The 61,158-nt window shown below is 37.7% G+C and overlaps 2 protein-coding genes and 1 long non-coding RNA gene across 6 annotated transcripts; 2 read left to right on the top strand and 1 right to left on the bottom strand.

Moving 5' to 3' along the window:
- Window positions 1-516: 516 nt before the first annotated feature.
- On the bottom strand, window positions 517-11,064 carry GLA (galactosidase alpha). Of its 3 annotated transcripts, none has more exons than XM_081276677.1 (8): window positions 10,267-10,561; window positions 7,051-7,268; window positions 5,819-5,993; window positions 4,754-4,931; window positions 3,961-4,052; window positions 2,500-2,661; window positions 2,108-2,305; window positions 517-1,614 (listed from the first exon to the last, which is right to left on the bottom strand). In XM_081276677.1, exons 2-8 carry the CDS (start codon window positions 7,224-7,226, stop codon window positions 1,330-1,332), a joined length of 1,266 nt encoding a protein of 421 aa, XP_081132803.1. In that variant the 5' UTR covers window positions 7,227-7,268; window positions 10,267-10,561; the 3' UTR covers window positions 517-1,329. The 3 variants fall into 3 exon arrangements, with proteins under 3 accessions (XP_081132803.1, XP_081132802.1, XP_081132801.1); XM_081276676.1 differs by lacking the exon at window positions 10,267-10,561 and adding an exon at window positions 10,809-10,947 and having other exon boundaries at window positions 518-1,614; XM_081276675.1 differs by lacking the exons at window positions 7,051-7,268; window positions 10,267-10,561 and adding an exon at window positions 10,809-11,064 and having other exon boundaries at window positions 522-1,614.
- A 217-nt stretch (window positions 11,065-11,281) lies between these two features.
- HNRNPH2 (heterogeneous nuclear ribonucleoprotein H2) lies at window positions 11,282-16,990 on the top strand. Of its 2 annotated transcripts, none has more exons than XM_081276782.1 (2): window positions 11,282-11,405; window positions 14,798-16,990. In XM_081276782.1, the coding sequence occupies exon 2, from the start codon at window positions 14,851-14,853 to the stop codon at window positions 16,198-16,200; it is 1,350 nt and encodes a 449-aa protein (XP_081132908.1). In that variant the 5' UTR covers window positions 11,282-11,405; window positions 14,798-14,850; the 3' UTR covers window positions 16,201-16,990. The 2 variants fall into 2 exon arrangements, with proteins under 2 accessions (XP_081132908.1, XP_081132907.1); XM_081276781.1 differs by having other exon boundaries at window positions 11,284-11,417.
- A 3,992-nt stretch (window positions 16,991-20,982) lies between these two features.
- LOC308639647 lies at window positions 20,983-25,994 on the top strand. The gene is made up of 3 exons (XR_014020095.1): window positions 20,983-21,258; window positions 21,334-21,583; window positions 21,690-25,994. It is a non-coding gene; the product is annotated as an uncharacterized lncRNA (long non-coding RNA).
- The last annotated feature ends 35,164 nt before the right edge of the window (window positions 25,995-61,158 follow it).

The raw sequence follows: 61,158 nt of genomic DNA, 5'->3' as shown, positions 1-61,158 counted from the left end.
TAGGAAACAAGGTATTTGGCAGCAGTAATAAGCATTTATAATCAGCATGATTTGAGTCTTTCCTTGAACTTTTAGAAAGCTCATTACCAATATTATGACAGTAGCTTCTAAGGCATCTCACTTAGTTTCAATCCTTTCCAAGAGCTCACAAAAGATAAATCCGGAATAAGTATCTACATGTACATAACATTGTTGGCTAAATTGAGGAATTGAATTGTAGACATTTGCCATAACTGATTTGGTTGTAACCTGCAGGGATTTACCTCAGATGGTAAAGATAGAATGTGTACAACACATTGTGAGCATTGATGTACAATTTGACACATTGCTCTCTAGTAATATTAAACTTTTTACACAAACTAGATGCATTTTGATGATGCAAAGAACATGAAGTGTGTGCACAGTCATACAAAGACAGTTGCAACTCCCAATGATCACCATCTCTCTCCTGTAGGAGAATGAGCAGTGGGAAATATTAATAAAGATATAGGCTCCTGTGGGTTAAGCCCAAGTTATTGAGGGGTTGAATAATTGTTCAGGATCTCTTGTTCAGGACTTAAGGACATGTATTTCCAGAGTGCTCCTGACAGGTGAGGTTCATACTTTTGCTCATGTTGGAGAACAGTTGTAATAAAAGGGAGGTGGAAAAGGAGCAGCCTTGGCTACAGATATGTTCTCAGGCAAACCAGCTGTGAATTAAGAGTGACCAGATGTTAACCTTGCAATTATCCATGTCTGGATATCCCAGGTTTGAAGATCACTGCCTCCTCATGGGGCCTTGAGATGTAACAGTTCATTTTAAGGGCGCCATAAATCTAGTTATTCTTGGTGAAAGTAAGCCACCTTTATTTGTTAGATGTAGATTACAGATAACCCTGGGAATTTATCACAGTTCACTTGGCAATCATCTTGTCTTACTGAGATGGCAGATTTTATTTTCCATTTGCACTGAAATTATAAGTAGAACCATCCAAGTACCTTATTTGGCAGTAGTGATTAACAGCTGGGGTTTAAGTCCAGGTTCTGTAGTACAGTGAATAACTGCCTACTTCAGGACGGAGGGTTAAAATAAATCAGCACCTTGAAAGCATTTATTAGAATCTGGCACAGAAGTATCCAATGAATTATGGCTGTTATTTCTTAGTGCATTAGTTTCAAAAGCCCTTCTCCAAACAGTTCTCTTTAGAATAACTTTTGAAGTAGCTCTTTTAAACTTCCAACTTTGAGAAATTTTATTCAAGGAAACAGAGCTTTTTAAAGTGGAAATGGAGGAAAAAAATAGAAAAGTGGGCTAGTCACTTTGGAGAAAGTATACAACTTAAAGTACATTTAAGCTTTTTGATGCAGTCTTCTTTTTGCTTCTAGCCGAAACAAAACTGTGCCTGTGGGATTTATACGAGTTTTTAAGCTTGAAGTCCATTCATGGAACCCAAGCTCCATTTTCATAGGGAGGAGCTGTGTGATAAAGCAACCAGGATTACAGGCCACTCCTTTACCCAGGGAAGCAATTGAGATGATGTAAGAACGAGGTCCACCAATTTCCTGTAGGTTTGTCATAGCTACAGCCCAGGCTAAGTTTGAGAGCGGTCGTTCCCATACCTCAATGTTGTTTTCCTAAAAAGAAAAGAAGATAGGAGTGATTGCTTGATAACTAGCAATGAGCTACTTTTTTACTTTGGCATTCAGTCATACTCTCAGAACTTTCAAGCACATGCCGATTGCAGTGTTGCATGCCTGGTAATCCCAGCTACTTGGGAGGCTGAGGCAGGTGGATCACAATTTCTAGGCCAGTTAAGGCAACTTAGCAAGACCCAGTCTCAAAGGTCTTAGGATGTAACTTAGTGGTGGAGTACCCCTCTGGATTACTTTGGAAAGTAATGATTCTGGCAAAAAGCCTTATTATGGATTATGGCATAAAGATTAAGGAAAAACCAGTGTTCTCAAGAAAGATCAGTCATGTCCTCATGTAACAGATTTTGGCCCACAACGAATGATCCTTGGGAATAAAAAGACCACCTTAACAAACTTACCTTAAATTTCAGCTGATCTGTAACCACAGAAAGAAGGAGAATAAGTTCCTGGACTATTTTCTCCCACAGAACATTACCTTTCTAAGGCGGTACCCCTGCTTGCCCAAGGGGTCTTGGTTGATGGCAATCACATCTTTATCCTGAAGTAGAGTTTTGGCTTGAGGGCTTATGTGTCGGAGGTCATTAGACATGAGTAAAGGAGCTGCCATGATAGCCCAGAGGGCCATCTGAGTTACTTGCTGATCCCAGCTGAGGCCAAAGTTGCCAATCACTAACTGGGACAAAAATGAGAGAAGGCCAAACATTTATAGAATTACCTTGATTAACCACAGAGTAAAGCTACTTTCTAAAGCATCCTACTCTAAATATAGCTAGCCTCCTCCCAGGAACTTTACCTCCATTTTCCTTGGATGTCAAACAGGAAACAGGCCTACTATTAGTCTTGAACAAGGAAGACTCAAGTCCTTACCATATCTGGGTCATTCCAACCCCCTGGTCCAGCAAAATTAACAATTTTCTCTTGGTTAGAAGATGTCCAGTCCAAGATACTCTTCACACTTTCCCAAGAATCATAAACATCAGCAAAATTTCTCCAGTGATTGCAGTACTGTCGGATTTTTGTGTAATTAGGCTGTGAAAACAGGTAAAATGGTTCTGTTCAGTTTCCTTGTGCAATGGAAACAGCCCAATTTAAAAGAGGCACTTGTAACCTTTAGTTTACAGATTGAAGGTCCCCATGAAGAAGTCTCAAGATTATAAGAAGTATGCTTCAGAAGTAGGCAATACTTCTTTAATAAGGGATTAAAATTACTTGAATACTGTTTATGCTGGAAATTTACCAAATGCTATCTAAGCATTGGCATTATGGAAGAGTATTAACTTCCAAACTTTTGTAAAATTAACATTATTTTTATAATTAGAATTAACTAATATGCTCTTACCAAGTAAAAATAAGCTGCAAACTACATAGTACTGCATCAAACATAAAATTTGAGTCCTGAGCATATAATTTGTTAATGGAATTAATTAAAGTCTGTAGACAGGTGGAAGATCTGAGGTGCAAGATGAAGAAAAGGTGAGACTATTTTTGGGGGCTTTCAAGAAAATAATAGGAATTTATTCCATAACTATTCAATACTTACCATATGCTATCAATAACAGTGATAAAGTAGGACAAGTTCCCTGCCCTCATGGAATTTACAATCTAGTGGGAGACATACAATAAGTTAATAGTGCTAAGCTTTTACAAATAAACAGGTTAATGTGATAATGGAAAGAGGGCTATTTTAAAGTAATTAGAGAAGAATTGTCTTCAGTATGTGGCATCTGGTCTGAGACTTGAATGTTAAGGAGTCTATGCTTTAAAAATCTTAGGGGAAGATGTCTTCTAAAATAAAACAACAAGCAAGTGTAAAAATATTAGTAGTGTTTGAGGGGTAGGAAGAAAAACAGTAAAAAATAAAGAGCTATCATTCCTTGGAGTTGGAGAGGCAGCTAAGGGCCAGATCAATGGAAATTGATTTTATTCCAAGTGCAATGGGAAGCCAGATAAGGATTTTAAGTAGGGAACTGATAAAGATGCCATTTTAACAAGATAATGTTGGTGCTGCTTGGAAAATTGATGGAGGTGGGAAGAGGGCTGGAAGTGGATCAGGCTGTCAGAGAAGTCTGAGTGAAAAATGAGAGTGCCTTGGGAGGCCAGAGTGGAAGCAGAGGAGGGAAAGAGGTGGGCTGACTGAAGACATATTTTGGAGAAAGAACTGGCAGGAGTGTTGATGAACAGGACATGAATGGTGACATAAAGGGAAGAATCAAAGACAACTTCCTATAATTACAGTAGTGGGGATGGTGAAAGTGGAAGGGCTTTGAGGGAAACTTGTATCCTTCATTCTCAAGTTCTGAAAATTGGATTCTGGGCTCACTAGCTCACCTTATGAAAGGGCCACATATAAAGAGGCCACTCACAGGAGTATACAATGCTTCTGCCAGTTCTGTTCAGGGCCAAGGACATGTACTTATAACCTGTATGAGAAAAAAATGGGTAAAATAAGGGAAAGGGAATTTCCAGCTGGGTCTGTATATTTTAAGAGGCTTTCTGGGGGGTTCATGTTTATATTTTAAACCAGCAGCAGGAACAGATAGTTGCTCTGTGCTAAAATTGTGCATAGTATCTCCCAGACTGCTGTTCTGAGGAGGTAGTGCAGAGATGGTGTGTATATTTAGGAAAGGCAAGAATGATGTTTCTTTCTCTATGTGACATCCTGGATTCTTTTCTAAATGATGTTATGAAGAGAAGAGTTACAATTACTAATTATAATGAACTGTTAGAACCCTTTTGAGTTAAAAGTGCACAATATTAACTACAGTTAGGCATGCATGGACCCACAAACATAAATGAATGAATGAATGAACAAACTGAAAGAGAAGAGGTGGGAGTTGAGAATAATTATGCTATAACTGAATATTTAAATCTGGGGGCGGGGCTTGTGGCTCAGTGGTAAAGCGCTTGTCTGGCACGTGAGGGGCTCTGGGTTCGATCCTCAGCACCACATATAAATCAATAAACTAAAGGTATTGTGTCCAACTACAACTAAAAATATAAATATTAAATAAATAAATAAATAAATAAATAAAATCTGAAGATTAGTTCTTTGAATGCTCAGCTACCTTGGCCTCAAAGTTCTTCCCTTTGCTCATGGCTAAATCCCTTAAATAAAACATACCATCTGCCAAATGCTTTATACTGTCACAGTGACAACCATCAAATTTTAGCAGATCTACTCCCCACTCAGCAAAGGTCTGAGCATCAATGTCATAGTGTCCAAAACTCCCAGGGTAGCCTGCACAAGTTTTATTTCCAACATCCGCATAAATCCCTAGCTTCAGTCCTTTGCTGTGGACCTGAAATGAGAAGAAAGAGTCACCACAATAGTAGGGCAATCAAGAAGTATAGAAAAAAAAATACCACTTTAGACTGAGGGAACAGACAAGTGTGCTTCATCAGATATTGGAGAGTTTTTTCCCCCCACTACTGCCCCCCCCAATTTTCCAGATGAATTTGTTGCAAGGCAAAGAACAAATCCCCCAATTCTTCTGAGACAAGTTCAAATCATACATGTGACTCAGAACAGAACTGAGGAGAAAGCTGTCAGCCACTAGAATATTCCTGTTGGAATCCTAAAATGTACCTTTCCAACGACAAGCCTCAACTGTGTTCTAATGTCTCAGTTTTAGCAAGAATCCTGCTAAGTCATCCCCTCACCTTTGACATCTTTTAGTAGTTTTCCATCTACTGACCCTCTCAATCCTCAATTTGCTTACTGGTATGAATCTTCACTTATCTTTGTTGCTTTTGGATTTGAACTTGGCTCTTTCCCCTTCTGCAATATTACTAAATAAAATCTGTCATCTTTAGCTAGTGTTGGGCTGTATTTCTCTTTAATAATATCCAGAAATTTGTGTCTTCTAAAATTCTGGTTTGTAATACAATTGTAATAGCAGCCTAAAGCTTCTATGGAAATATGCATACATATGACAAGAACCAAGTTCCTTTTTCCTCCTAGAGATTTCAGTGGTTTCAGTAAAAGAAGAACTTCTCCAAGATGGGCCTCATGAGCTACTGCAAAATATGTATCTGCTGATGGGATGAAAATTCCACCTGATAAGTCTTACAATTCATATAACAGCAGCCATTCAACTTCCAAAGTGGCATGAGGACTGTTTCTCAACAAGCTTCTATGACTAACTGCTTACAGACTCCAAATGAAAAAAATCATTTATAAACTCACATAATTAGCTAGTCTGCGGATCCCTCCAGGAAAGCGCTGAGGGTCTGCCTGAAGTTGGCCTAATGAATTTCTTTGGGGAGCCATCCAACAGTCATCAATGCAGACATACTCATAACCTGCATCCTTCCAGCCATCTGAGACCATGAGCTCTGCCATCTGCATAAAGAGCTGCTCACTGAAATAGAAATTCCAATAATCATTAGAATTCATTAGATGAAATTTGGGAACTCACAAAATTTTTTAAGTCTAGTAAGTGTGGATGTAATTACAACTAATACAAGGTAAAATGAACCGTCCTTTCAAAAGCTCTTCCACCCTAAAATCTCAAAACAAGGAGCTAGGGTAGTAGCACAGTAGAGCCTGTACCTAGCATGGGCAAGGCTCTGGGTTCCATATCCAACACCACAGAAAAACAAAAACAACAAAAAACCTCCAAAAAGTTAAAACGGGAATGCGAGAGCTGCTGCTGCTGTGGCCACCAAAGAAACCTGGGCCCTAGAAGGCAGCAATTAGACCCAATGGCCTTTTTGTCCAGGTATTTTGTGGCTGGACAGCAGCTAATAGACAACATTCTGCAAGTTGGGCTTGTAAAGATATTTGAAAAAGGCAAAAGAGGGACTTGTGACTTAAAACCACACAGCCCTCCTTTGTCTGACAGACCATGAAAGTTCTCTAAAATATTGTTTGAAAGCATCCCCTGCTCCTTCACCTCCAATTTTTTTTTCTCCATCCAGATATCTTTTCCAGCCATAGTGATGGGAATTCTTGAAGTGGACTGAAATGAACAATGCTATAGCGAAAATACTCTCTCCCTATATTTTTCTCCTGATTGCAATTGTATATTTTCTAACCTCTTCCCATGTTAGTCTAGTTGAAATTGTGGTAGTGAACACTGTGCCAAATGAATGGGGATAGATTTTGGAAGCTTCTGTTTGTTTGTTTTTTTTTTTTAAATGTAGTCTTTTGCCCTTTAGTCAGTACCTTTTATCATTCTTCTTCAGTGGGGGTCTGGATATTGGCCCCAGGGAGAATTAAGATTTGCTTTAATCCTGGCTGGTTGGCTTGAATTCTAATGCAATCTGCAAGTGTGATTTTCTGCAGGCCTCAGTGTTGCCTTTTCTATGCTCAGCACCCTTCCCTTCTGTTCAGAGGTGGTTAGCTTTTGAGGCTATCCATCCTTTTTTTCCATTCCTCCCTTTTAAACATCCAATTAGCATTCTTTAAAGTTATACCTTTTTGTTTGTTTGTTTCCTGCAGGTTTGAAAGGGATTGAAGCACATCTATGGTTTCTCAGTATATAACAAACTAGAATGCACACTTTTATGGCTTGGCTGGCAATGTTGATTTTTTTTCCTTTCCTCTGGGCTTGACTCTCCTTGCAAGTAATGAGGAATAACTGGGAGCACATAAGGAGGGTTTCTTGGCTGATTACATTTAAGCCAGGAATTCACTGTGAAAATAAAGCCAAGGGTGGTAAATAAAAGATGCAATCTTCTCTAGGAGACACACAGCATGCACTTTGCCTGCTTTCCTCAGTGGAAGAGGCCTGAGTGAGTAGTTGTAAAAGAAAATAGTAACTTTCTGAATAGTTCCCAAAGGGAAAGGAGGCCACTAAATGAAATTGGCAATGACTAATGTGAAGTGATATAATGCTTCTAGTATAGTCTGAAGAGTTGACCACAACTTTGGAAATACTTATTCACATGCTATATAAGTACTGTACAAATTGTGGAAAATATTATTTCCCCCCAGTTCTGCCAATTCCCTTAACTTTCAAGTTGTATTTCTTGTGCCCATCAGCTTAAAGATGGAAGTGCATGCCTGTAATTCCAGCAGCTTGAGAGTCTGAGGCAGGAGGATGGCAAATTCAAATCCAGCTTCAGCAAAAGTGATGTGCTAAGCAACTCAGTGAGACCTGTCTCTAAATAAAATACAAAATAGGGCTGGGGATGTGGCTCAGGGGTTGAGTGCCCCTGAGTTCAATCCCTGGTACACTCTCTCCCCAATAAAGGAAATTTAAGAGAAAGTTCAGGAGATCCAGTCATCTGATATGATGGAACTTTTATTTCCCCCTTAAAGTATGGTGAAATGCACTACCCACTTATTATAAAACCCCAAGTTCAGTCAGGTGGGATGGCACATGCCTGTAATCCCAACAACTCAGGAGGCCGACAGGAGGATCACAAGTTTGAGGCCTGCCTCAGCAACTTAACAAGGTCCTAAGCAATATAGTGAGAAGCTGTCTCAAAATTAAAAAAAAAAGGGGTGTGGATATAGCTCAGTGGTTAAATGCCCCTAGATTAAATCCCTAGTACCAAAAAAGAAAAATAAAAACAAAAAAAAACCAAAAAATAAACAACAACCCCCCAAAAAACACAAGCTCACCTTCTACTTTAATGTTGGTTCTATCTGAGTCTGTGCTCCTGATTTATAAATCTATTCTGCACCTAAATAAAACTGTCTTTGTTTTTATCTTAACCATGTCTAAGATTTCTTGGTTTCCAGACCCCAAAGCCAGAAATCATAAAGAAATGATGTGCCTGATTATATAAATATAAAACCCAACACCTAACAGGAATACCTGTATTCCCAACATATGCTTGATCAGAACAACAAAAACCCCACTGAATAGGGGACTGACACAAAGGATCAATCCATGAAAGAAATAGCTATGCAAAGAGTCAATTTAACATATAAAAAATATTTGGCTTTTGTTAGTAATCAAAGAAATATAAATAATAGAGGCTAAGGGGTATAGCTTTGTGGTAAAGCATTTGCCTAGCCAAGCATGTGTGAAGCCCCTGGATTCAATACCCAGCATTTTTAACAGAGAGCGGGAGAGAGGGAGAGAGAGAGAGAGAGAGAGAGAGAGAGAGAGAGAGAGAGAGAGGGAGGGGGAGGGAGGGAGGGAGGGAGGGTGGGAAAGATAAAGAAAGAAGTGCAAATAAAAACACCTACCAGATTGGAAAGTTTCAAAAGAATAAAAAAAAAAATAGTGTTGGCCAGGGTGGAGGGAAACAGGCATTCTTACACACTGTTGTTGGGGATGTGCATTTTTGTAAAATCTTTGGGAAGGACAGTGTGACAATTATCAGAATTAGCATAACTTTGTGTTGCAGAGACCAGTGAAGCTGAGGGGACTACTGGAACCTACAGCACTAATTTCTTCTTTTTTTTTTTTTTGGTATTTTATTTAGAGACAGGATCTCACTGAGTTGCTTAGTGCCTTGCTTTTGCTGAGGTTGGCTTTGAACTTGTGATCCTCCTGCCTTAGCCTCCCAAGCCACTGGGATTACAGGTGTGTGCCACTGTGTCTAGCTCTGCAGCAATCATTTCTTACACCCCCGCAAGAAGAATTTCCAGCCACTTGCTCAGAGGAATAGGTAGGAGTTTAATTATTAGAGAGTGGGTGAGATAAGGATGCACAGTTCATGGTCATCTTTTAAAGAGTCTAAGGTGTTTTTTTTTAATTTGGATTTCTTTGTTATTATCCCAGTTTTTGCACACCTCTAGAATGCTAGAATGGTTTTTACTCTTTGAACAGCCTTCAGCAAACTCCTTACATAACCTCCTAAGAGACTTATTACCCTTCCTATAGGCCCTGTGGTTCCCACAAGGGGAGGGTCATGAAGACCCAAGGTTTTGAAACAATAGTTACCTTAAGGGGTTATAATTAACTAGGACTGGGGGAGGTTTGACATACCAGTCCCCATTACCCCATACTTGTCTTTATAGATAAGGTTTCCTGTTATCTCCAGTTCTGTGACTCAAGGACTCTCTTTTTGATGTTATCTGACATTCTCCCTGGAAGTTACTGCTCTTTATTGCAGATCCTTTCCATATTCCCCTGTTCATGGTTAAACAATCTACCTAACATTTGGACCCAATAATTAGTGTTCTAAAGAAAAAAATTAGGAAAGAATCAGATGATGTGCAACATTTGAAGAACTGAGTTGCTATGAACAGGAACTTTTTTTTTAAAGGACTTAAACTTAAAGGGCCAGTTACTTGTGATGTCTTACCAATATCCTGACTTTATTTGTAAATACGTTTACAGGAATAACTTATGGATGTAGAAACTACTGCCTTTAGAGGAGCATCTGCATCATGGGTAACAATATCAGTGATTTTCAACTAACCTTTTCTAGACCACAAATCCCTTTGAGAATATTAAGAAATGTAAAGACTCCCTTTCCAGAAAAATACACATACTCATATTTGCAGACTTAATATCCATTTTTGCCATTTGCTCATCTGAGGGGTCAGGCAGTGTGTTATATACTTTAAATGGGTTTATTTCACTGAAAGCTCACCTATGTGAAACAGGAACTTAACTGATAGCTCTGAGTCAACTCCTTGAGGTAAGAAATGTTATTCCAATTTACAAGGACAAGGACGATGAAGGTCAGATGGGTTAAATACTTGTCTAACACAGCCTCAATTCTCACCTTTGATGTACAAAGTTCCACCAGGTCAACTTTCCAGTGTGATGTCACATTCAAGTGCGATGGCTGATGTAGATTTCAGAGACCCCATGGTCTTTTTAACTCTCCAGTTACAGCCAAGGAACCCGTGCCCCCCAAAGGAGAAGAAATGGCAAGAATCTTAGTTTCCCAGTCTTCCAACCCACTCCAGTTGTGCTTAGAGCTAGCTGAAGGCTAGCGCCAGGCAGACAGAGAAGAACATCACCAGAAGGGTCTGAATATAACCATACGGTAAATGAAGAAAGTCCCCAGCTGGGTTACCTGACAGGGAGAAAATGAGAGGGAGTGAAGCAGGTGCTGCTGGTTGGGCTTCTAAACAAGGAAGGGTCACAGAGAAAGTTTAGGGCAGTTTGCTCGGGATTAAAAAAAAAAAAAAAAGCAAACAATAGTAGGGGAGCTCTCACTCTGGTTCAAATGTTCACATCGAGTCCCTCCATTTTCTCCAAACACATCCAGACAAACGTACAGAAAAGTGAAGGGAAGGGGGCACCCAATAATGTTGATACCTGATGCATGAATCCGGCTCTTCCTGGCAGTCAACATTGCACATGAAACGCTCCCAATGCAGCCAGCCCATAGTAGGTGTTCTCGCCAAGCCATTGTCCAGTGCCATGGCCCCAAAGTCACCCCAGAGTACTAGGGTCGGGAAGTGAAGCGCAAGCACATAGCCCAGCCACTGATCCCAGCTCTTCAGCTTCATTGTCACGGTGATTATGCGATACAGATTTCTGGGGTAACCTGGGCTTTTAAGTTTAACCTGAGGGGCGGACCAATCACGGATGGGTTGTTAAATAATGACGTTATTGTTTCTCAGGCAACTAGACGGTTATTTCCAGAGGCCGACCAATAATCAATCACGTAAGACGCACAGCTAACCAATCACACTCTTTATTTCTTGATATTGGCCCGCCCTATTTCTATACCAGAAGGAAGTGCGGCACCTTAGTGATCCCGAGTTTAGCCCGAGAGTTGCTCACGTGACCGAGATCTCACATGACGTAGGCGCTCACGTGACCAAACGCTTACGTGAGCAGAAGTAGTTCTGGTCGTCGTCTACCGTCTCGCTATAGCCGTTTGAGGGAAGAAGGAAGGAAAATTACCCGGTATCGTTAGAGGTTGGTGTGTGGGTGGGAACTGGGGATTCGGGGATCGTGATGTTGAAGACCAAAGCGAGGTCCGGGAGCCGCCTCCGCCTTTTCGATCTCTGTTTTCCCCTCCCCCCGCTCCCCCTTCCCCCACCCCCCCTTCCCCCACCCCCTCATCTCAGTGCCGGGAAGCCGCCTTCTCTGCGCCTGGTGGGGAAATGGTGGACGTTTGTGACTGTGTGTATGTTTTTGTACATCTGTTTGTCTGGGCCAGTCTCAGGGAACCCCCGAGAGGAACCGTAAGGCGAAAAAGGTTTGAAAACTATGGTCCTGAATTAGGACAAACAGATATTGAGACCAGTGGTCTGAGTGCTGGTCCATCCATTTAGGCACTCAGTCTACTGTTTAATTGTGTGTCGGTAGAGGCCTCAAGTGAATTAAGTCAGTAGAGTCATATCTAGGCAAATGCTGCGTGCCTGAGACGCCCAATAAATTTACTTGAGTATTTGAATAACGTTAATCTTTCTGCTTATAACAGTAATTACATGTTGAATTTTTATCATTTGAAAAATAACAGTATACTTCATAAATTTTAAACATAAACGTAATTCGTGACTACTCAACCTTATGTCATAAAGTTTTTTTTTAAGTATGTATATAACACACATAAATACACAAAAATATTAACTCGCAAATGGAGTCCTAGTTCCACTTCAGGCAAGTGTTCCGGTGGCCTTCCCAGGAGTTGTGAGCAAGCGGGACCTCCAGCCACTACAGAGGGGCTGTTAAGCTGCAGAGTGCTTTAGGAGGATTCGTTATCCCACAGATGATCTGTCACTGAGACCTAAGGATGGTTTGTAGGAAGATTGTTTTTACTAGAGTTGCAGGAACATAATGGGCAATTAGTAAATGTTTTAATTGAATCCTCAGTGTGGTTTTATGGCAGTTATTACACTTTGAACTTTCTTTCCAAGAGGCCGAATGTTCCCAGACCACATCAAATAAGCTATCCACATCCAAAGTTAAGAAAATTTTATAAAATTTGCCATCCCAAATCCCAGAAAATCAAATATTTTGATTTGTTTTGTTACTTTTTTTTCTGAAGTAAAAGTAATCTCCCTGTGGCAAATTGCACACAAAAAATTTAAAAAATGAAAAAAAAAAACATAAACCTACCCCTCAGAGTAGTCACTATAAACATTTGACATATTCCTCATACATATTTTTAACTTTGTTATTTTTAATTCCAGTACACTGAGTTTAAATAATTAAAACTGTATTGAACTATATAGTATAAAAAGTGAAAGTCCCATTTCATTCCTCCTACTTTTCAGTTATTTCCCTCCAAAAAAAGTTTATATTACATACTCATAGGTCGTTTTACACATTTACATACATGCTTATATTTTAATATAAGTAGCATCATACTATGCATATTCTTTAATGCATTTTGGATTTCTTTCTAGGTCAGGGAAAATAGATTTTTTATTTAAATGGCTGCAGAGCATTCCATTTTGAGGATACAATATAATTCATTCTGCCATTTTATTGATGGTTACTTTCTACCCTTACAGTGCTATAGCAGACATTTTTGTAAGTAGTTTTGTTGACCAGATTCCTGGAAGGAATCCTAGCAGAGTCAAAGGGTATGTGAGTATTTTTTTATACATAGTTGAGATTATAAAATAGCTGTGATCTTGGATGATTTAAGATTATAACATAAGTTATTCTCATGTTAAATATAACTTTTTATAACTTTTACTTAAATGTGTAGTACTCTATTTTTCTTTTTTTAAAGATGTTTTTTAGTTGTGGATGCACACAATACCTTTATTTATTTTTATTTTTATGTGGTGCTGGGGATGGAACCCATTGCCTCACACATGCTAGGCAAGTGTTCTACCACTGAGCCACAACCCCAGCCCCTCTATTTTTCTTAATACCTTTCAAAGAATATATAGTTTCACAAATATTGGTCTAAATTTCATTTCATTTCTGTAAGGTACGTCACCTGAAGTGGACTATCAGAAGGTGTGATAAATATTACGAAATAGCTTTCCAGAATACTGTTACTACTTTTCACTCCTCTAGCAGTGTATTGGTTTGTGAACCCCTGAATAGTATTAACTGTCACTATTTAATTTCCATTATCTTGGTGGGTGAAAAATGGTGATTAATTCTGGTTTTAGTTTGATTTCTGACAATTGATGGAATTTGAACATTTTCCAGACTCCTCTCCTGTATCTTCTTATAATTGTATTCCTCTTATAGTTAATCTGTTATCAAGTCCTACAGATTCATCTTTTAAATATATTATCTTTTGCCTTCTCACTGCTGTTCCTTTACTGAATCTCTTAACATATCCAAGCAACCATTCTGACTAATCTCCTGCGTTTCACCTAGACCCCCTCCTGTGTGAGTGCCACACTGTTGCCTGGGTGATCTGTCTGAAAGGGTTTATGACATCACTCCTCTGTTTAAAACCCCATAGGAGGCCCTTAGCATTTGTATATCAAATCAGGCCTTTGGGATCTGATCTCCACTTTGCCATCTTTTCTTATTTTGACTCCTCCTATTTTATGCTCTGTCAGATTTTTAAAAAATTATTTATGAATCTCTGAACGGGTTAGGTATCTGTTTCATTTAACGATTCTGCCTCCAACTGATAGAGTTGACCAACTAGTCCCTCCTTTATACTACTATCTTTACATTTGCAGAGTTCTGTCATAGCAGGTATAATGTATATTTGCACTTGTATATTTAATGAAGACTGTCCCTGTAGGACCATAAACTCTTTCTGGGGCTATTGATTCTTGTAAGCCAGAGATAAGTACTGGACCTGGCACCTAAAAATATGTTTGGATGCATAAATTCCTAGTAATGTCTTTTTACTGTTTATCTCTTAGGCCTTAATATTTCCCTGATTTTATTGATTGGCATACATTCTCTATATAATAAGGATATTAATTTATTTCTTCCAGGAATCTTCTCATGTTTTCTTTTTTAATCTTTTCGTTTAATAAGTTTTTCATTTTTATGTAATCAGATATGGCCATATTTTTTGTCGTCCACTTTCACTAATTTTTTTCTGTTAATTTTTGAAGCCTTTTTATTTCCTATGATGTTTATACACAGAAAGAACATACAGAGGTATCCAAAGGGAAAAAAAAAATCCCCTGAAACAAAAAGTTCTATAATCCTAACACTCAGAAATTATCACCATTAAAGGTATCTGACACTAGGCATTGAATAAATAATTGCTGAATGAATGAGTTAAAAATGTGGTGCAGTCTTTTTTGTTTATATGGATTTTTTTAAATGCTACTAGTGTAATTTAATTGTTTGCTTTTTTCCTTTTACTAGGTTGTGAATGTTTTTCCATGACAGTACTCTTCTAATTTTCTTTTCAGCCACATTGAAATTGCATTGAGCCAAGCTTGCCACCAAGAGCCCAAGAGTCACCATGATGCTGAGCACTGAAGGCAGGGAGGGGTTCGTGGTGAAGGTCAGGGGCCTACCCTGGTCCTGCTCAGCTGATGAAGTGATGCGCTTCTTCTCTGATTGTAAAATCCAAAATGGCACATCAGGTATTCGTTTCATCTACACCAGAGAAGGCAGACCAAGTGGTGAAGCATTTGTTGAACTTGAATCTGAAGATGAAGTGAAATTGGCTTTGAAGAAGGACAGAGAAACCATGGGACATAGATATGTTGAAGTATTCAAGTCCAACAGTGTTGAAATGGATTGGGTGTTGAAGCATACAGGTCCGAATAGTCCTGATACTGCCAACGATGGCTTCGTCCGGCTTAGAGGACTCCCATTTGGCTGTAGCAAGGAAGAGATTGTTCAGTTCTTTTCAGGGTTGGAAATTGTGCCAAATGGGATGACACTGCCGGTGGACTTTCAGGGGCGGAGCACAGGGGAGGCTTTTGTGCAGTTTGCTTCACAGGAGATAGCTGAAAAGGCCTTAAAGAAACACAAGGAAAGGATAGGGCACAGGTACATTGAAATCTTCAAGAGTAGCAGAGCTGAAGTCCGAACCCATTATGACCCCCCTCGAAAGCTCATGGCTATGCAGCGACCAGGTCCTTATGATAGGCCAGGAGCTGGCAGAGGGTATAATAGCATTGGCAGAGGAGCTGGTTTTGAGAGGATGAGGCGGGGGGCATATGGTGGAGGGTATGGAGGCTATGATGACTATGGTGGCTATAATGACGGGTATGGCTTTGGGTCTGATAGATTTGGAAGAGACCTCAATTATTGTTTCTCAGGAATGTCAGATCACAGATATGGAGATGGTGGGTCCAGTTTCCAGAGCACCACAGGGCATTGTGTACACATGAGGGGGTTACCTTACAGAGCCACCGAGAATGATATTTACAATTTTTTCTCTCCTCTTAATCCCATGAGAGTACACATTGAAATTGGACCAGATGGCAGAGTTACTGGTGAGGCAGATGTTGAATTTGCTACTCATGAAGATGCCGTGGCAGCTATGGCAAAAGATAAAGCTAATATGCAACACAGATATGTGGAGCTCTTTTTGAACTCTACTGCAGGAACAAGTGGAGGGGCTTATGATCACAGCTATGTAGAACTCTTTTTGAATTCTACAGCAGGGGCAAGTGGTGGTGCTTATGGTAGCCAAATGATGGGAGGGATGGGCTTATCCAACCAGTCTAGTTATGGGGGTCCTGCTAGCCAGCAGCTGAGTGGTGGTTATGGAGGTGGTTATGGTGGTCAGAGCAGTATGAGTGGTTATGACCAAGTTCTGCAGGAAAACTCCAGTGACTATCAGTCAAACCTTGCTTAGGTAGAGAAAGCACTAAACAGCTACTACAGAAATAAAAGCTGTGCATTTATGGGAGCTGAATAGAATGGGAGGGATGTCTAGTATATCCAGTATGATTGGTAAATGGGAAATAAAAATGATTCTGATCACTCTTGGTCAGCTTTCTTTCCTTTCTTCCTTTCTTTCTCTTTTTTAAGAAAACCAACAAAAGTTAAGTTTAACAGTTTTGCATTACAGGCTTGTGATTCATGCTTACTGTAAAGTGGAAGTCAAGATTGTTTTCAAACTTTAAGCTCAGTAAATTTGAACACTGAAACATTCATCTAGGAAGTAATAACAAAGTTCAGTATTGACCATAACTGTTAAAACAACTTTCAGCTTTCCTCAAGTTAGTTATGTTGTAGGAGTGTACCTAAGCAGTAAGCATATTTAGGTTAAAGCAGTTTCACTTATGTTAAATGTTGCTCTTATACCACAATACATTGAAAATTTCAGATGCATGTTGAGAAACATGCTTTTCTGTAAAACTCAAATATAGGAGCTGTGTCTACGATTCAAAGTGAAAACATTTGGCATGTTTGTTAATTCTAGCTTTTGATTTAATCTGTAAGGCACGTGAGTGTACACTTTTTTTTTTTTTTAAGATCTGGGACAATTTTGAGCTGTAATACCAATACTTTAGGAGTTTGGTCATGTTATTTGTATGAAATTCTGAGGCTTTGATTTAAATATTTCCTTGTATTGTGATTTCCATTTAGATGTATTGTACTAAGTGAAACTTGTTAAATAAATCTTCCTTTTAAAAACTGGAAAAATAATCTTGTATAGCTTGATTTCTTTTTACATTGTTCTATTATATGGGCACATTAATTGACTTAAAATCCTCTGCCATTGAAATTTAAGTTTTTAATTTTAAACTACAGATAATACATAAGCTTTTAAATGTATACATCATTATATATATTATTACTAAGATAGATTCCTAGAAGTAGACTTGATTAGTCAAAGATAAACACATTTTTAAAACTTTTGATTTGTCTTACCAGAAAGGTTAAAACTCCACTGGCAGTGCATGCTTTATTATTCCCCCCAATACCCTGGATTTTTTTTTTTTTTTTTTTTGGTACCAGGGATGTATCCCAGGGGTGCTTAACCACTGAGCCACATCATCAGCCCTTTTTACGTTTTATTTTGAGACAGGGTCCCACTAAGTTATTTAGGGCCTAAGTTGCTGAGGCTAGCTTTGATGGTATTTTTTTTTTTTTTTTTTTTTTTTTTTTGCGGGGCAGGTACTGGGGATTGAAATCAGGGGCACTCAACCACTGAGCCACATCCCCAGCCCTTGAAGTTGGCTTTTAACTTTTTATCCTACCTCAGCCTCCCAAGCTGCCAGGATTACAGGCATTTGCTACCATGCCTGGCTTTATACCCTCTATAACAATGTACATTATTCATTTTGATTTGTGCCAGTTTGTTAGTTGAAAGTGATATCCTATTGCTATTTTAATTTGTATTTTTTGATTGATTAAGGTCAAACATTTTCCTGTTTCTAAACATTACCATTTCCATAGGACTCGTAGAGACTGTACCATTAAACCACCCCTTACTTTCAGGTTTTTCAAGGGCATGTAAGCTTGTTTTAAACCAGTGATTCTCCAACTTCATTATGCATCGGCATCATTTTTTTTTAATATTTATTTTTTACTTATAGGCATACACAATACCTTTATACTTAATGCGGTGATGAGCATCGAACTCAGTGCCTCACGCATGTTAGGCGAGTGCTCTACCACTGAGCCACACCCCCAGCCCCTCAGCATCATTTTTTAAAAAATATTTTTGTTTTAGTTGTAGTTGGACACAATACCTTTATTTTATTCTTATGTGGTGCTGAGGATCGAACCCAGCGCCCTGCACGTGCTAGGCAAGCACTCTGAGCCATAACCCCAGCCCGCATCAGCAAATTTAATAGGACCTATTAAAGCATTGCTGGGTTCCGTCCTTGGAAGTTTCTAAGTAGTGGCACCCAAAAATATGCTGATACTGCCAGTCTCAAGACCATGTTTTGAGACATGTCACAGTTCTCCAGCTGCTAAAGGTCCAACACTAAAAGAGCATGATCCCTTTATGCCTTCCTTTTTTTTCCTGTAGCAAGTAGTTTATAAATTTCTTTTAAATTATAAGCCATATATTATTTATGATATCTTGGACCTCACACGAGGATTTCAAGTTGTCATTTTGGCCCCTTTGGGGGTATCTTAAATTTCTGTTCAGATCACAGTGATTTCTAACCAGATGCATGGAACTACTACAATTATCTGTAGATCTTCTGACTATCTTGGAATTAGACTGTTATCCTCGGGCTGTTTAAGCCTGGAACCAGAGAAATACCCTGAGATATGAAATAGCAGATACCACCTAACCCCATTTTATTCAGGGAAACTTCATTGAGTACTATTTCTAGAAAAGCCTTCAAACTGAAGATGCAGTGGGAGATTTGAGATTCTCTGATGATTTATATATAATTTCTGTAGTAGTTAGTTGCCAGAAGCCAGGCATAGTGGCACACACCTGTAATCCCAGCAACTTGGGAGGTTGAGGCAGGAGGATTGTAAGTTTGAGGTCAGCCTGGGCAATTAAGGGAGACCTTGTCTCAAAAGACAAAAGGCTAGGAATGTAGCTCAGTGTTAAAGCAACCCTGGGTTCAATCCCCAGTACCACAAAACAACACAATATAGACAACAGTTGGCAGGGATGAAAAAAATCTGTTTTGGCTCTTATTGAGCCAGTTATCTTGCTCTTCTAAGTGCTTTTCTCTGAGGGTAAACTAGTAGGTGTTTTTGCTTTCCGCGTTGTTGAATTAATTTTCCAGAAGTTTCTTTTAAGTATGAGCAAGGATTCTCAAGTTAACCACTAGATGTCACTCTACCCCAGGAAAAGATAGGCTTAATCCTAAAATCATAGGTGTTTGTTTCTTTGCTGGTTAAGAAAAACTCAATGGCTCTAGGAAGCAAAGAGAACCTGGAGGTCACTGGTCAGTACTAGAGCTCTACACAGGAACAGTACTGGGTGGATGGCAGTAGGGATCCCTGTGCACAGGTGCATGCACACACACAGGCACATCCTGTCACCACTGGTAATCTGACAAAGCTAGCACTACCCAGGGGAATATTCTAGGAGGTAAAGTGGGCAGCCCACCCACGCTGGGAACCACTGAGTCAAGAGATTCATTTTAGACTGCATGAACTACAGGGCAGGATCAAGCAAAAAGTAGGCAGCCACAGTAATTGTGGCCTAGGGGAGTCTCCACTGGTGGATAGCTCCTGCTAATTGTTCTCACAGTGTGGTTTGTGGGTCAACAGCAGCAGCACAATCTGGGGCCTCATTAGTAATGCAAATTCTGAAGATGCAGCCCAGATGAACTGAATCAATTTCTGGGGGTGGAGCCCAGCAAGCATGGCACATATGTGCCTCATCTCAGCAAATTGGTAAGAAAATGCACTGCAAAAAACTTATAAATCAAATTCTTTTTCCTTCAGGGAGAATTCTCAGCCCTATCAGTAAAAATGAACATTTCTTCAGGATAGGCCTGAAGGCCAATTGCAAAACAGCTGCTGATGGAATAAAACTTAAGTTGCTGAGCCTGATATCAGGCTGGGAGTGTCACAAGAGCCCTTTCATAACCTGCTCCCACATTGATTGTAATTCAGTCTTGTGAATGCAAAGCAGGCACATCCATAGGGTCACCATATTATCAGGGTGCAGGGCCTCACTGAGGAGGTGAGGAGTTAGGTTATGCCTGTCCTTGGAGCCTGTGTATGGTCAGTACAGACCTATGCAGAGAACATACTTGGCTTCAGCCTTCTGACAGAGGTTAGGCTTCTGAAAGAAGAGATGGGTACTGAGAGACAACATCTGAGAATCATCATGACATTCAGTAATTATTTTATGAACCATTTATCTATTCTAATACTCTATCTGACCAATTTCTTAATGTTACGAAGAACTTGACAGAGGCGACACCATTTTGAAAAATATCCCATCTTAGAACAAGAATCACCTCACTCTGAGTCAGCCTGACCTAAACCCCAGACAATACTCCCTTGTCATGCAAAGAAAACCCAAACACTCCATCATTATAAGAAAGGAAATTGTTATCTGGGACTGAAATTCTGAAAACTTCTGGTTTCTTATGAAAACATATGGACCCTTTCCTAACAACTCCCTAGCAATGGTCTAACCTCATGCCCCACTCATCAATATCTACCCCAGGCTGTAAGCAGAGGACAGGTTTCAGTCTCTACTGGGCCTGGCCTCCACAGGGCCCCCCTCTGTGGGTTTGTCCGGAATAAACGTGTGTTACTGTTGAGCCACCTCTCCCATTTCCTTCTTTACTTACAGTTAGGATATCTACTTGGACACCAATAGGGCCTGTTAATAGAGTTGTTTTTCTCCCTCCTTCTTCCTGTTCCCCTTCCTTTGAACAAGGTCTGTTTATCCTACATAAGTTGTTATGTTTCATTGTTAAATCCACTTTAGAGATAATGAAACTCGGTTTTGGGGAAGGTGGGAATCAACTAACTTGGGGGAAAGAAGCAGGATGCTGGAGGGGAGGTAGAAATCATTTATGGAGCAAGGAAGAGAAGGACATCTTTCGGATCCACAAGGGATGGTGTAAAGGTAGAGGCGCCCTGTGACCTGTGGGGTGTGGGTGGCGGTGACAACACTGGAACCTGCACCTCCTCTCTCACTCCCTAGCCAGCAGTCCCCTTTCTCTACCGCTATCCCACAAAAGAGGACGAGAAAGGGGGAGGGCCGAGAGAGTTTGGTAAGAAATCCTCTCTCCTCTCCCTTCAGGATTTCTAGAGGCCCTCGAACAGCTCTCTCTCCAACCCCCAGGACATTTTGTTTCAGGCAAAGGGACCGAGAAGAGGCTGCCGGGAAATGGCGGCTACGACTAGGCGGGGGCTCGCGCTGGCGGCAACGGCAAATGGGGAGTGGTCAGCGTGGTGAATGAATGGCGGCGTCGGTGGGGGAGAGGAAGAGGACTCTGGTGTTAGCACAGCTTGGAGAGGGAAGGTAACCACTTTTGTCAACCAAAAAAAAAAAAAAAAAAAAAAAAGGCCTGGATAATTACCTCGCACTTCTTCCCAGGCCATTCTTGCTCCTTTTAGTCCCACTGGGCGCCACGGAGTGGGGAGACGGTAAGAACCGGCGGAACCTTGCGACAGGAAAAGGGAAGGGAGGACCCTGGGCTCTCCTCGCGTCCTCTTTGTGCCTACTCTGATGGTTTTCTCCGACTGATCCCCTCGCGGGAAGGGCAAGAGCAGCCCTGGGAGCTTATGCTAGGGGGCAACGCAGCTACCTCACTCCAGCAGAGGGTGCTACTTTGACCTACGCAGAGGTACTTACTTGTCTGGTACACAATAGGTGCTGAATCCATGTTTACTTTCATTGGAATGTTGTTACATTTTTTGTGCCTTGAGATTAATCTTTACCTTCTGTTCCAGAAACCCTCAATGCTGACTGGATCAAGGACTAACAGCTCACCAACTGTCACAACACTATATTGGAACTTTATTTGTGGGTTTTTTTTTTGTTTGTTTGTTTGTTTGTTTTCTTTTGTTTGTTTTTGGTACTGGGGATTGAACCTAGGGGTACTTTACAACTGAGTGACATCCCCAACCTTTTTTTATTTTTTTATTTTGAGATAGAGCCTTGCTAAATTGCTGAGGCTTGCCTCGAATATGTGATCCTCCTACCCCAATTTCCCAAGTCATTGTGATTCCAGGCATGCACCATGCCTGGCCATATTGGAACTTCAAAAAGTTCTGGAAACATATTAGTTATTTTGTTTACTTCTCTCTCATATTACTTTCCTTTTCATTTCTATTTAAATATTTTTTGCAGCAAATTCTTAAAATGTCCTCTCATATCCTCTCTTTGTTGACCCTCATTCCCTCTTTAGTCCACGCTGATTTGTCTTCTCTATATCTTTTTTTTTTTTTTTTGGTACCATGGTTTGAACCCCAGAGTGCTTAACCACTGAACCACATCCCCAACCTTTTTTATTTTTTATTTGGAGACAGGATCTCACTAAATCACTTAGGGCCTCACTAAATTGCTGAGGCAGGTTTTGATCTTGGGATCCTTCTGCTTCAGCCTCCCAAGCTGCATTATTTAACATGTAGTGGTTTTGATTTTTGCTTGTCCAGTTAGTTTAGTCGTGTGTGTGTGTGTGTGTGTGTGTGTGTGTGTGTGGTGGTGGTGGTGGTTCTGGGACTAGAACCCAAGGCTTCTGGCAATCTACCCATGTGTTTATGACTAAGCTACACCCCCACTCATTTTGTGCTTAGGTGAAAGTGATGGCCTTGCCTTGTATGTGTGGCCCTGACTTCAATCCCAAGCACTGCAAAAACAAATGAAAAAACAAAACCTATATGGGGTGGCTAATTCATCTTCCAATTCTTTATAGCTGATCACCTTGACCTGACTCTAGTAACAATCCCCCTTTTGTTGATAGCTCCTCATAGTAGTCTTCCATCTACTGACCCACTTACTCAACTTCTTGTCTATAAATCAAAGTTTATCGTTATTGCATTTGGAATTGAGTTCAGTTGTATACTGAAGTATCTTTTCCTCTATTATAATAGTGTATACTCAGTAAAATCTGTTTTTATTGCTCTTTTATTGGGGGGGAGGTAACCAGGGATTGAACTCATGGGCCGTGCCAGTATGGAAAGTGAGGGTTAGGCAGGGACTTTGAAGCCAGCTTAAGCTGTGTTGTCTATATCCTAAGAGCCATTGGAAACTCTATGGGGTATGAACAAAAAAAAATCAGATTTGTCTGTGGAAAATATTGCCCTACAGAAATATTTGCTACAGAATGGGCAAAGTATTGGGAAGGAGTCAATGTATTGGGGAGTCTCAGTAGGAACTATTGCAACAATCTAGAGTAATGCTGGTAGTAGCTTGGATTAGGGTAGCCGTGGTTTAGATGGAGGTAATTGATGTTGTAAGCACAAGAAGATGAGGCTGGACACAGACTTCACAGATCAGACAAAAGCCTTTATTCAGGAATGGAGTCATAGTTCTGATGGACTCACTCTCCTAGTGGAAAGTGAGCCACTGGAAAAAGGAGGGGACTGGGCTTATATAGGTTATACTGAGAGGTGACTTAATTAATGAGCTTGTTAGTTTGGGGCACTTAGGAATTTGGAGTCTGTTTTACTGGTCAAGATGGGGGTGCCTAGGGTCAGTGGTCAGTTTTGGGCACCCAGGAAACAGGTTTGTGAGAATTTCAAAATTTGTTTTTGCTGGGCAATATTTTTACTTGGAGAAGAATGGAGGATCTGGGGTCAGTGTTCAGAGCTTATCTCTTTCCTTTCAGGGTCCCATTGTACTGCCACTGGGAACAGATTTATTTGGAGAAGGATCAATACTTTGGCTTCCTTTCTAGGGATTATTCTGTCACTGTGAAAGAATGTACTGGGAAAGAATCAATGCCATCAATGTGCTGCTTTTCTCCTCATTCCCGCTTCCCAGGCTATATTATTTGGGGGTTTGTCATTTTCCATATCTAATATATATATATATATTTTAGGGTTATGTAGGAGGTAGAGTCCATAGGACTTGGCAATGGAATGGAATTGGGGGTAAGGAAGTGTGATATTATAAATATATAATTTGTCTTTCTCTTAGTTTGTTAAATATCTAAAACTGCTCTGGGAAGTGAGCTTTTGCCTATTAGGAGAAAAATGCTAAGATCACATATAACATGTGCTACATTCACACAATGTAATACAGTGTAGTCATTAAATGTGATTATGTAGATCTATGTTTAACAAAGGTAAAGTATGATCAGGACCTATTTTTAGGACATAATTTAGTGGGGTCACAGAAGCAATTTGTACTGAGTAAAGTAGAAAATAGGAAAAACAGCACTTTGACTTTCCCTCTATAACTTACAGGGAGAGTGAAGGGTCAAGGATGACTTCTCAGTTTTTGGCTTATACAACTGGATATTTGGGCTTCTGATCAGAGATACTGAATACCAATTTTGGTGAAGAGCACTGAGTTTGGTCTTAGACGTGTTATATTGGAAGTGCCCTTGAGAACACCCAAAAGAAGCCATATAGATAGTTGGATGGACAGATCTAGAGCTCAGAAGGGAACTCTAGACTGAAGATGTAAATTGTGAGCTATATGTATTCAGGTGGTAGTTGAAGTGGTGTGTGGGGTGTTGGTCAGAGTATCAGAGTGAGAATGTAGAGAGGATAGGAAAGAGCCTTGAGAAAATCCAGTATTTCGTGTGAGTAGAGGAGGATCAACTTGTAAAGGAGAGAGAAAGAGCAGCCATGGAGGTTTAAAAGAATGGTAGGAGTGACTTTAGTCATTGAAACAAAACAAAGAGATTCTTTCAAGAACTAGGTGGGGGGGGCTGGGGTTGTGGCTCAGTGATAGAGCACTTGCCTAGCATATGTGAGATACTGGGTTCGATTTTCAGCACCACATGAAAATGAATAAATAAAATAAATGTGGGCTGGGGATGTGGCTCAAGCGGTAGCGCGCTCGCCTGGCATGCATGCGGCCCGGGTTCGATCCTCAGCACCACATACAAACAAAGATGTTGTGTCTGCCGATAACTAAAAAATAAAATATTAAAATTCTCTCTATCTCTCTCTCTCGCTCTCTCTTAAAAAATAAATAAATGTATAAATATATGGTAGTGAAATTATTTTAAAAAAAGAAATAGGGAGTGAACTATCAAGTGTGCATGTGCTGAGAACTCAAATAAGATGTGCACTGGTGAGTGTGTGTTGTTTTTGGAAATGTGGAGGCCATTAGTGACCTTAGCCGGATTTATTTTTATGGAGTAATGGGGCAGAAATCTGGATTGGAATGGTTGGAGTGTGGGTAGCAGACAAGGACTGATAAGGAAACAGAAACAAAAGAGTATAGGCAACTATTTGAAGTAGTTTGGCTGTGGAGTGTGTGGAAAAGTCGATAGTAGCAGGAATGAGATTAGCGGTCAAAGGAGGCCTACTTATTTATTTTGCAATACTGGGGATTGAACCCAGCAGCACTCTACCACTTAGGTACATCCCTAGTTCTCCCTTTTTGGAAGTATTTTGAGACAGGTCTCACTAAATTGCCCAGGCTAGCCTCAAACCTGCCTCAGCCTCCTAAGTAGCTGGTATTGTACACATGCACCACCACACCTGGCTAAGAGGCCTTTAAATAGGGATTAATTTTGTGGATGTGTAAAATTTATAGTTAAGTGTCTTTTGGGAGTGAATGGTTGAAAATATAGCAGAGAGAAGGGATTATACTGTAGTGCACATTTGCTGACAAAGAGAAGGATCTGTAGCCCAAAGCAAGTGGAGGAATTAGTGTTCAGTAGGAAGCAAGAGCATCTCTGTTGTACTTAAGGGACCACTGATAAGGATGTGTATATCTGTGGAATGTCTATGCTTGATGTTGGGAAGATGAGAAGAAACTACCTTCTGAAGCCCCCCTTCATTTTTTTCTCTGTAAATGGGAGTGTGGTCATACACATGTAGAGAGAATAAAAAGGAGGAGGGTTTGGAAGTTTGAAGAAAATGGAGAAGATTCAATGAGTTCTAAGAATGAGGGCAGGTTGTTGGTTGACCAGAGAAATATAGGACTGCTGAGTAATACTGATGATTCATTTCAGGTTGTTGATGATAAATTTACTATGAACCAAGATTTAATTTTTCGAATTGCTTTTCTAAATGTTCTAGTGTTTTATTTAATCCTCAAAATAGCTCCATGAAGTGGGTATATTATTATTATTATTATTATTATTATTATTATTATTATTATTACCCACTTTTCACAGAAGATGAAATGGAGGTATAACAAAGCTGTCTTTTTAAAATTTTTTTGGTACTAGGGATTGAACCCAGGGGTACTTTACTTCTGAACAAGATCCCCAGACCTTTTTATATTTTTATTTTTATATATAGTATTGCTAATTTGCTGAGGATGGCCTGGAACTTGGGATTCTTCTTCCTCAGCCTCTTGAGTTGCTGGGATTACAGGTGTGTGCCACCACACCTGATGCTATGACATTTATTTCATGTTAAAAGCTAAATTTGCAGGCAAGTATTGAATCCAGATTATCTGGTTGCAAAGCCATGATCCTAACCATTACACTAAATTATGTCCTAAAAATAGGTCCTGATCATGCTTTACCTTTGTTAAACATAGATCTACATAATCACATGTAATGACTATACTGTATTACATTGTGTGAATGTAGCACATGTTATATGTGATCTTAGCATTTTTCTCCTAATAGTCAAAAGCTAAGTTCCCAGAGCAGAAATAAATTCTGTTGTATGTTCCTTTGCCCCTTGTGTTCTGTATTGGGAAAGCTCAGGAATGCTGGCACTTGTTTGCCTTTGTGGGCAAAACAAGTTAGTTTTTCTAAACTGGGCCTTATGGAATATTGGTCTCTGACTCTTTCATAGACAGTGTCTCCATGGATTTGTAAATCGATTTTATGCTTGATAGTCTGCTCAGTTCATTTTTCAGAAAATCTCTAGCTATTATACATTCTCAAGTCAGCCAATAGTCAACACCAAATCCCAGAAAGGAGAGAGCTTATTTGAAACCTAGTTTGCTTTAATTTTAATTTCACTCCTTTCTACTTTGGTGTATTTTCCAATTTCCTGTAAAGAAATATGCAACTTCCATTTTTGAGGGGAAAATTAAGTTAACTTGTCTAAAAGCCAGGCTAGGTTGGGGACTGAGGCCTAACAAATCTACTATAGCCAAACATAGGTTTACTCTAGAACCCAACAATTCTAAGAGAATTTATCAATTTCTCTAAGAGAAATGAAAGCTTACGATTCAGATTCATACACGGATGGTCTTAGCAGCTTCATTCATAATTGTCCCAAACTGGAAACAACCCAAATGTGCATAAACAAGTGAGTGTATAAACAAAATGGTGACACACTCATACAATAGAATACTACTTAACAGTGAAAATGAATATATTCTCAACACATGCAAAATAACTGTACTGAGTGAAAGAAGTCAGATTAAGAAAAAGATTACACACAGTGGTACATGCCTGTAATCCCAGCTAATCAGAAGGTGGAGGCAGGAGGATTACAAACTTGAAGTCAGCCTCAATGACTTAGCAAGATGCTGTCTCAAAGAATGAAAAAGACTGGGGATGTAGCTCAATAATAAAGCGCCCCTGGGTTCAATTCCCAGTCCCAAATTAAGAAAAGATGACATACTTTATTATTCCACTTATAGAACATTATAGGAAATGCAAATCAATATATATTTGTAATATTTAGATCCATAGTTACTTCTAGAGCTAAGGATTAACTGGGAAGGGGCATGTGGGAACCTTATAAATTGATGGAAATGTTCTACATTTTGATCTGGTTATACTAGTGTATACATGTATATCAAATACATCAAGATGTACAATGAAGATTTGTGCACATTTCTATATGAATGCTGTCTCTCAACAAGTTTTTTTAGAAGCCCAGCTGATTTTGTCAGTCTCTTTCCTCTTTCCTTTGACCCTCTTCTTTCTCCTTTTCTACATCTCTCTTGTTTTGTTATTTCTTATATCCTTTTGGGAGAGAGTTGATGATGTGTCAGGAACTGATGCATATTCTGTCTTCAGTCCTGCCAATCAGATATTCACATGGTCCTGAAATTAAAAAAAATGCAGAGGACAATTTATTCAAGAAAGTAGGATAAAAGAAGTCTGTGGTTAAATGATAGCTCCTGGGAATGTTTATTTATTCCTTCTTGTCCCATGCACTTGGATTAGATAGCTATTTGGGGGTCCTCACTTCTCTTGTAGTATTTCTCTAAAAGCAGATTTGCCTTTGAGTCCCTTTTGTACTACTTACTAGATGTTTTGCTTCCACAACATTCTTGGGTGATCTGTTTGAGATAATTAGTTGTTGTTATCTTGCTGGAGAAGAGGACAGGAATCTTGACTCCATCAAGATCTTAGAGTTAATGATAGGCCTGGCACTGACAATGCTCTGTATGTTGTCTTGTGAGGCATAATAAAACAGGAAGACACCCAAGTAAATAAAATCAGGCTTATGATTTTTCTTTCATAGTACAAAGTACAAATGCCTGTTTATTTCCCTCCCCCTTTTTTTTTTTTTGGTACTGGGGATTGAACTCCAGTACCACTGAGCAACATGCCCAGCCCTATTTTTATTTTATTTTTGAGACAGGGTCTCACTGAGTTGTTTAGTGCCTTGCTTTTTGCTGAGGCTGGCTTTGAACTCGTGATCCTCCTGTCTCAGCCTCCTGAGCTGCTGAGATTATAGGCATATGCCACCGTGCCCAACTATTTCCTTTCTTAATGTCCCTTTTTAGAGTTATTTATGCTAGCTATGTGATTTAGTTGATCTAAAGTTGTTCCTTCTAGGAAAAGTTCAGTGGAAAGAGAACTGATGTTTGATGAATGATTGCTCTTTTTCAAGCACAGGGCTAATGGTTTTTTTGGTATAATTTTAAAAAATTGTTCTTTTTAGATATACGTAACAGTAGAATGTATTTTGATATATTATACATATGTGGAGTATAACTTATCTTAATTAGGATCCCATTCCTGTGGTTGTACATGATGTGGAGTTTCACTGGTCCTGTATTGGGTTAGTGTTTTTAATAGGGGGTCAAAACAACCCTGTGAGATAATGACCATTATTGGATTTTGGAGATAAGGAAAAAGAATATTGGTTTGGGGAAGGGGGACTAGTTTTGATCAGCTAACATGTGGCTAAAACAATTTTCCCCATCTCTATTCATTAATTTCATTTCCCTACCTCCATTCATTAATTTTATTTCTTATTGTTCTATAGTTAATAAAGATAATGTGACAAAAAGTCCAGCCTTTCTCTGTCTCAACACCTTTGTAATCACCATCAACCAAGGTGTCTGTCTGAGACCAAAACTATTCACCTAAACTATTGAAGCAGATCTAATATCACTGGCCCATAATCTCCAGGAAAAAAAAAGCGGGGGGGGGGAGAGAGGGAGGGAGGGAGGGCAGAAGGGAGAGAGAGAGGGAAAAAAAGAGAGAAAGAGAATGGCCCTGTATCTATATTGGACCTTCCTTTGCTTTCCTTGCATCCAGACCCCCAGCCCATTGGGTTGCATTGCCCGCATTCAGGGGGGGGTCTACTCTCAGTTTTCTGTCTCATTTGTCAATAATCTCTGGAAATACCATCATTGACACACATAAAATTCTCTTAATCCCATCAAGTTGACAATCCATATCACACCCAGGGTTTCTCATTTAATACACTCAACAATATTGTAAGGTAAAAGTCATAATCCTAACTTTATTGATAATGAAGCTAAGCCTCATATAAATCCCAAAAGCTTTAGGAACTCACCTAACTGTTAAAACTTACATGCAAACCTCATAAGTACCTGGCTCCAAGCCCAAGATCCTCTCATTTATTTATGTTGGTAAGCTTGCTCAAGGGCTTGAGGGAACAGACAACCTGCCATTTCCTTCTCCTTGGTTAATTCTTGGTTTTAAGAAAGGCAAAGGAGAGAGAACCTGGAAAAAGTTAGTGGTCAGCATTAGAGGTCTGTAATGGAATAGCAGTACCAATTAGGGCTACAACACAGGTGCATGCACATATATATTATCATCACCACCACCAGTGCCAGTGAACCAATGCTCTCAAATCTAACATTATTTAGGAAAGTTTGCTGGGAACTAAAGTTGGCAGCCCATCCACACTCTCAGACAATGAGTCAAAGGGTTTATTTTACTTTAGTTTTATGGTGCTGGGGATTGAACCCAGGACTTCATGTATGCTAGGCAAGCATTTTACTTCTAGGTTATATCCCCAGTCTTGGGGGATAATTTTAGACTGTGTGGGAATTACTTGGCAGTCTCAGGCCACAATATTTGAGGCCTAAAGGGAACTCCATGATGGTGTTGTAGGGGAAAGATGAGTCAAAGCACCTACAATAGCAGGAAACAGTTTTATTTAGTGCAGCCAGGTTCAGAGAGTACAGCTTTTTCAGTAATCAACTAATTCCCTGAACTCCAAGTTCAGATAGTTTCGGAACTTTATACCCAGCATGTAAGGGGAGGGGCTCAGAAGTTCACAGTCTGCAGAAGTTCATATAAAAGCAGCTTTTTCTTTCACTGTTCTGGGCAAGTTAACCCTTCAAGGACAACACCTGAGAAGAGGAGAGCTTCTTCTCCCCTTACTTTCCTCCCTCCGTTATCTGTTACCATGGAGCCCAGTTGGTAACTTCTTTTATCTTAGAAATGTAGATATCTATGTGAAGCTCCAGCTCAAGGCCAGAGGCCTTGTTAAAGGATTTGTCTTTTTTATCACATTTTGCACTTGCAAACACACTTCTACAAACTACTATACTGGACAAATATTTGTGAAAAACTAGTAAAGGGGCATTCAGCACCTGGAGTGCTGATTTCTCCCAGGCCACTGGCCAAGTAAAATAGAACAACAGGAAAATAGGAAGTTTACCTACATTGAACTCTTTTGTAGAGACTTGTTTGCTGATAGTCCTAAAATCAATTTTAGTGAAGATTTCTGGAGAAGCTTAGTTAAAATTTTCTGTGGAGGAGGGGGTGCCACTACAATGGCTTGTGCCAGTCAATGTGGTTTGTGGATCATCATCAGCAGTATGACTTGGGACCTTGTTAAGAACACAGATTCTCATCCTAGAGTGACTGAATCAGAAATTCCAGGAGTGTGGCCCTGCAAGTTTAACAAGTGCTCAGGGTGATTCCGCTGCAAAGAACCACTGGCTTATACATGGATTCCAGCATTCATCCATTCATGTATTCCTGCATTCATTCATTCAACCTTAAAGGGATTAATGAAAACAGAGGCAATGCAACATGTAAGTGTGGAACATCTCTGCTTCACCAGTCCCTGCAAGTTGATAAGGAGATGCATGACACAGTCATTTACAAGTTGTTAAACCAAAACTCTTGAGACTAATCGATCTCTAAAATAAAAGGGTTTAATTGACCATTACAGATTCTAGCTAGAAAAAGAACCAAGTCCTGAGATGAGCTTCCACAAACTATCAGAAGCAAGACTCAGTAGCAACTGGAAACATGCCCACCAGATCTAGAGCTAGAATTTTTATAAGCCTGGGGAAGGAAAGTCCTGTTTACATTAAACCTACACAGGCTATAGAAAAAAGAGGGACAATAGGATGGGAAGGAAGTCCATAAGGAGAAATATTTATTGCTTCTGGAATGGTTGGAGTTAATAGTAGGAAAGTTTCAGGGTGCTGTGGCCTTGGTGTTCAGCAGTAATGGGATTTAGGTCAAGATTTCAATATAAACTATCTTGTTTCACCTGCAGCTATTAAATGATTAACTTCCTTTATCTCTCCCCCCCTCCACTTTCAGTCCCCTGTAATAAAATTTAGGGCACCTCAGAATTTTTCTTTTACCATAGTGAAGCTTCTTTCCATTAGAGAGAATTCCTAGAAAAAGGAAGACTTCTCCAAGATGAACCCCAAAGGCTATTATGAAACAGAGCTGCTGACAGAATTGAATTCCATTTGCTGTGACTGACAATCAGTCTGGGACTGTCATAAGATCCCTTTTACAACCTGCTCCCACAACTGCAATTACATCTTGGGAATGCAAAACAGTCACGTCCATGGGGTCACCAGGTTAGTGGAATACAGGACTCCACTGAGGAGGTAAGGGGTTAGACTGTGACTGTGAGTGGACCTTTGTTTGGGCCACTGCTGCTCCACACAGCAGTACTCAGCACAGACAGATGCACAGAACATACATGGCTTTAGCCCTCTGACAGAAGTTAGGTTTCTGAAAGAAGAGATAGGTAATAAGAGAGAACATATAAGAATCACCATGACTTACTCAGAAATTATTATTCTCTGAACCATTTACCTATACTAAACCATAACTGTTGGAACAGGCACATATAGGAATTCAAATTCCAGTGCTGTTAGAATAGTTCTCTTTCCCTAATGACAAGTTTTTCTGTTTAGCTGAGTTCCTTGTGCCTGGTTCTGTTTTCCTTCAAGTTAAATTCTCTTGCAGTAGACCCTGCCCCACACATATGACCTGAAAATAGTCTTATGTCAGGTCTCCCAAAAGTTCTCCAGATTTAGCCTGGAGAACTTTCCTGGAGGCTCTATTCTCTACTGAAAGTAGACTTCTGTTGGATCCATTTAATCAGTTGCACCAGAGTTGCGTGACAACCAACACCTTTCTTGGCTCCCCCAATACAGGAATCATGTACCCACCAGGAGAACCAACCCACAAGGTGGACTTATGCAAGTTTTTCCTTGAATTCTTTCAAAACTTCCCAGTCCCAATTGGTTCCTGAGTATGAACATGAGTCAGCCTTGAAGGTCACAGATCCACACTACCAAAGCAGATTTCTGACCTAAGTTCTGGTGAATACTTTGGTGAATAACCATAGCTGGAATTATTCCCTGAATGTAAGACTGCCAGCCTTTCCCAGATCAAGCTCCCTCTTTTCTTGTGTGCTTTTCTCTGCCCAGCTTTCTTGGTTCCAATTTCAGAGGACTTTATGTCTAGTGTAAAGTCCCAAAACTCAGGGATATATTCTAAGGATACACAGGATTTGGCTCAATTTTGACCAAAGGCTGATCCACACTGCAAGGAAAACTCATCGAAGAGAACAGTCCATCTATACACCAATATTCCACCTCCTAAAAACTTCCCTGACGTCACCCAAATATGTCATCCTCACTCCAGGCTATCATGTCTAGGCAAAGACACTGTTAGGGTTTGAATAATTGTGTCCCCTCCAAAATTCATGTTGAAACCTAACTCTCAATGCAAGAGTACTCAGAGGTGTGACTTTAGGGAGATGATTAAGATGTGAGGGCTTAAAAAATGCTTAGAGGTTAAAGTGCGTGCTTTCTTGCCCTTTGTCCCTTCTTCCATGTGAAAGCATTGTTTTTCTGCTCTGGAGCATGCAGAAACAAGGTGCCATTTTGGAAGCAGAGAGCATCCCTCACCAGATGCCAGTCCTGATGATGCTTGATCTTAGACTTCTCAACCTCCACACCCATAAGAAATAAAATCTCTGTTCTTTATAAATTACCCAGTGCAATGTATTTTGTTATTACAGCCCCAAAGGACTAAGATAAAATACCTTGTTCAACCAAACTTTAGTCAGGTTCATCTGAGCCCTCTGCTTATCTAGGCCATGGCCATGGCCCACTGCCCTTGGTCTGCCATTAGCAAATATCTTGCTGTGTCATTCTAGCAAGAACTCCTACTACCTCCTTTTTTTAGAGGAGGAAAATTTTATTTGGTGATTGCTGTTCATAGATATCCAAACTTGGAATGGAACCACCATTTGACCCAGCTTTCCCTCTCCTCAGTCTATACCCAAAGGACTTAAAAACAGCATACTACAGGGACACAGCCACATCAATGTTTATAGCAGCACAATTCACAATAGCTAAACTGTGGAACCAACCTAGATGTCCTTCAGTAGATGAATGTATAAAAAATGTGGCATATATACACAATGGAATATTACTCAGCAACAAAAGAGAATAAAATCATGGCATTTGCAGGTAAATGGATGCAGTTGGAGAAGCTAATGCTAAGTGGAGTTAGCCAATCCCCAAAAACAAATGGCAATGTTTTCTCTGATATAAGGTGACTGACTCATAGTTGGGTTGGGAGACGGAGCATGGAAGGAATTGACAAACTCTAGATAGGGCAGAGGGAAGGGAGGGGAAGGGAGGGAGCAAAATAAAATAATTTTTTTTTTCTGAGTACTATATCAACAGTTTTAAAAACACATTCAATAGCCAGATATGTTGGTGCATGCCAGTAATTCTATGGCTCAGGTGACTGAGGGAGGAGGATTGCAAGTTCAAAGCCAGCATCAGCAAATTAGTGAGGCCCTAAGCAATTTAGTGAGACCCCATCTCAAAAAAATAAAAAGCCTCTTTAGGTCTTCTCCTGTGTACTTTTGACATGATCTCAGTATTCTTTAATCCACCAGTAAACTTTGATAGCTTCTTTGCTAAGTAGTATAGCAAGATATTTTAAACTTATTGTGTACATTAAATACTCTAGAATTGGCATCAACCATTTCTCCAAGCTGTTGATGGAATAATTATTCCATGTGTTAAACCACATATCCACATCCATATTCATAGCCTGACACTATAGTGTATAGGGCATTTCATTGTTGTATGTTTTGTCTTCTATATTCTAAAACTTTAGATCCTGGTTGCATGGACTTCATTTTCTTTACTAATGTATCCCAAACACAGAATAGGGCCTGATATTCTAAGGTGCTCAGAACCTGCTTCTTTATATTTATCAGAGGTTGTAATTGTAGCTCCCTACACAAGGAGATTGGTGATCATTTGGAGACTGAGCCCAGGACACTCACTTATTTATTCCCACATACTGAGTGACTTTTCTGTTTCAGACAGTATTCTGGGCATGATGGCAATGTTTGTATTAGCCTGGAGACTCTGGTTGGCTACTACTGCTTTGACTGACAGGTGCCCTGACTGAGAATTGATAAACCTCTAGCCAGACTGATCAGGCAGGATGGTTCCTATCCAATGTTGAACTAGAAGTAACTGAACAGAGTCAAGTAAGCACCTGGAATTAAAATAAATGGTGGGAGTATTTTCTTTTCTTAGAACTCATCTTGCAATGAAGACAAAACACTAAAGCTTCATACATTATGGAAATGTGTGTATATTTCATTTATTGCTTATAGTTCTAGAAGTTGTCTATGGTAGCTATGTTCTATGCATTTTATGTCAAAGTCATAACTTTATATGAGAGAGAAAGCAGGATGGTCCAGGACAACATTTGTTAAAGTCCTATTTTGTGCCAGACATTCTTTGTAGATTTTATCATTATTTTTTCTCTTAGAGACACCCAGAAGATAAAGGATGACAAGAAAACACATTAAAAAAAAGAAAATCAAATAAAGATTTTTTATTATATTATTTTCTTAGTCCCAGAAAGTAATTCTTCTTACAGCAGAGGTATCACCAGATACCATCTACATAGGATTTCCCATCTGTTACTCACACTGTTACTGAATCAGTTCTGTTTTGCCCACTACACAGAATACCAATCACAGAGTTTTGCAAAGGAGGAAGTTTTTATTGACAAGACATCTGGATATGGAGATAGACATCCATGTCTCGAATTCACTGCCCCAAGAATAGAATTTGTGTATACTTGTGGGATAAAGAAACTGGGGGGGGGGGATTTAAAGCACGGGGAAAGGTGATTGGAGGTGAAGTAAACCAATGGTCCATGCATGCCTAATTGATCTCCTGACTCTTCACAGAACACATGTTCAGGAAATGGCAGTGTTAGCATGATGGGAAAGTGGAGTTTTTGGCCTCCCAAACATCAAAAGTTCACCCACTGGTCACATGCACAGGCCCAAGTGGTTTTGACAAAAGCAGGCTTTAAGTCCTTGAATAGTAACCTAGGCAACCTATCATGACTCACTCTTCAGAGATGTTATCTACAGTAAAGCTAGTGGGAGAATAATAATTTATAGCTTAGCTGCATGACCTCCAGAATTAGTTATTTTTAAAGAAATCTAAAAGCAAGTAAATAAAAGCTAGTGAACCTAGAAAAAAAAAAACAGTTTATTTAGGTTTTCCTTCAATTTCCCTCCTCCCACTGCCTTCGTGAAAGAGAAAAAATTGTCAATTCCACTGAGGAGACAAGCTCAGGTAAGATGATAACAAATAAAACTCTATCAGTTATTAATAGATTAGAGCAGAGGTTCTCAAACTTTGGCATGTATCATCTGTAGGGTGTATATACACTAATTCCTGGGCTTTGCCCCTAGAGCTTCTGATTCAGTTCATCTGGGTGAAACCCAAGGATTTGCATTTCTAACAAGTTCCCAGGTGATATTACTGCTGGTAGTCCAGGGACCACAGTTTGAGAATCACTATTATAGGTAATACATAAACAAAGAAAAATAGTGCTTCCCTTTGTAGACTACTGGAGAATCACACTGAGCTGAGAGGGCTGGTGGAGGTACCTGGGCTGGTGGAGGTACATGGCCTGGGGTCAAAGCAAAGGGGTCACAGTGTGTAGACTACCCAGGTTCATGACCTCAGCCACACACTCAGGCAGAGGGGCATTATGTTTCTCATTTAAAGTGTGAGGGAATCAGTCACTCACTGGTTCCTAGAACAGCTCATGTGGGCACTGGCAGTTTTATTACATTTCCCACTCGAAAAAGTCCTGTGGGTGAGAAATTAAGCTTCTGGATCCTAAGATCTCCCTTGATTCTTTTTTTTTTCAAGAGAGAGAAGGGAGAGAGAGAGAGAGAGAGAGAGAGAGAGAGAGAGAGAGAGAGAGAGAGAGAATTTTTTTTAATATTTATTTTTCAGTTTTCGGCGGACACAATATCTTTGTTGTATGTGGTGCTGAGGCTCGAACCCGGGCTGCACGCACACCAGGCGAGTGCGCTACCGCTTGAGCCACATCCCCAGCCCTCTCCCTTGATCTTAACAGCTTTTCAAGTTAAATCCATAATTCTGATAACGGTATAGAGGTTTGGGAGAGGTTAGGTAAATCAAGGAAACTGCTTTCTAAAGCCTACTTAATATTGAAAACTGGAATTACTCTAAAGCTTTTCCCCTTGTGTCTGGAAGCCTCAAGGGCTCTGATTAATCTCCCTGGGCAATTGATGCTGGTCAGGTATTAAGTTTATAAAATAGTGAGCGTATTACTTTTTAATTATATTTTTATCAACAATTTTAAAACAGTGTATGGCAAAACATTCAGTAAAGCTTGTCTGAGATGGCTACAGAAAATATTTGCAAATTCTATGTGGCTAATTCTCATTATTTATGATGCACTCCCAGTAGCCAATATAGAAAAGTGGGCTAAGTGGCCTCTAAGACTACCTCCTAATGTTTGTGTATTTGTGTAACTCCCATCCTTGAGTGTGAACCGAGAATTGGAGAGGCTAAGGACAGTAGTTAAAGCTAGAATTACTCTAAAGCTTTTTTCCCTTTGGGTCCTAAAGCCCCAGACCTTCCAGTGCTCTAATCTCTCTCATTTCTGTCAGGTGATGCTCTCCAGGGGATTGTTCAATTTCTGTTATGATATCTTTTTTCATTTATTTTGAAAATGTAAATAGCACACACACACATACATATGCACACACTATATATGTACATAAAAATAATAATTTTCAAGTTTAGTGGCATTAAGTACATTCTCATTGGCTTGTGGGTGTAGCTTGGTGGTAGGATCCTAGCCTAGCATGCACAAGGCCCTGAGTTCAATCCTCAATGCCTCCATACATCCACATTTTCTGTGGCCACCATCACCATCCACCTTCAAACCTCTTCATCTTACATATTTGAGATCCTATACCCATTAAATGATAACTCCCTATTTCTCCACCTCTCCCAGGTATCTGACTTCTTTTATAGAGGGTTTTTTTTTTTTTTTGAGGCTCACCTATATTATAGCATCTAGCAGACTTCCCTTCCTTTTTAAAGCCAAAAAAATTTCATTGTGTGGATTATCATGTTTTGTTTATCTATTCTTCTGTCCATGGACATCTGGGTTGTTTCTGCTGTTTGGATAATGTGAGCAATGCTGCCCCGAACATGGGTGCAAAAGCATCTGTTTGAGTCTCTTCTCTCATTTCTTTTGTGTATGTACCCAGAAGTGTAATTACTGGATCATGTGATAATTCTATGCCTAATTTTTTTGGGAACTACCATGTTGTTGTCCACAGAGGCTGTACAATTTTATGTTCCTGCTGGCAATATTCAAGTGTTCCACATCCCCTCCAACATTTATTATTTTCTGTTTTTGTGATATATTATTTATTTAAAAAAATTTTTAATAATTTTATATTTAAAAGCTGTAAAATTTTAATTAACAATATTATTGAAAAATTTTCAAATACTGTGTATGGCAGGAAAAAAACAGGTAAAAAGTTATGTGAAATGTAGAATATTTGCAAAGTATATGGGGTTCATACCTGTAATATTTTAGGCATACTGACTTACCAAGTGACAGGTGAGTCAATGATGTTAACAGAAAATTCACTTAAAGAGTAATATCTGTGAACTGGGGATATAGCTCACTGGTAGTGTGCTTGCCTAGCATGATAAGGCCCTGGGTGCCATCCTAAGCACTAACAAGTAAAACAAAGCAAAGTGAAATAGAGCAATACTTTTACCCATAAACATTAGGTAGTGAACATAAGATATATCACATTAAATGAAATAGGAAAATTGCAGAATGTATATACATATCATTATAATGTTATCAGCATCCCAAGTCAGAGGCCCTGCTGGGGTTCTGACCGACTGGATCCAATTGCTCACCTGTATAAGAAATAAGCAAGGAATGTAAAAAAGAAAAATGAATATAATTGTAGTTTGGCTCAAACTTGGAAGGCAGCTAATCTACTTCCAGAGGCCTTCCAGAAATTGTTATAATTTATAGAAACAAAACCCAGGAAATATTTATAGAAACAAAAACCAGGAAATATACATATTTCCTGGTTTTTGTTTCTATAAACAAAAACTGATTCAGTTAGGTTGTGCTAGCAATGTGCAATGTTACAATTGCAGTTTTCAACCCTTGCTGACATCTGTCCAGGCTTTGGGACCAGTTCCTCAGTTTCTACTTTTATAGGGTAGTTCAGTTGCAGAAAAATAGTTTTTCAGGAAATTTGGGAGATAAGGCTTTAAGGTTTTCTGTTATGGTAATAATTTTGAAGAATATGTATATTTTTATATGTTTTATGTAGATGTTGTAGTAAATTACATACTGAGAAACATATCTAGGGGAACATGCATGTATTTTTAATAAATATCTTTGCGACAGGGAGGGAGAGTCCGGCAGATGGGACAGACAGGATAAGTTCAATTTACACTTATAACTTTTTGTCTCTTTTGAAATTTTGTAATCAGGAAAATACACTACAACAGAAATTTGTTGAAAGCAATAATCTATAACCTGACTGACAAAAATCATGTACACATGTTATGTTTTGGCAATGTGGGTACAATATACTGGTTTGTTGGGAAAAGTACAGAGTAAAGCAATTATTTTGGCAGTGATCTGTGGGTATGTGTGTTTCTATGTCTCAAGCTTCATCATCTCAAATAATTACACACTAACACATGAAGCTTTCTCTTCAGCTCAGGCAGGAAGTGGAAGTGGATGTCTAGTTTTGGGGCTTAGAGACCAAAGAAAATCCTATATTCAGAGGATTGCTGTCACTGGGTGGTAAATTCCAGAAAGATCTGGCTGATGTCAGGAAGTCCAAGCCCCTCCCTCACTCCCTCCTCCCCTTGCAAAGCTTCCTGTCTGGAGGCTTTCAGAACTGCAATCCTGTTTCTGATCACCAGGTAGCATCTATCTTCATATTCTCTCTCTCTCTCTCTCTCTCCCCCCCCTCCCTCCCTCTCTCTCTCCCTCTCTCTCTCCGGCAGTCACATTTTTTAGAAGAAACAACATGTTATTTTTAAATTTACTTGTAAAACAGTATGCATAGAATGATACAAATATAGTTGTTTTTTTTTTTTTTTCCCCATTGCTGGAGATGATACTCAGGCCAGTGTTTTACCACTGAGCTACATCCCCAGCCACAAATAATGTTTTAATTTTGGGGGGAGGTTTGTTTAATGTTTCCTATAATTTATATTTTAAATTTTGAGGTAAATTTTTATACAACACAGATTAAAAGGATATATGTATTCAGTTTCACATACATTTTTCTTTCTCTGTCAAGGTTGCATAATCTGTCCACACTATAGAGAGAACTTCCTGGAAAGAACATGTAGCTCAGGCCCCTCAAATATCATACTCCTATAACAGTTTTTCATCCCTTATTTCTACTTGCCTCTTGATAAGAAAACAATTTTTTGAGATGTACTAAATGAAGTTATAGGCCTGAGAGTGGAGGGAAGAAGGACATAAGAGAAGGTCATTTTAACTCACAGCTTCAAGCTAAATCAGAGAGGAAGGAAGGAATGAAAGAAGGAAGGAAGGAAGAGAGGGAGGGAGGGAAAAACCTGCTCTATATTCCTTTCCTGAATGCTGCAGATATCCTAGCAAGGCTACCTTGCATTCTGTTATTCAAATCAATAAACCAAAAACTAGCAAAAGCTTCTCTCTATGGGCTAATTTCCTAATCCTGGACTTTACCTATTTCATGTTGTCCTGTTCCTCTTATCTACAGCCAATGTAGGTAGGTTGAATGTAAATGATTTTTGTTTCTTCTCAGCAATATTATAAAACACCCCAGCATCTTAGGTCTAGTGGACATTTTTCTAGTAGACATTTCTATTTGGCCATGCTACTAGTAGCATAGGGAATTTGTCATAAGTCATGCCCTTCATCTTTGGACTAGCATCTGTACAACTCAATAAAAACTTTATTTTCAGGGACTTCTTAGTCTCAAAAGTTTGATTTAACACTCTTTCTAGGCCACTTTACATGTAGTCACCCATAGCTGTTTCTCTGAATCTAGCTCTTTTTTAAAAAAATATTTTTATTAGTTGTTGATGGAACTTTATTTATTTATTTTTTTTATATGTGTTACTGAGAACCGAACCTGGTGCCTCACACATGTGAGACAAGCACTCTCCCACTGAGCCACAACCCAAGCCCTGAATCTGGCTCTTATATCATTACACAAACACTGTCAGAAGCAATCCACTACCTATCAAGTGAACTACAAACTCATTCCCCAGCTGGCATTCAATATTCCCCACTCCGTGGATCCTGAATAGATTTCTAGCCCTGTCTCCCAAGTCCTCTGTGTTCTTGGCAAATTGAATCATGGGCTGCTCCTTCAAGGGACTCTTATGTTCTTTGTGTGCCTCTCTAATAGTTTGGGAACCAAACGGACAGACCTTGCATATACATAGTGACATATTTGATCAACTCTTTGAAGACGGATTGTCATTCTCATTTTAAGGATGTGAAAACTGAGTCTTAGAGTAGGAATCAATCTTATCTTTGGGAAAGACATTGGGGTTAAAGAAGGAGGAGACTTGGTGATAGCTTGGTAGTCACAGTGAACAGTATTATTTTGGTCAGTAACAAAGAGGAATGGATAAGGGGCTCTCCTATTAATTTCATTTTTTCCCTAGCATCTTAATGAAGCATATTCTTTGTAAAACACTTGGAAAAATACATGAAAACAGAAAACAGGAAGAGAAAGAATAAATACCCACAATCCCACCACTGGAACAGACTACCCGTTTGTGGGGTTTGTTGACATCTAGTGGTGGATTCAAGAATGTCAAATTATACCTATAAATTAAGATATATCAAGACAGGATAAAAACATTATCAGGTTTCATCTTACTCTAGCTTCAATAGGCACAATTTCACAATTTTATCCCATTGCTTCTCCTTTAGATTTTGGACATCTAGGGCTCAGGATATAGCTGTGTTACATATGATTGGAATGGTGCACACATATTATGAAATGACACATTCATATTGATACTAGTTCACCTTCTCTCATGTATATGAAATCCATTTCTTTGTTTTAAAGGTCCAAGTCATAAGGATCAATGTCACTTGGTCTCCAAGGAAGTGATATATAGAGGAAAAAGCATAGGCTTTGGAATTACAGACCGAAGTAGGAAGTGCACACAAAGGATCTAATGTTTATTTAAGAGCATTCTATAGCCAAGCAGTGTGGTTAAATTATTTATATTAGATGAGTAATATCTAGAATGTATTTTGTAATCTCTTGGGTAACTACTACATGAATAATAATGAAACATATAATTAACAAGATAATAGGGAAATTGGAATTGTAAAAGATCATTCAACAGTCTAAAAAAGGGCAAGAGAGAAAAAAGAAAAAGCAACATTGAACAGGCAGAGCAAATAGAAAGCAAACAGTAAGATGACAGATCTAAGCCCAGATATACTAGTGATTATGTTATAGGTAAACATCTTAGGCATTCCAATTAAAAGACAAAATTTTGTCAGGCTGAATTAAAAAATAACTACATGTTGGTTAGAAGAGATCCACTTTAATATAAAGCCACAAAAGGTGAAGTAAAATAATGGAACAAAGATGTGCCAGGCAAATATTAATAAAAGAAAGTGAATATAGTTGTAGTAATATCAGATAAAATAGATTTTAAAACAAGAATCAGGAGTAAAGACAAAAAGGAACATTTCATAATGACAAGAGTCAGTTTACCAGGAAAATAAAATAATGCCAAACTTGAAAGTTTCTAGTAAAATAGCTTCAAAACATGAAAAGCAAAATTCGATAGCACTATTAGATAAGTAGAAAAATCCACAGTAACAGTGGGAGAATTTGAAAACTATTTTTATTATACAAACACAGAAACCAAACAGGAAAAAATAACCCCACAATTTAAGTCCCTATTAGAGAAACTTGGTAACATTTTATTGAATATATCCAACGCAAATATATTTTCCTGTGTGTTTTTGTATATACAGTCTATATGTATGTGCATTTGAATAATAATATAACATAATGCTATCTTACTACCCATGTTTACTTGAAAATAATGTATACAATATATACCTTTCTATGTAAAAAAATTATACTTTTCATTGAAATTAAATTAATTATTTAATTTTAAAAATTCACAGTACTGGAAATTAAACTCAGGGACACTCTATCTTTGCACTACATCCCCAGCCCTTTTTATTTTTTATTTTTTTGTAGTTGTAGATGGACAGAATGCCTTTATTTTATTTATTTTATTTTTATGTGGTGCTGAGGATTGAACTTATTTTTTTTATTTCGAGACAAGGTCTCATTAAGTTGCTGAAGCTTGTCTTGAAGTTGCCATCCTCCAGCCTCAGCCTCTCTAGTTCCTGGAGTTACAGGTGTGTGATATCATGTCCAGCTTCTGTTACAGTTTTTAAAGGCTGAATTGTTGTCTATTATATGAAAGTGTAATGATTTCTTTCACCTATGCCATATTGGATATCAAGTGGTTTAGAATTATGGAATTATAAGCAATAATGCAATGAACTTCCTTGAAGATATACCTTTGTGCATCTGTCCTTCATTTCTCTGGTATGATGTTCCAGAAATTAATTTTTGAATTCAGAGACATATTTTAAAACTTTTTAATAATATAATCATAATGTGATCAAAAATTGTACCAGTTTATACTCCAAAAAATCATGCTAAGAAACTTGCAATTCTCACAAATATTGAGAATTATAATTTCTGTGAGAATATATAGTATTTCTTTGTCATTTGAATTTGTAGATTCTTGATCACTAGTGAGGTTGACTATTTAATTAATTAATTACTTTAGTGGTACTGTTGATTGAACCCAGTGGTGCACCACCACTGAACTACATCCCCAGGCCTTTTTATTTTTAGTTTTGAGACAAGATCTCTCTAAATTGCTCAGTATGGCCCTGAACTTATGATCCTCCAGCCTCACCTTCCTGAATAACTGCAATTACAACAGTGAGCCACCATGCCCAATGACTATTTTTAAAGTAATTTTTTGGAAGTACAGCAGGAAAGTGCATAAATCATAAATACATGTCTTGATAAATTTTCACAAAATAAGCATATTGATGTAGCCAGAGCCCAGGTTAGGAAAGAGTACTACAAGCACCCTGAAATCCCACTTGTGTCCTGCTCTATTCTCTAAACCCACTCCCCCTACAAAGTATGACCATTATTTGAACTTCCAAAAGCACAGATTAGTTTTGTCTATTTTTGAATTTTATCTAAATAGAATCATCCACTATATACTCTTTTGTTTCTACCTTTTTTTTAACTCAATGTCATATATCCATTAATTAATCATTGATTTGGTGTATGTGAGTATAGTTTCTTCATTATTATTGTGTAGTATTTCATTGCATAAACATAATGGGGTATTTTAAATAAAAATTTCTCAGTATTGATAAATAATAACAAAATCAGCTTGAATATAAAAATATTTGCACAGAATAATTAATAAGTTAAAATAAGAGACAAATATACAACTCTCCATTCTAAAACTGCAGAATACAATTTCTTTTTAGGTAGAAATAGAATGTCTACAATATTTGACTACACAAAGAGCATAAAGCAAGTCTCAACAAACAGCAAACATTGACCCTCAAATTAGAAATTGTTATGTTTTGAAATTAAAAGAAATATATTTCTAAATAATCTAAATGTCAAGTAAGAAATAAAATGGAATTAGAAAATATTTTGTCATGAATAATAATGAAATTACGGTATTTCAAAATTTGTAGTATATGAAATCACAGCAGGCCTTTATGGGGTAGAGATTGAAAAGCTGATTCTGAAATAGAGTAGCCAAAAGAATAACAGTGGAATGAATAAGACATAGTGACTCCCACCATTGTGTACATCCATTAAACTGGGGTCCTAATTAGAATAAGACATATTCCATGCTTGTATAATTATATCAAAATGGATTCTACTGTCATGTATAACTAAAAAGAACCAATAAATATAAAATGAGGGCTAAAAATTTTTTGAAAAAAAGATCAAAATCACACTATATAATTTTGAGACTTACTGTAAAATACAGAAAACAAGAATGTGATTTAGGGGATAGATAGACATATAGATTGATTGCCAATTGATTTTCAGCAAATATGCTAACATAATTTAGTAGATGAATAATAATCTTTTCAACAAATGGTACTGGAATAATTTGACACCCATATAGAAAGAAAGAACCTTGACTCATATCTCATACCTTAACAAAAATTAACCAAAAATGTATCATTGAGCTAAAATGTAAGCACTTAGATAGACTACACAATGTTTAGAAGAAAACATAATAATGAAATCTCTGTGATCTTGTGTTAGGCAAAAAGTTTTTTTTTGTTTTTGTTTTTTTTGTTTTTTGCTAAGACACACAGAGCACAAACCATAAATAGTAAATATATAAGCTAGATTTATAAAAATTAAAACTACTGCTGTTTTTAAGGAAGCTATTAAGAAAATGAAAAGCCAAACCATGGACTGGTATAAAATATTTGAAAATCAACAAAGCTAATAAGGGACTAGTATCTGAATATATAAATAATTTATGAATTTCAATAATAAGCTAGCACACAATTGAATTACATAATACTGGCAAAAGATTAGAATAGCCAGAGTGTCTTAAACACCAAGTATAGTTGAGGATTTTAATAACTGAAACTCTCATATAATTTTGGTAGGAATGTAAAATGATATAGGCACTTTGGAAAACAAGTTTTTTATAATTAAACATGCCTTTTCTTTTTTTTTTAATATTTATTTTTTAGTTCTCGGCGGACACAACATCTTTGTTGGTATGTGGTGCTGAGGATCGAACCCGGGCCGCACACACAGCAGGCGAGCGCGCTACCGCTTGAGCCACATCCCCAGCCCTAAACATGCCTTTTCCATATGACACAATGATTCCACTCTCAAGAATTTACACAAGGGAAATAAAAACACAAAAACTTATATGCAAATGTTTATAGCAGCTTCATTAGTAATTGGCTCAACCTGGAAACAACCAAAATATCCATCAACTGGTGAATGAATAAACAAATTGTGTTCAGCAATAAAAAGATCAAGCTATTAATATAAGCAACAACATGGATGGAAACCAAAAGCACTATGCTAAATGAAACTCAGGTATAAAAGACAGATTTCACTTGTATGACATTTTTAAAAAAGCAAAATTGTAGTGGCAGAAATGATATCAGTGGTTTTCAGGGGATGAGGTTCAGGAGAGGATTAACTGTATAGGGCACAAGGGAACGTTGCAGCATGATGAAAATATTCTATATCTTTTTAAAAAAACCTTTAACAGTTTTTATTTGCCTATACACATCTCAGGATATGGACTCCCCCCCCCCCCAGAGTTACAGGCATGAGTTTATTAGAAGGGATAGGAAATGGGAAAAGGGGACATTTTCAAGGGATAGAGTGGGTCCTCTCAGAGAGGAGAGGGAGAGTATGCCTTTCCTGCCCTCCAGTTTTGTTGGGGGACCCAGGGAAATTTCCAGATAGTTCCACCCAGGTCCACCTCTTGAATTTTGACTGACAGCAGGATGACATCAGACTTTCAAATACCTACTGCCATGAGAACTCTAAGTCACTTTGGTCCATGCTGACCAGTTCTAATTGGAACCTGTTCTTACAGATTTTGTGGTTAGGGGAAATTATCCTTTTCTCCCTGAGTTCCAGGATCTGGTCTGTGTAAGGTTCACACAATTCCCCACTTCAAGGTAATTTGTGCTCTTCTTATCAGCATTTTGGGGCCCGAATTTCTCCTGCAGCTAACAGTTTACTGAAGAATACAACATATCCTGTCCTCTTAAGCCAGGCAGGCCTGTAGGTATACTGCTTTTTAAAAGTGAAAGTATACAGGGGCCAGGACAGTGGGCCCACTTTATAGTATTATTCTGTTAAGGGAATAATTCATGTTCCCACCACTCAAATCTGTATGCCCCCTATCTTCCCTTCTCTAGGACTTTGGGTGGCTAAATTCTTTTAGGATATTGAATATCAACTCACTCTGGCTGCTTCCTGCTGGAAGAGGGCAAAGTTGAGGGGGAAATGACCCAAAGTCTTTGTTCTCTATGGGGTAGGGCATGGCCAATTAAGGGTGTTTAGCTCATGGTGGCAGTTGGTAGGTGACAAGTTGAGGTGTTCATAGGGTAGGAATCATGTGAAGTCGATGTCTCTGAAGATTCCCCTATCAGCCACCAAGAGATGTTGTGGGAGAAAAGATGTCTCCAGAGAAAGGTCCCAGGAGTTCCCAGAGAGAAGGAGGAGCTTGACTTAGGACCAGTGAAGTGCTTGACCTACATGATCAAAAAGAATTTCAGCAAGTGCCAGTCAAAGGCATAGATGCAAGTTTATTCAGGAAAGTTGATACACATTTAAGGGAGAATGTGGGCCATCTCCAGAGGGAGAGACAACCAAAAATAGTCTATATCTTCACTATGGCATTAGCTATATGACTTCATGTACTTGTCAAAACTCATAGAACTTTAAACTTCAAAAAAGTGAACTTCATGGTATACCAGACTTAAAAAATATATCAACCAACCTGTGGATTTAAGAAAGCTTGGAAATAAACCATCAAACAATCTATCTGAAGAAGTTACGAGGGCTGGGGTTGTGGCTCAGTGGTAGAGCTCTTGACTAGCATGTGTGAGGCCCTGGGTTTGATCCTCAGCACCACATAAATAAAATAAAGGTATTTTGTCCACCTAAAACTGAAAAAAAAATATTTAAAAAAAAGAAGTTACAAATACTGGGTTAAGTTTGTGATGGTATAATTCTTCTTTTGCAAAGACATGTTTTCCCCCTCATGACTACATTCAAGAATCTACAATTATCCTTGCCTCCTTGTCTTTATCAATTATTTTATTGAGGGGGTATAACAAAATGATAACTTTTGCAATTTATCCTCCTCCTTCTCCTTCTTCTCCTTCTCTTTCTTCTTTGTACTGGAAATTGAACCCAGGGATGCTTAACCACTGAGCTACACCCCAGACCTTTTATGTTTTATTTTGAGACAGGGTCTCACTAGATTTCCAGGATTGGACTTGAACTTGCCTTTCTTCTTCCTAATCCCCTAAACGGATGGGATTATAAATGTACTCTATCAGTCTTTGATGTTTATTAGTCAACATTCTTCTAATATAGAAGGACACTTTTTTTCTTCATTAAATGGGGTTTGGGGTTACCTGAAAGATGGTTTCTACTGGAAAGCAGGCAATTGCCTAATCACTCTCTTATAATAAAACTGATTGCTCCTGAGAATGTGGAAATAAACCATCAAACAATCTATCTGAAGATTTTGTTGTCTTAGTTTTGTTCATTCCAATAGTTTAGAAAATAGAAGTGATTCTGTCCCAGCTTGAACTGTTTCTTTGGGTGACACTTAAAAAATAATTGGCTTAGGGGCTGGGATTATGGTTCAGTGGTTGAGCACTTGCCTAGCATGTGTGGGGCACTGAGTTCAATCCCCAGAACCACATAAAAATAAATAAAATAAAGGTCCATTGACAACTAAAACTTTTTAAAATTGGTTTGGTTAGATGTTAAATGTCTAAATTAATTTGAGGAAAAACACATTACAAAATAGTACTTAAGATATGATATTTATGTTTAACCTATGTATTCACATATAGATCCAAGTATATATGAGAATAAAGTATATGGTAAAGGTTATATTTCAAATGGTTGGGAGCAGTATGGTCTCATCAGTAAATTCCTTTGGGAAACTAGTTATGAATCAGGAAAAAATGAATTATATAAATGTATAATAGTATTATAACCATAGAATAAGAGAGTATTTTACATAAGACTCAGTTGAGGTGGAAAAAACCATAGATGCAAAGACTGATGAATTTACCTACTTCAAAATGGAAAAAATTCAATATATGTAAAGACAACATAACCAGTATTAAAAGAAGCTACAAGGGCTGAGGATGCTGCTCAGTGGTGGAGTGCTTGTCTGGTATGTGTGAGGCCCTGAGTTTGACCCCAGCATGACACACACACAAACACGCACAAACACACACACACACACACACACACACAGTCACAAGCTACAGACTGGGAGAAAATATTTGCAACTTATAAAACAAAGAAAAAAGTACTATCAACATTAAATACAGCCCTTCTGGAACAACAGTAAGGTAAAGATTATAGAACAGCAGGCTGGGGTTATGGCTCAGTGGTAGAGGGCTTGCCTAGTGTGTGTGAGGCCCTGGGTTCAATTCCCAGCACCACATATAAATAAATAAAATAAAGGTCTATTGACAACTAAAAAATATTTTAAAGAGAGTCTATTAAAAAAGATAATAGAACAGGAAAATAGGCAAAGTATATAAACAGGCAATTTACAGAGCTACAAATGACCGATAAACATGTAAACCTATGCACCACTTAGCAAAATATAATGTATAATATTAGTATACCACTTATTAGTTATCTGATTGGCAAAATTGCAAAGATAATTTTTACAGCATTGTTTTTTACTTCTAAAAATGAAAGAAAACATAAATGCTTCTCGGGAGAGGAATGGCTAAAGAGTTAAAAATATCTACATTAGTTGACACGGAAAGAGCCCCAAGTATGCTGTTGAGTGAAAAACAAGTTGCAAAATATGCATCACATAATACCCTTTAACAATATTTCCATATGTACATGTATGTGTATGAAATTTGTAGAAAATGGTCTGGTATTCAAATCAAACTAATAAAATTGTTCTTTTAGAAGAGGGAATTGGGGTATGCTGGGGTAAAATTTATATAAAGTATATCAAACATATCTTAAATGTTTAATTTGAAGAGTTTTAACAATTATATATACCCATGTAATTACTACACAAAACAAGATTTGGCTCATTTCCATTATCCTATAAAGGTCCCTTGTGCCTCTTTCCAGTTAATTATCCTCTAATTCCCAGACAATGTCTTTCTGATTTTTATTTCCATAGATTAGCTTTATTTGTTCTTCAGTTTCATATAGATGGAATCCTGCAATACTCCTTTGTATCTGGTATCTTTTACTCAGTATACTGTATTCATGATTTATCCATATTGTTTCATGCATAAGTACTTCATTACTTATTAGTGTTGAATAGTATTTTACTTTATATATAACTGCAATTTGTCCATTCTTCTGTTGTTTTGGTTTTAGGCTATTATAAATAGAGATTCATGTACAAGTCTTTTTTGTGATAATGCTAGGGATTGAACTCAGGGCCTTCCTCAAGTCACTCAAGTGCTCTATCACTGAACTCTACCTCCAAGCCCTGTGCAAGTCTTTGTGTGGACATGTTTTCATTTTTCTTGGCTAAATAATATTGAGCAATGAAACTATTGGGTCATATGGTAAGTAAATATTAAGCTTTTTAAAAAGCTGAGAAAGTTCTCCAAAGTGGTTGTACTATTTTATATCTCCCATGGCAATATATTAGTACTCTGTTTCCTGTATTTTCACAAACCATTTGGTGGTGTTAGTCTTTTTGCTTTAGCCGTTCTAGTGGATGTGTGGTGATATTGTGATCTCCATTTGCATTCCCCTGAGTACTAAAGATATTGAAGATTAGATACATTCCTCTGTGCCTCATTTTTTACACAGGGTTTTTTTTAACTGTTGATTTGTAGAAGTTGTTTACATATTCAATATACAAGTACATTGTCAGGTATAGGTACTGCACATATATTTTTCCAAAACAATATCTATAGATGAACTGAAATTAAAAAAAAAATTCTGGGCTGGGGATGTGGCTCAAGTGGTAGTGCGCTCGCCTGGCATGCGCGGGGCGCTGGGTTCGATCCTCAGCACCACATAGAGATAAAATAAAGATGTTGTGTACTTAGGATTGAACCCAGAGATGCTTGATGCTTTACAGAGTTACATCTCTAGCCTTGTTTTTTTTGTTTTTTGTTTTGTTTTTTTTTTTGAGACAGAGTCTCTTGCTAAGTTTCTTAGGGCCTCTCTAAGTTGTTTAGGCTGACCTCAAACCTGCAATAATCCTCTCTTGGCCTCCAAAATTTCTGAGATTACAGGTTTGTGCCACTTCTTACAGATTAAAATTTAAATTTTGACAAAATACAAATTATAAATTTTCTCTTTTGGGGCTGGAGTTGTGGCTCAGTGGAAGAGTGCTCGCCTAGCACGTGTGAGATACTGAGTTCAATCCTCAGCACCACATATAAATAAATAAATAAATAAATAAATAAAATAAAAGTATTAAAAAATTTTAATTTTTTGTCTTTTGTTATTAATACTTTTATGTCCTGTCTAAGGCATCATTGCCCACCCCAAGATCATGAAGATATTTCTCTGTGTTTTATGTTAGAGATTTTATGGCTCTTTGTTCTACTTTTAGTATGCTAGGAACATGAAAGAGGTATCACTCACTCTAAAATATGTATTGTAGAAGAGGTTATTGGATGTGGAAAGAGTGGAGAGTGAAAACCAAGACTTGTTGGTAGATATCTGCAAAAGAAAAAGTCTTCAGATCTGACAAAGGGGGTGGAATAAAAATAAAATGCATAACATCCTGAGTACTATAAGTAAAATAAATTGATCCAACACAAAGCAGGAGGGAAAAAAAGTAAAAATGCATTATAAATAGAAAGTGTAATAACTGGTGGCAGGAATAAATCTGAACATATAATAATGACAATAAAAATTGGTTAAACTCACTTAAAAAGAGACGAACTCAGATTATACTAAAAATAAAAACAAAATCCATTTCTATATTGTATTAAGGTGGAAAAAGATACACCAGGTGAAAACTAAGGAAAAGAAAGTATATGTCACATTATCAGTATAAGAAATACTAGAATTTCAGACAGAGGGACTGAAATGGAAAAATATATTGAATATTAATATGTATTGTTATGTTACCTAGAAAATGTCACATAATCTTTTATGTAATTTACAATATAGTTTCAAAATGGGCAATGCAAAATATGATACATAGTCATCTGTTGGTATCCATGAATCTAAGACCCCTGCAGGTACCAAAATCCACAGATGCTCAAGTCCTTATGTAAAATGGCACGATATTTGCATATAATTGATGCACACCATCTAGTATATTTTAAATCATTTCTAGATTACTTATGAAACTTAATACAATTTTAATGCTATCTAAATAATTGTTATACTATATTGTTTGGGGAATAGTGATAAGTAAAAGTCTATATATGTTTAGTTACAAAATTACAGATGTAATCCCCCCACTCTGCCCAAATACTTTCTATCTGAAGCTGGTTGAGTCTATGGAATACAAACTGTAAACATAAGGAAAAATTGTTACATTTATACTCATAGTTAAAAGGCTTGATACATCTTTTAAAATAATCCATAGATGAGCAAGTATATAGAGGATTTGAGTATTCTAATATAAACAATTTTGAAGAAAACAGAGAATAGCATTCTTTTCAAATGTACTTGAATTAAACACTTTGCTTATGTATTAAATAAAACATCCTTATTCAACACTAAATCCCACCATTTCAAAAAAATGATAATGACATTATAAAATACCAAAAAGACTAGGTTCAATCCCCAGCACTGTGGGGAAAAGAAGAAAGACCAAAAAAGAAAATTATGAAAACTGCCATTAATAGACAATATAACTGTCCCTCTAGAAAATTAGAATCAGCTAGCTGACAACTTTTTAGAACTAATAATAGATTTGTTAAAGTGTCTTGATACAACATCTATATTCAAAAGTTGTAACTTTTTCTTATATGAGCAATATAGAACTAAAAAAATGGATCAGAGGAAGCTTCTGTGTTAGAATACAGGACAGACACCACCAAATAGTATCTCTCCTATTATTTAATAAAAGGCAAGGAAAAAAAGTAGTAAACATCTAGTAGGAATTCAGTGAAGATCACCAGCAGAAACCAAACATGGAAAGGGGCAATGTTCCAATGACATAAACTTAAAAAATGTCACAGTTAAGTAAAGAAATAGGAGAGTCCAAAGCTGGGCATCGTAATATAGTGTTAGATTCAATATGTAAAGGACAAAAACAGGGGCTGGGGTTGTGGCTCAGTAGCAGAGCACTGGCCTAGCACATGCGAGGCCCTGATTTCGATCCTCAGCACCACATAAAAATAAATAAAGGTATTATGTCCAACTACAACTTAAAAAACAGACAAAGAACATAAACCAGAAGAAAAATATGTCAAAGAGATGTAAATTTCCAACAAGTATTTTAAGCTACAGAACAACTTAATAAGAATATGGATTTAGTAAGACAAGAGGTCAAAGATGAGATGTAAAAACAGCAGAATTAGGGCTGGAGTTGTAGCTTCAGTGGTAGAGTAGTTGCCTAGCATGTGTGAGGCCCTGGGTTTGATCCTCAGCACCACATATAAATAAATAAACAAATAAAATAAAATAAAAGATCCATTGACAACTAAAAAAAATATTTTAAAAAGCCAGCAGAATTAGATAAAAGGAGGATTGCAAACTAAAGAACATACCAGGACCAAACAACACCATTATAGAAATGACAAATTACAAACAGTGTAAAATAGAAAAGTGCAGCTAAAAATTAAATTATGAAAAGAGGAAGGGCTTGGGATAATAACATTGACTAGAGATGAAAAAATGGAAGAAATTAAAGGAAATAATGATATGTATTATATGCATATCCCCACACATACAGTCATCCTTGGCGTCCACAGTGGATGAGTTCTAAGACCCCCCCACAAATACCCAAATCCATGGATGCTCAATTTCCTTATATAATGGTGTAATATTTGCATATAACCTATGCACATCATCCCATATACTTGAAATAATCTCTAAATTACTTATAATACCTAATACAATGTAAAAGCTATGCAAACAGTTGTTATACTATATAAAGTCTGTACATGTTCAGTACAGATGCAATTTTTCACCAAACATTTTCAATCTGAGTTTTGTAGAAGCCACATATGAGTGAACATGTGGTTAAGGATGACTTCCTGTGTATCTACATCCTTAAGAAAGAATAATGTATTTAAATTTAAAGAACACATCATGTTCCAGGAAGTTTTAATGTTGTTCGAAAGTTTGGTAATTTCACAGTAATAGAATTTGAATACTGTAGGTGTCATCTTGGCACTTTATTACAATGCATTGCTTCTTTATAATGAGCATGCATAATTTTTATAAAACTAGTGAAATTATTTTCCTAATGAATGGAGGGAGAATATAATTTGCAATAAGCCACCATTCAGGCTGAATTTATTGGTACACTCCCATAATCCCAGGAATTCAGGAGGTTGATGGAGGAGGATCTCAAATTCAAGGCCAGCCTTGGCAACCTTCAGCAAGACTCTATCTTGAAAATAAAATTAAAAGGCCTGGGGATGTAACTGAGAAGTACAGCATCCCTGCATTCAATTCCCTAGGATAACACACACACACACACACACACACACAAATCAAAACAACAATTAAATATCACTTCACCCCAGTTAGAATGACTGTTATCAAAAAGACTAAAAGCAAAAATTCTCAATAAAATTCTGGCAAATTGAATACAAAAACATATCAAAAAGATTGTGCACCATGATCAAGTGGGATTCATCCCAGGGATGCAAGGTTGGTTCAACATATGGAAATCAATAAATGTAATTCATCACATCAATAGACTCAAAGATAAGAATCATATGATCATCTCAATAGATGCAGGAAAATCATTTGACAAAACGCAGCACCCCTTCATGTTCAAAACACTAGAAAAATTAGGGATAACAGGAACATATCTCAACGTTGTAAAGGCTATCTGTGCTAATCCCCAGGCCAACATCATTCTAAATGGAGAAAAATTGAAGGAATTCCCTCAAAAAACTGGAACAAGACAGGAATGCCCTCTTTTGCCACTTCTATTTAACATACTTCTTGAAACACTGGCCAGAGCAATTAGACAGATGAAAGAAATTAAAGGGATACATATAGGAAATGAAGAACTTAAATTAGCACTATTTGCTGACGATATGATTCTAAACCTAGAAGACCCAAAAAGCTCCACCAGAAAACTTCTAGAACTAGTAAATGAATTCAGCAAAGTAGCAGGTTATAAAATCAACACCCATGCATCAAAGGCATTTCTGTATATCAGTGACAAATACTCTGAGAGGGAAATGAGGAAAACTACCCCCATTTACAGTAGCCTCAAAAAAAAAAAAAAAACAACTTGAGGATCAACTTAACAAAAGAAGTGAAAGATCTATACAATGAAAACTATAGAACCCTAAAGAAAGAAATCAAAGAAGACCTTAGAAGATGGAAAGATCTACCTTGCTCTTGGATAGGCAGAATTAATATTATCAAATGGCCATACTACCAACAGCACTATACATATTTAATGCAATTCCGATCAAAATCCCAATGGCATTCCTCATAGAAATAGAAAAAGCACTCTTGAAATTCATCTGGAAAAATAAGACACCCATAATAGCTAAAGCAATCCTTAGCAGGAAGAGTGAAGCAAGTGGCATCACTATACCAGACCTTAAACTAGATTACAGAGCTAAAGTAACAAAAACAGCATGGTATTGGCACCAAAACAGACTAGAAGACCAATGGTACAGAATAGAGGACACAGAGACTAACCCCCAAATTTACAATTATCTTATATTAGACAAAGGTGCCAAAAACATGCATTGGAGAAAAGATAGCCTCTTCAACAAATGGTGCTGGTAAAACTGGAAATCCATATGCAACAAAATGAAATTAAACCCCTATCTTTCACCATGCACAAAACTCAACTAAAAGTGGATCAAGGACCTAGGAATTAAACCAGAGACTCTGTGTCTAATAGAAGAAAAAGTAGGCCCTAATGTACATCCTACGGGATTAGACCCCAATTTACTTAATAAGACTCCTGTTGCACAAGAATTTAAACCATGAATCAATAAATGAGATGGATTCAAACTAAAAAGTTTCTTCTCAGCAAAAGAACAATCTGTGAGGTGAATAGAGAGCCTACATCTTGGGAGCAAATTTTTACCCCTCACACATCAGATAGAGCACTAATCTCTAGGGTATTTAAAAAACTCAAAAAGCTAAGCACCAAAAAAAAAAAAAAAAACCCAAAACAAATAACCCAATCAATAAATGGGCCAAGGACCTGAACAGACACTTCTCAGAAGAGGATATATAATCAATCAACAAATATATGAAAAAATGTTCATCATCTCTAGCAATGAGAGAAATGCAAATCAAAACTACTCTACAATATCATCTCACTCCAGTCAGAATGGCAGCTATTATGAAGACAAACAACAGTAAGTGTTGGCAAGGATGTGGGGAAAAAAGGTACACTCATACATTGCTGGTGGGACTGCGAATTGGTGCAGTCAATATGGAAAGCAGTATGGAGATTCCTTGGAAAACTGGGAATGGAACCACCGTTTGACCCAGCTATCCCTTTCCTCGGTGTATACTCAAAGGACTTAAAAACAGCATACTACAGGGATACAGCCACATCAATGTTTATAGCAGCACAATTCACAATAGCTAAACTGTGGAACCAACCGAGATGCCCTTCAGTAGATGAGTGGATTTAAAAATGTGGCATATATACACACTGGAATATTACTCAGCAACAAGAGAGAATAAAATCATGGCATTTGCAGGTAAGTGGATGGCATTGGAGAAGATAATGCTAAGTGAAGTTAGCCAATCCCCAAAAAACAAATGGCGAATGTTTTCTCTGATATAAGGAGACTGACTCATAGTGGGGTAGGGAGGGGGAGCATGGGAGGAATAGAAGAACTCTAGGTAGGGCAGAGGGATGGGAGGGAAAGGGAGGGGGTAGGCAGTTAGCAAGGATGGTGGAATGTGATGGACATCATTATCCAAAGTATATGTATGAAGATATGAACTGGTGTGAACATACTTTATATACAACCAGAGATATGAAAAATTGTGCTGTATATGTATAATAAGAATTGTAATGCATTCTGCTGTCATTTATTTTTAAAAATCAATTAAAAATTTAAAAAAAACAAAAAAGAATAAAAGCAAGAAAAAATATCAGAGTACAATTGATTGATATAAACTGAACTTATTATTTGAGAAGAAATTTTGTCAATTTGGATCAAAAAAAGAAAAGACAATAAACAACATTAGATATTATAATTATAGCAGAAAAACAAATGCTGGAGAGGATGTGAGGAGACAAGGATTCTTATACATACACAATTGGTGGTACATCCATTATGAAAAAATGGTATGGAATTCCCTTTAAAAAACTAGCAGTAATATTATCATATGAACCAGCAATCCCACTACTGGATTAATATCCAAATAAAATACAATCAGTTTGTCAAAGAGGCATCAGCATTCCCATATTTATTGCACCACTATTTATAATAGCCAAAATATAGAATCAACTTAAATGTCCATCAATGTATAAATGAATAAAGAAAGTTTGGCGCACACACACACACACACACACACACACACACACATGACTATTATTCAGTGATAAAGAGGATGAAATTCTGTCATTTGTTTTTTTTTTTTCCCATAGCTTTTTTGAGGTAAATTTGAAGTATAATAAATAGCACATATTTGAAGTATGCAATCTTATCAATTTTTACATGTATGTAAACAATACAATCAATATATAAAAGGCATTTCCATTACTTTTTGTTAAATTTGAAGTCATGCAGACTGTGTTTCCTTCATTATTTATTATATTAGAAATCAATCACCTTAAGATATATAGAACCCCACCCCCACACATCAACTATTTCAAAATTAAATGAAACACTTATAAATATCTCAGAGGTCAGGGAAGAAAGCACAAGAAAAGTAAATAAAAAGTACTTTGAGCTAAGTGATAATAAAAGCTTAAAATATCAGGATCTGTGGGATGAAACAGAACTCAAATGAACATTTATAACTTAATGTACTTCTATCTAAAAGAATTTAGAATACAATCAAACTATTTTCAAATTAGGAAGGAAAAAATAAGAGTAAGAGCAGAAATATATGAAATAGGGAAAAAATAATACAGCTAAAATTTGATAAAAAATGAACAAGTCTAATCAAGAAAAAAGCAGGAACATAAAAATTAATATCAATGAAAAGGGAGCTATTACAATAACCCTTCAGATGCTAAAATATTACATTTATATGCCAACATATGTGAAGCTTACATAGCATGGTCTATATTAGAGAAGGATCCATGTGCTGTTGAGAAGAAAGAGTATTCAGTCATTGATGAATGAGATATTCTATATATGTTAAGTCTAATTATCAATTGTATTTTTTAACTTTTATAGCTTCTTTATTTAGTTTTTTTTAAAATATTTATTTAGTTGTAGATGAACACACAGTATCTGTATGTGTTTTTATGTAGTGCTGAGGATTGAACCCAGTGCCTCACACATGCAAGGAAAGCACTTTACCACAAAGCCACAGCCTCAGCCCCATCTTTATTTAGTTTTTGTTTGGGGGATCTATCCAGTGGTGACAGAGGCATGTAAAAGTTATTCAGTATTATTGTGCTATGGTCTATTTGATTCTTGAAATTGAGAAGGGTTTGTTTGATATACATAGATGCTCCATTGTTTGAAGCATACATATTTACAATTGTTATATCTTGTTGATGTATAATTCCCCTGAGCAGTATAAAATGGCCTTCTTTGTCCCTATGATTAGCTTTGGCTTAAAGTCTGCTTTATCTGATATGAGGATAGACACCCCTGCTTGCTTACAAAATCCATGTGAATGACATGTTTTTTTCCCCGTCCTTTCACCTTCAGTCTGTGTACATCTTTGCCTATGAGGTGAATCTCTTGGAGACAGTTCATTGTTGGGTCTTGTTTTTTAATGCAATCTGCAAGTCTTATGTCTTTTGATTGATGGGTTTAGGCCATTTACATTCAATGTTATTATTGAGAAATGATTTTTATTCCTTGTCATTTTGATTTACTTCTGTTTTTTAATTTGAATCTATTTATCCATCAAGCCACTTTTCTTTTAGGGGGTTCCTACCTTTGCTGGTTTTCACTTCTATTTTTCATGAAATATTTTATTGAGTATGTTTTATACTTCAGGCTTTCTAGTTGCAAATTCCTTTAACTTTTGTTTATCATGGAAAGTTTTTATTTTATCTTCAAATCTGAAGCTTAAATTTGCTGGGTATAGGATTCCTGGTTGGCATCCATTTTCTTTCAGAGCTTGGTATATGTTATTCGAGGATGTTCTAGCTTTGAGGGTCTGGGTTGAGAAATCAGCTGAGATCTGAATTGGTTTCCCCCTGCACATAATCTCATATTTTTCTCTTTGCAGCCTTTAAAATTCTGTCCTTATTCTGTTTGTTAGGCATTTTCATTATAATGTGTCTTGGTGTGGGTCTGTTGCAATTTTGTGTATTTGGAGTCCTGTAAGCCTCTTGTATTTTTAAAAAATATTTTTCTAGTTGTTGATGGACCTTTATTTTATTTTTTTTATGCACAGCACTGAGAATCAAACTTAGTCCCTCCCATATGCTAGGCAAGCACTGTACCACAGAGCCATAACCCCAGCCCCAACCTCTTGTATTTGATTTTCCATTTCATTCTTTAGGTTTGGGAAATTTTCTGAAAAGATTGTGTATTCCTTTGGTTTGTATATCTGTACCTTCATCTATCCTGATAAATCTTAATTTTTTTCATGTTATCCTATAGTTCTTGGAAGTTCTGTTCATGGTTTCTTAACAACTTCTCTCTGTGGTCAACTCTATTTTAATAAAGATTATATATTTTGTCTTCATTGCCTGAGGTTCTGTTTCCAAGTGCTCAAATCTGTTGGTGATGCCTTCTATTGAATTTTTAATTTGGTTTATTGTTTCCTTTGAGGATTTCTGCTTTTTTTTCAGAATCTTTGCCTCTTTATTGAGGTGATCTTTCACTTCCTGTATTTTTTCTTTGATTTAATTTCTTATACTGTCCTTTCCTTCACAGATCAGTTTAACTATGGACATTCTAAACTCCTTCTCTGACATTTCTTCCACTGTGGTGTTGATGGATCCTGTTATTGGAGTATCTTGATTTATTTGGGACAATATGTTCCCTTGCTTTTTCATGTTGTTTGTGAGTCTACCCATCTTACAGTATGGATCTGAGTCAGTAGAGTTTCTACCCTATGGATTTATAGTGTCCCTGAAGGTTTCTAGTACCGCATGTTTAGGGGAAGAAAATAATGACAACAACAAATGCAAACAACATACAGTTTTAAACCAAATAGTTCCTACCATGATGTCTACAATGTTAATTATCACACTAAACAGAAATAATATGATCAGTTATTGCCTACAATAAAACCAGCAAGTTTGCAGAAGGTTTATAATTTCAAATAGTGGACAGGGAGAGAACAGAAGTGATAAGGATGTGATGATTATGAGGAAAGAGTAGAGAAGAAGTTAAAGCAAAAGGAAGAGTGAAAGAGAATAATAGAGATTGGCTGTTGGCAGAAGAAAAGAGAATTAAGGGAAGGAGGTAGGAGAAATATGTATGTATGTGTGTGTATATATATATATATATATATATATATATATATAAAATTAAATAAAAATTTAAAAATAAAAGAATACAAAGCAAAACTAAAATATACTAATCAAACATCCTAGTTCACAAAAAGCTAATCCATAAAAAATAACTGGCTACAAAAATGCTAGAACTGAGAAAAAAAGAAATACAAATATGTATAGGTGTCCATGTACCACAATTAAATGGAGAAAATGAATTTCAAAAAAGATCTTGGTGAAAAGTTAAAGAATTCTTTCCACTGAAGTTCAAAATATTCTCAGATTTTCTTCTCAGCAGCTTTAGGCAGGGTCTTCTAGAGTGTGATGCTCCACCCTCTGGATTGTTGGAGTGAGAGAGGTAATCCCATAGATGAAATTCATGGAAGCAGGGTTTAGGCTTATGTGAGCTCCAGGCCCTTTGCTGAATGCGAATTGGTCTGGAGATTTTAAATCAATGCACCTCCGGTGCCCAGTACTTTCTGGTCCACACTGGAAGACTGTACCCCTGGGTTCTCCCTTGGGTTCCACTCCTGTGGTGGGGGACCAAATTCTTAGTCCATTACACCAACTTCAGACGCTACGTTTCTTGGTCTCAGGTTCAGTCTCCAAACAATTTCTCCCTCCTCTGCCCTTCTGAATTCCTGGCCAGAGGCATCTCTCCCAGATGGTCCTGCAAGCAGTTGGATTGGAGATGGAGGGGGTGGAGCCAGTGGATTTCCATGACCAGTGGTCCTCTGCATAAACCTCTCTCCATGTTTGCTTTTCTCCTGGTCACTAAAGCACACTCTATGTTGTGCAGTGTGTGTTTACTGGGCCCGTATTTTGGGCCAAATTTGAATAAGCCCCCTCAGCTGCTGGCCCTTGAGCAGTAGCTGCAAAATGGTTCCTTCCTTAGTCCTCCACATGCCACCTGGA

Source organism: Spermophilus citellus (assembly GCF_964194105.1).
Source record: "Spermophilus citellus genome assembly, chromosome: X".
Classification (NCBI taxonomy): Eukaryota; Metazoa; Chordata; class Mammalia; order Rodentia; family Sciuridae; genus Spermophilus; species Spermophilus citellus.
Note: the sequence above shows the minus strand (reverse complement) of the source record. Positions and strands in the feature narration are given on the sequence as shown.

Coding starts and splice junctions, on each gene's coding strand:
- HNRNPH2 (XM_081276782.1), top strand. CDS start 14,851: ATGATGCTGAGCACTGAAGGCAGGGAGGGGTTCGTGGTGAAGGTCAGG.
- GLA (XM_081276675.1), bottom strand. CDS start 11,002: ATGAAGCTGAAGAGCTGGGATCAGTGGCTGGGCTATGTGCTTGCGCTT. Junction 4,053..4,753: donor TATAAAGCATTTGGCAGATG/GTATGTTTTATT, acceptor TTTCTCATACAG/GTTATAAGTACATGTCCTTG. Junction 1,615..2,107: donor AGGGGTACCGCCTTAGAAAG/GTAATGTTCTGT, acceptor TTTTCTTTTTAG/GAAAACAACATTGAGGTATG.